At 40.8% G+C, this 72,089-nt stretch overlaps 1 protein-coding gene and 1 pseudogene across 1 annotated transcript; one reads left to right on the top strand and one right to left on the bottom strand.

Annotated features, from left to right (window-relative positions):
- Positions 1-11,900: 11,900 nt before the first annotated feature.
- Positions 11,901-14,507, bottom strand: LOC105815617 (zinc finger protein 670-like). The gene is made up of 4 exons (XM_012650815.1): positions 14,474-14,507; positions 13,780-13,840; positions 12,956-13,380; positions 11,901-12,457 (listed from the first exon to the last, which is right to left on the bottom strand). Exons 1-4 carry the CDS (start codon positions 14,505-14,507, stop codon positions 11,901-11,903), a joined length of 1,077 nt encoding a protein of 358 aa, XP_012506269.1.
- Positions 14,508-37,864: 23,357 nt separating this feature from the next.
- Positions 37,865-49,787, top strand: LOC105815616 (annotated as a pseudogene).
- Positions 49,788-72,089: the final 22,302 nt, after the last annotated feature.

The raw sequence follows: 72,089 nt of genomic DNA, 5'->3' as shown, positions 1-72,089 counted from the left end.
TCAGGCTGGTCTTGAACTCCTGAGCTCAAGCAATCCTCTCACCTCAGCCTCCCAGAGTGCTAGGATTACAGGCATGAGCCACTGCACCTGGCCTTTCATTGTAGTTTTGATTTGTGTTTCCCTGATAATTAGTTTGATGAGCACTTATTCATATATCTGATGGCCATTTGTATGTCTTCTTTGGAGAAATATCTATTTAAAACATTTGACCATTTTTAAAATGGTATATTAATTTTTTCTATTGATATGTGAGTTTTTATATTTTGCATATTAACCCTTCATCAAATATATGGTTCACGAGTATTTTCTTGTAATGTTAGCTGTCTTTTATTGTTTTGATTGTTTCCTTTGCTGTGCAGAAGATTTTTTAGTTTGATTTAGCCCCACTTGTTTATTTTTGCTTTTGTTGCCTGTACTTCTGGTTGTGACATAAAAAATTATTGCCAAAACCAATATCAAAGAGATTTCTTCTATGCTTTCTACTGGGAGTATTATGGTTTCGGGTCTTATGTTTAGGTCCTTAATCCATTTTAAGTTGATTTTTTTGTACTATATAAGATAAACGTCCAGTTTCATTCTTTTTCATGTGGATATCCAGTTCTCCTAATACCATTTATCGAAGAGTCTATCCTTTCCCCATTTTGTATTTCTGGTGGTCTTGTCAAGAATTAGTTGACTGGATACACGGGTTTATTTCTGGGCTCTCTCTTCTTTTCCATTGGTCTATGTGTCTGTTTTTATGCCAGTAAAATAGTTTTGTTTAGTATAGCTTTATAATATGGTTTGAAATTGTGACATGGGGTACCGCCAAATTTGCTTTTCTTTCTCAAGATTTTTATGGGCTATCAGGGTGTTTTTGTAGTTACATATAAATTTTAGAAGTGTTTTTCAATTTCTGTGAAAATTGCCATTGGGATTGCATTGAATTTGTAGATCACTTTTGATGGTATAGATATTTTAACAATACTAATTCCAATTCATGAACACAGGATATCTGTCTGCTTATTTGTGTCTTCTTCAAATACTTTCATTAGCACTGTATAGTTTTTAGCGTACAAATCTTTTACTTCCTTTGTTAAATTTATTCTGAAGTATTTTATTCACTTTTGATGCTATCACAAATGGGATTGTTTTCTTCATGTCTTTTTGGATATATCATCCAGACATATAGTTACCCCCCTTTTTTTTTTTTGAGACAGAGTCTCACTCTGTTGCCCAGGCTAGAGTGCCATGGTGTCATCCTCGCTCACAGCAACCTCAAACTCCTGGGCTCAAGCCATCCTCCTGCCTCAGCCTCCCGAGTAGCTGGGACTACAGGCATGCGCCACCATGCCCGGCTAATTTTTTCTATATATTTTTAGTTGTCCGATTAATTTCTTTCTATTTTTAGTAGAGACGGGGTCTCGCTCTTGTTCAGGCTGGTTTCGAACTCCTGAGCTCAAACAATCCGCCCGCCTCGGCCTCCCAGAGAGCTAGGATTACAGGCGTGAGCCACCGCGCCTGGCCTATAGTTACCCTTTGTATTGGTTTCTAGATTTATTCCACTGTGATCTGAGAAGATATTTGATTGGACTTTGATTTTTTATAATTTGTTAAGGCTTATTTTCTGGCCTAAAATGTGATCTACCCTGGAGAATGTTCCATGTGCTGATGAAAATGTATATTCTGTAGTTGTTGGGTGGAATGTTTTGTAAATGTCTGTTAAGTCTATTTAGTCCAAAGCCCAATTTAATTCCAATGTTTCCTTGTTGATTTTCTGTCTTGATGATTTGTCTAGTGCTGTGAGTGGGGCATTGAAGTCTCCCACTATTATTGTGCTGCTGTCTGGCTCTTTCTTTAGGTCTAGTAATATTTGTTTTGTAAATCTGGGTGCTTCAATGTTGGGTATATATTTATTTAGGATGGTTATATCTGCTGCTGAATTGATCTCTTTATCATTACATAATGATCTTTGTCATTTTTTTTTTTTTTTTTTTTTTTTTTTTTTTTTTTTTTTTTTTTTTTTTTTTTACTGTTTTTGATTTAAAGGCTGCTTTAAGTATAGCTACTCCTGCTCACTTTTGGTTTCTGTTTGGATGAAATATCTTTTTCCTTCCCTTTAATTTCAGTCTATATGTGTTTTTGTGATGGTGAATATTGGCCTTTTGTTTCTATGCTTAAGACTCTGCGGGGAACGTGGCCAGTGTTCCCTGCAAAAAACCGGGTCCCTTTGGTAGAATTGCAAGGGATAAGAAAATAATAGAGAGAAATGGAAAATGGAAGAAATAAAAGAATACACTGAGACAAAGATATAGCTTTATAAGTTTATAAAGATTATAGGCAAAGCGGGAGCTCAGGGGGCTCGGACCTCTCCGTTGGTCTCAAAAAGCCCCGAATGAGGTCTTACATGGTAACTTATAGGAAATAGTGAACAATTGTCAGGGGTAACAGATTTACATAACAACAGGTAGTATCTCTCAGGTTAACAGATTTTCAAAAGGCTTTTACAGAAGGGTTCTACAGATTCTTTAACTAATTCTATTTACGTGGGTAAACGGTTACAAAGTCTTTCAAAGGTTAATTTCTAAATTCTAAGGTAAGTTTATCATTTAAACAGAGGGGTTAAACAGAGATATGTAAGCTCCATGTTTATTAGGTTATTGTGAATGGAGACAGGTAGTCTAGAGTGGTTTAAACAAAAGCTTTGCTTTTGGCCATTTGGGAAGCTGTCGTTTCCGGGAAGCTGTTTGTTCCGGAGGGCACTCCATCGTCAGCTCTCAGCCTATAGTTTTTAACAGATTCGCTTGTGCTTTACAAAGCAAATCCAATTCTTTAGGTCTGAGAAACACGGCGCCTCGTGGGATACAGCCGCTACTGCCTTTCAGAGACGCCCTTCCAGTGTAACAGCATTCGAAATGCAAACCAGCACATTCACCTATGCCTTCAGGGCAAAGCTCTGTAAAACTCCTAAGACAGATCCTGTCCCAAAACACGTTTAATACTAATTCATGGAGCAACAAGACTCCTTTGGGTATTTCTTGTATGGCTGGTCTAGTGGCGACAAATTCTCTCAGCATTTGCTTGTCTGGGAAATAATTTATTTCTCCTTCATTTATAAAGCTTACTCTTGCAGGACATAGAATTTTTGGCTGGCAGTTGTTTTCTTTTGGTACTTCTTAAATGCTATCCCATTCTCTTCTGGTCTGAAAGCTTTCTGCTGAGAAGTCCATTGCTAGTGTGACGGGTTTCTGTTATAGGGGACTAGATGCTTTTCTCCTCTTAATTTTAAAATTCTCTCTTTCCCTTCTTCTTTAGTCATTATGATTATAAAATTCTATGGTGAAGTCCTTTTTGCAATGTATTTGCATGGGGATTGTTGGGCCTCCTGTACCTGAATGTCTAACTCTCTTGGTAGTCTTGGGAAGTTTTCATCAATTATTTCCTTAAATAGGTTTTCTAAACGTTTTGTCTCTCTTCCCCTTGGGCATACTGATAATTAATAAGTGTGGTTGTTTTATATAGTCCCAGATGTCTCAAAGGCTTTTCTCATTCTTTTTAATTTTTTAAATTATTTTTGTCTGAGTGGATCATTTCAAAATACCTATCTTCAAGTCCTGAGATTATTTCTTCTGCTTGATCTAGTCTATTTTTGAAGATTTCATTTTGTATTTCCTTCAGTGAGTTTTTTAGCTCCAGAATTTCTATTTTTATTATGGTATCTATCTCCTTGGTAAGTTTCTCATTCATATCCTGAATTAATTTTCTGACTTCTTTGTATTGATTTTCAGATTTCTCTTCCATCTCATTAAGCTGCTTTAGAGCCACTATTTTTAATACTTTATCTGGCATTATGAAGATCTGTTGCTGTACAATTGTGGTCCTTGGGTGGTGTCATATTTCCTTGCTTTTTAATGTTTCCTGTTGTCCTTCCTTTAATATTTCCACATCTGATATAGCAGTCCCTTGTTCCAATTTTTTGAAATTGCTTTCAAAGGGGAGAATTTTTTCCTGAAGGTGTATATGTTGTTGGTTGAGTAGTACATTTTGGATTTGACTTTGGGTGCCTTTACTAGTGTGATCTTTGTATGACTTCTTAGGCAGCACACAGGGTCAATGGTATGTGTGATTTCCTCAATGGCTTAGGGAACAGTTATTAGTTGAGGCTCTGGTGATGTTTTTCCAGGGACTTGGACACCAGCTGAGCCATCTTTGGGCCTTAGTAGTAGACACAGTGGGCTGACTATAACTTATTTTAGGACCCAGAAGAGCTTACACAGGTATCAGTGTTAGTGTGTCCTGGAGGAATAATTCTTGGGCCTTCAGGTGGCTTACTCAAAATCTAGTAGTTGGAGCAGAGGGCCTGTGTATGTGGGTGGGTTCTCAGGCCTCTGAGCAGCTGGTGTGATTTGAGAGATAGTAGTAGCAATAGTAAAGCCACCCACTAGGACTCAACTAGTCCATGTTGGTGTTACTAGTAGCTGTAATGGATTGGGTGGCTAGTCCGCAGTCCCACAGCTGCCTGTAACAGGGGGGTAGGTATTGTCCTAAGTGTGTTTAAGAGAGCTCGGACTCCCCTTTCCCTTCCTGGACAGGTGTCAGCTGCAATCATGTCACCTTGAACTCTTCCTGAGGGATGCGGATAGCCCAGTGTTAAACTCTCAAAATGGTGCTGGGCAGGGCCTTGCAATTGAGGGTGTTGGGCCCCTTTCAAGAAAGGGGTAAGGGTAAGAAACTGTGAGGCATGCTGTCACTCATGTCTCAGTCTCATAGGAGCCCATAGCAGGGTAGTGGGAATTATCCTAGGTGTATGTAGGAGAGCTTGCATTTCCCTGTTCCTCCTCAGCTGGATGGGGCTACAGCTGTATCAACCCCAACTCAGTCCAAGGGTGGGGTGCTGTCCAGATTTAAACTCCCACACTTGGCTCCTTGGACTCGTGACCAGGGAGGGTGGGGCCTCTTCCAGGCAAACAGTGTATGCAAGATGCTGGGAGGAGTATTGCTTGCTCACAACTCAGTCCCACAGCAGCCTGTAGCAGGGCAGTGAGAACTGTGTTAGGTGTGTGCATAGGAATGCTTGGCCTTTCCTTTTTCTCCTCACTGGATGGGACTGTGGCTGCTTCAGCCTAAATTCAGTCTGAGGGTGTGGCACTATTTGGCTTCAAATTCACAAAATCCTGCCCCTGGCCCATGATCAGAGAGATTTGGGCCCCTTTCAGGCAGGCTGCACTGGCAGGAAACTGGGGAGTGCAGTTCATTTAAGACTAGGTCCTGTAACAGCTGGCTGCAGGCACCTTTCCAGATGCATGCTGGAAAGCTTTGTTTCCCTGCCTCTCTCCTGCTAGGTGGGGGCTGCAGCCATGTTAAGCCCAAACTTAGCACAGACCAGTGTCATGCTCTCAAAATGGTGCCTTGGACCTACCACTGGAAAGGCTGGGGCCCCACCCAGGCAAGCAATGTGGGCAAAAAACTGTAGAAAAATGCTGCCTGCTCATGTCCCAGTCTCAACTGCAGCCCAGAGAAGGGTGGTGGAGACCTTCCCAGGGGTGCATGGGAATGCCTGGCCTCCTCTGTCCTTTAGTGCTACACAGTGGCTGCAGATGTGCTCATGGTTTCCCAGTAACTAGGCTTTCAGAATGGCAACCAGCTCAAGCTGCTCTAGGCTCCAATACCCATGGAATTTCATGTGAGTTCCTTTTCTGGAATAATTTCTTTGTGCAATCTCCAAGCAGCTCTTTATGTTAGGCCCAAGACCTATGTGGGTTTTGAGGTATGTGTAGGGCGTGGTTCTCTTGTAGCCATGTTCTTAGAAGCTTGTCTTGGTGAGTGTAACCGGAGGGCTTCCTTCTTACTGTTTCTCCATGTCCAGGAGTTTTGCCCAGCTTTTAGCCACACCCCAGCTGGGCAAGTTCTCCTGAACCCTCTCTTTACCCACTTTGGTACTTCTAATTGCTTTGCTGGTGAATCCTAGTGTTCTCTCTTAGATGCCTCTCCATGGAGGAGGCACATAATACCTGTGTCTAGTAGCCATCTTGATCCTATAAAGTCTGCTATAGCCTTTGCTTTTCATTCCTCTATTCCCTCTTCTTTTCTTCTTTTGAGTTATCTGAATGCTTCTTTTGGAATCCCATTTTATTTATATGTATTTATTTATTTAATTTCAGAGTATTACGAGGGTACAAATGCTTTGGGAATATAAACTGCCTTTGCACCACCTGAGTCAGAGCTACAAGTGTGCCCATCCTGCAGACAGTGTGCACCACATCCATTAGGTGTGAATTTACCCATCCCCTCTTCCATTGCACCTGTCTGACACCGGATGAATGTTCCTTCCCATATGTACACATTAATGTTGATCGATTAGTGCCAATTTAATGGTGAGTGCATATGGTGTTTGTTTTTCCATTGTTGTGATACTTCACTTAGAAGAATGGGCTCCAGCTCCATCCAGGATAATACAATAGGTTGTTCATCATTTCTTTTTTTTATGACTGAATAGTACTCCATGGTATACATATACCACATTTTAGTAATCCACTCACATAATGGGCACAATGTACATTATCTGGGCAATGGATACTCTAAGAGCCCTGACTACATCACTATGCAATCTACTCATGTAACAAAATCATACTTGTACCTTATAAATTTAAACAAATATAAAATAATAAAAAAATTTCCATGAGTATAGATTTTATAAGAGAAAACCAAACAAAAACAATAAAAACAAACAAAGAGGGCAAAAGGATAAACATATAGACATAGAGACACACGGACACAGCAGATCTTATAGACTAATAAGATTCTTCATTTGTCAGTTTTTAAATAGTTTTTCTCCCCTTCTTTAGACTATTAATCTCTTTACTACCTATTTTATTATATTGTACTAAACCACTGTTAGCTAGGCAACTCTAAATTTGTATTTCTAAATACACGACCGTTAGGTGAAACAAGGTAGAAAATTTACATATCCAAGGCAGAGAACTTAGGTGTAAACACTGTTATTTGAGACAAAGAACAACATAAGTAAAAGCTCAGCTAAGATAAGATTATCAGGAAAAGCATTTTAAACAAAGGTAAGGTTATGTAAAATTTAAGCCATTCTCTTTTCCAGGGTAAAAGTATTTAGGGGTTTTAGGTATAGAGAGGGAGATTCCTTTATGAATGGGTATGTTCTTTATAGATGTAAATTTTTTTTCCCAGAGTTTTAAAATAGCCAGCTAAATGTCAGAAAGCTGTATTTTGGAGACTGATTCAGTCTGATGGATAGTCTTTTTAACTTAGCTTATTTCTTAATTAGATTACCAGCTTTAGGGTTTGAGCCCTTTAATGAAAATGGAAAACAAACAAACAACACATATGCAGTTTTAAGGCCTTGATATTTAAGTATGTTAAAAAGCAGGCACAGCTGTAAGGCAGAACACACAGATCTCCCAAAATCAAGGATCCCATTTTTTACTCTGAATTCTGCGTCCCCCAAAAGAGGGAAATGCCACAGGATTGGACAGTATGATGTCTTCACAGGGCACCCTTACTGCAAGGATGTATTTTTGAGGCTGGTAAGCAAGCCAGTGGCAATCATACCACAATGTAATTAGCCGATCCCCTTATGGGAGTCTTATCCCTCAGTGGCAAGTGTTTCTGTAGCCTCTGTGTGACCAACGGATGCTTTTCTCAACCACGCGTGCAAAGAAACAAGCAGCCCCTGTAGTAACAACCATTCACTCTAAACGACTGTTGCCAGCCACTTCCAACACTATAGCTCTTGCCACGGACTCACCAACCATCACACACACCAAGGTCAAGTCCCCGTATCATACAAAGTAATCTCTGGTACCCCTTAAAAGCCAAAGAGATTAGGTAATGCAAAACAAAAGAGAACAAAGTTTTAGACCTGAGAGGAATCTGTCTGTTCACACCTCTTGGGGTTTTATGAGGAAAAACAGCGGTTCCTTCCCAAAAGAGGAGTCTTTGGTACTTTTATTTTTTTTCAAAGGATCACAGGCTGTTAGGATTTTTTTTTAGGTCCCCTCATGAGGCACCAGGGTGGCAAGAGAAAGGAGGGACAGACAGAAGTAAGCAGAGAAATAGAATTCAGTCAGCTGAGAAGTTTTTACAAAGAACGCAGGTCTTAAACAATACATATGTATACATATATAGCCTAAATATTAGTTTTAATTAAGTCAACTTTTGACTATAGAGCTCTTCCAAAAAAATATTTTCTCTAATTGTAATTCCTTCTCAAGCCATGTTACTTTTGCTTTTACTGCTCGCTGGGCTACTGTCTCCAGATGGTTAGCCCATAGAAGCAGCCATTCCCCCCAGCAGCTGTTTGCTGACCTTCCTTACGGCAGTGCGATAGACAGCTCTCAGTTAACAATTGCTCTAAACCCACTAGCACTTTTGAGGTATCCTCATGCTCACATGGTGGTCCACAAATGCCTAAAAGGTGAGCCACACCACTCCACACAGAAGTGGCTGGCCACCATGGGATGCTTCATTTCCTTTTCCCATTTCTTTTCTCTCAGCTCCTGGCTAGATTGTCAAATGTTCCACAGCGGGCCAGTATATATAAAGCTATGCTCAAAGGCTGAGGGAGCTGAGAGGCTGAAGAAAGACGCTGACAAATCCAGTTTCTCCGAAAGGAATATTTAACAGAGACTAATGAATAGAAGTCTCGGGCAGCCACAAGATGATGGTTCCCTGCACTCTTAACCCCCAAACCCTGGGCAAATATGCCATAGAGAAAGAATGCGTAGGGCCATCAAAGTCACTATGTAAATTTGCCTAAAGACAAGATTTATGTACATATTTACAATAATGTGAAGTTTGTTTTTGACCTAAGGGTTTAGGATTTAAGGTAATAGATAAAGTGAAAATCTTAGAGACAGTCCCAAAACTGGGGTTAATCAAAAGTTAACATGGCAGATTAGCATCCAAGATAGATATATTTTAGTCTTCACAAATGATATAGCCTAGGTATGCAGTAGGTAATACCACTTAGGTTTGTGTAAGTACACTTTGTGTTTCCACAATGACAAAATTGCCTAATGATATTTCTCAGAATATAATACTGATATTAACACATTGGTGTCAGGGTGTCTGGAGCCATGCTTGACCTGGGTACGGGAGATTTCATGTTATGTTAGAAAAACTGCTATAACTTTTTAACCAATTGATATTTTTCAAAGGTATTTTGAGGAAAGTGGTAAATTACTTTTTTCACATCATGATTTATACTTTTTTACATGTGATTATCAAATTTTTTAATATAACCACTGGTCTGAGTTGGGATCAAAGACTCTTCAGTAACAACAACAGGTAGCACACTTTATCGATCAACTCTGCATATCTTCTCACACTGGATCTTCACCTCTGGATTTCTGACTGTCTCCGACTTTCTCACCCTATTCTCTTTGGACACTGACTCTCAAACTCTGACTAACAACTAACTTGCACCAACCATACCTCTCCGTTTTTCAAAAGCCATGCTTTTTTGTCTATGCCTTCACATAGATACAGACACACCTCCGCTCAGGTCATCGCACGCAGGTCCTCACTTAGATATCGTCCTCTCCAACACTCAGGCACACATACACAATGCAGGCACTCTTACATTCAAACATGGAAACAAAAAATAAAGCACTTCTTAGTGAGAAACACATGCGACTGTTGCAGAGGCCAGGAAAATTCTGAAAGATCTTATTCTCGCCTTGCGGATGCAGGGTCATTTTATTACGTGTAACGGGATACCCCATTTTGTTATAAACAAAGTTATCTGCTGTCTTTGATTATACTGCAGAATAAAATCCAAGTGTCAAAGTTGTATCTTACTGCTTTAACGTATAGACAGTTCTGGTGTTGATACTTATGAAATAAAACAAAAAGTTGCAAACATATCTAATTGTTGTAATTTGTGCAACATCTGTTATGACATTTCTGAAGGGAAACTGAACCATTTATAGTATTTTGTACATTTTAAGACAGGTGTGTGAAAATTTCAATGACGCACATATGCATCATCTGGACTCAAGTAAAAAACCTGAATGACCCACACATGTGCATCATCTGATGCCAATATGTTAACATGGCATGACATTCTCTATCTTTTTCCATATGTATGTGTATATATAAATACGTAATTTACTTATTTATAGAGACCCACACATGTGCATACTACATACACCAGATAATGATGTACTGTGTACTATAACAGGGTATCACAAATCTCTTTGAATATAGATGTAAAAAGTCTATATAATACTAGGGAACTGGAGTCTACCCATATATGAAAAGACTTATACTTCATTACCAAGAGACATATAACTTAGAAAAGTAATGTTTTTTTTAATATCTGAAAGTCAATTAATATACCACATTGATAGAACAGATTTCAATAAACACAGTATCATCCCAATAGATCCAGAAAAAACATTTGAAAAAGTATAACACCTTTTGACAATAAAACACTCAATGAACAGAGAGGAACTTTCTGAACTTCTTTAAGGCATTTATAAAAAACTCACAGCTAACATTATACTTAATAGTTGAGACTGGATGCTTTCTCCCTCAGATTAGATACAACATACTGTCCTACCATAGTTCTCTCTCTTTAATTCAAAGAGAAATACCCAAATAACAGCCAGAAACAATGGCAAAGAGTAAAGGGCAACAAATGAAAATAATAATTAATGAGACTATACTCCATGATAAACTTTATATACTTACAAATAGACACTAACTTTTTATTAGCAAAGAAAATAAAATGAACTTTTTGACACCAAAAAAGCGAAGTTTCTCCCATAAGAATTAAAGGTGGAATATATAAAATGAGGGAATATATCCAGAACTTGCCACATAAGGTATGAAAAATCCCAATAATTAATAAAGATTCATTTTTCAATGGCTTATTAATAGAATGATTAAACAACTATATAAAAATTAAATCTACTTATATAGTAGAAAGACATTTCAATTCACCCATAGATTCAACACGCTTTAAAAATGGATAGAAAAAATTTTAACTTGCTTTAAAAAAAGCTACCTGTTAACTCATGTACTATTGCTTGAAAAGGACCTACAGAATTCTCACATCAATGTTTCCTTGCAAAAGCAGTGAAAATCCATAGTCCAGAGACCCTCTTTAATAACGAGCCACCGATAAACACAGTATATGTATAACCTGTATAGCACTTCATTTTTGTGAGTTTTCTCAAGCATTATACAATAATTAATTTGCATCAGAATTTCCATATTACTTACATTTATAGGGTTTCATTCCAGTAGGAGTTTTCACATAACTTTTGAAGTAATTGTTAAAAATGAGAACTTTACCATATTTTCCATACTATTAGGGATTCAATCAAGTGTGCATTCTTCTATTTTATGAGGTCCATCTCCAGTGTGCATTATCATGTGTCTTTGAATGGATATGAGACAAATAAAGGCATTCCTCCATTTCATATATTCATAGAGGTTTTCTCAAGAATGAGTTATTCTATGTCACCAAATGGAACTGGAACTAAGGACATTTCCACATTTCTTTTTTTTTTTTGACTAGTCAAGTGCAGTAGTGAGGAGGCGGGTTAAGTAGTAGAACAAGGAGTTCAATCTGTAACTGACTGTGAACAATCAAGTGAACAATCAAGATAACTCACTACCTTCGGACCAGCCAACATTTCCACATTTCTAATATTCATAAGGTTCAGTGAGTCCTTTCATGTTTTCAAACCATATTTCTTACTGTCGCAGGATTTTCTTCCAGTTGGATTCCTTCCAAATCTTTTAAATAAGCTGAGAAAATTAAATGCTTTCCCACATTCATTACATTCATGGGGTTTCTCTCCAGTATGAGTTATTTCATATATTTGAAATTCACTAGAACATCTGAAGTCTTTAACAAATATTTTACATTAACAGGATTTTTATCCAGTGTGAGTCATTTCATGATTTTGAAGAGAACTGGGACAACTGAAGCCTTGACCACATTTCTTACATTCATAGGGTTTCCCTTTAGCATGAGTTCTTTCATGGTAACGAAGGCAACTGGAATATCCAAAGGTTTTACCACACTTCTTACATTTATAGGGTTTTTCTCCAGTATGAGTTCTTTCATGTTTTCGAAGGGAACAGGAAAGAGTAAATGCTTTCCCACATTCCCTACATTCATAAGGCTTCTCTCCAGTATGAGTTCTTTCATGTTTTCGAAGGGAACAGGAAAGACGGAATGCTTTCCCACATTCTTTACATTCATAAGGTTTCTCTCCAGTATGAGTTCTTTCATGGTCATAAAGGTTACTGCAATGCCTAAAGGCTTTACCACATTCCTTACATTCATAGGGTTTCTCACCAGTATGTGTTCTTTTATGGCTATGAAGGGAACTGGAGCAATTGAAGGCTTTACCACATTTCTTACATTCATAGGGTTTTTCTCCAGAGTGAATCCTTTCATGTCTTTTAAAAGAACTGAGACAAGCGAACGCTTTTCCACATTCCTTACATTCATATGGTTTCTTTCCAGTATGAGTTCTTCCACTGTCATGAAGGTGACTGCAATGCCTGTAGGCTTTACTACATTCCTTACATTCATAGTGTTTTTCTACTGAGTGAAACCTTTCATGTCTTTTAAGAAAATTGGGACTACTGAATACTTTTCCACATTCCTTACATTCATAGGGTTTCCCTCTAGTATGACTTCTTTCATGGTTATAAAGATGACCACAGTGCCTAAAGGCTTTACCACATTCCTTGCATTCATAGGGTTTCCCTGCAATGTGAGTTTTTTCGTGGTTATGAAGGGAACTGGAATGACTGAAGGCTTTACCACATTTCGTACATTCATAGGGTTTCTCTCTAGAGTGAATACTTTTATGTCTTTTAAGAAAACTTGGACAACTGAATGCTTTCCCACATTCCTTACATTCATAGGGTTTTGCTCCAGTGTCAGATCTTTCATGTATTAGACAGGAAATGGAAAAACTGAAGGCTTTATAACGTTGTTTACATTTATAGGGTTTTTCTCCAGAGTGAGTTCTCTGATGTATTTGAAATGAACTGAGAAAATCAAAAGCTTTCCCACATACTGTACATTTATAAGGTCCATTTCCAGTGTGCACTACCATGCATTTTCCAACACTTGTGACAGAGATGAAAGCTTTCTGACATTGTTCACATTTACATGGTTTCTTGCCACATTCCTCACACTCACATGGTTTGTGTCCAGAGTGACATGTGATGTGCCTATGAAGGGATGAATGACACATGAAGGCTTTTCCACATACACTGCATTCACATCGTTTTACTCTGGTAGAAATGTTTGTGCTCAGATTAAAATTTGGAATCTGGCTGAAGATTTCTCCCCACTGACTACCTTCTTTACTTTCACACAGTTTCTCTATCGTATGACTTCTGCAAAAAGTGACAAGCACATTATTAATGGGTGGTTCATTAATGATTTTCTATTTATTAATAGGTCTTGAACTTACATTGCTACCAATATCAGGGAAAGTACAGGTTTTCTGCCATGACCGAATTGTTTGAAAGTAAATGGATCGATCACTCTGCAACAGGGCTCCTTCCCCCAAGCTATTATCAAAACAGTGATATTCATATATGCAGTTTCTAGACCTTTGTCCAAGTCAACTATTTTGCAAACAGTGAACATCTACGTTACACTGAAGTATATATTTTTGGTGAAAATTTTCTAAGGCTAAATAAATTTAAGTTGTGCTTATTTCTTTTGTTTCCTTATTTCTAAAATATCATGACATGCTAAGATTGCTTCTTCCTGTGAGTGCAAATTACCTTAGATTTCTCCCAGAATTTCTGTAGTGATTGTCAATGTTCTGGTCTTCCCATTTGTTTCCTAAAATGTAGACCCAGAAAAATATAAATTATTAGAAATTGCTGATTCTAGGTGTTATGGTTTGGATATAATTTGTACCCACAAAAATTCATGTTGAAATTTGATTCCCAATGTGGCAATGTTGGGAGGTGGGGCCTAGTGGAAGGTGATTGTGCCAAGGGAGTAGATCACTCATGGATGGAATAATGCCCTCTTGAAGGTGTGACTGTGTTCTTGCTTTTTCAAAACTGTATGTTACCAAAGAACAGGTTTTTATAAGACCAAGTTTAGCTCCTAGACTCACTATTCCTCTCTCACCATGTGATTTCTTTACACCTACTTCCCTTCCACTTTCTGCCGTAAGTTGCAGTAGCCTAAGGCCCCTCACTAGATGCAGCTACCCAATCTTGGACTTTTCAGCCACCAGAATTATGAACCAAAATAAATCGTTTTTCATTGTAAATTACCCAGTCTCAGACATTCTGTTATAGCAACACAAAATGGAATAAGACACTAGGTTCCATGTGTACTGTGGCAATACCTGATTCATTCACCAAATTATTCCCTTTACACATTCCAAATCATGGAACAGTATTGATGACCATAAAATATTTATTCTCTAATTAACTAAGTAAAAAATATTATCATTCTTACCTATAGAAGCCAAATTCCTGAAGGTTTCCTGCATCACATCTCTGTAGAGATTCTTCTGGGAAGAAGTCAACAAAGCCCACTCCTCCTGTGTAAAGTTCACAGCCACATCCTCAAAGGCCACTGAGTCCTAAAAACATCCCACATATTATTTGTAGAAGAGGATGGGTGAGAATGACAACACTGAAAACGTTTAGTCAATTTATAAGACCTTCACATGACTCTATGGTCTTCAAACATTCCATGACTGAGTCATTAGAACTCTTACTCTCCATCTGCACTTACGTTCTCCCACTTTCTCTTCCCTTTCTGATGCCAAAATTGAACTTTCAGAAAGGCAACAGAAGAGTAGAAACACCCCTCTCGTTGGTGGGTCCAGAGAGTAAGATGTGCTGCTAGGCCACACCTAATTTCACTTTGTAAAGTATAGCTCTAGTACCTTTCATAACAAAGTCCTACTATCAGCTGTGCATAAGAAAGTTATTATAAGCAGTCCTGAGAATACTTATCCTTAGAAATGCCTTCTCACAATGTTTGACATTTGCTAGCGTCAGGGAACTTAGACGATAGGAGGGAATCCCATCAACCTAAGTCATGAGAGTGGCTCATTGTGCCTAAATAGTTTATCCTAACAATATGGTATTTGATGACCTCTTGTTTTGCATCTGAAAGCATATTTTTCGTCCTATCCTTGCAGCAGTGCCTAAGGGATCAACCCCAAAATAACAAGGAGCACAGTATCTAAGGAGCTTCCCTGACACACAATATTACATGTATGCTGTCACACCTTGTTAATCGGAGAATTGGGCTATCCCATGTAACTACACCAAGAGAGAATATTTGGAAGCTTACAAATGGTTTACTGCAGACCAAATTTAATCAAGAAGTAAATAAAAAGCTTGGACTTGGGGGGTGGGGACAAGGGCAACATACGTAACTTAGACATCTGTACCCCCATAATATGCTGAAATAAAAAAAAAAAAGAAGTAAATAAAACTAATGAACAATATTTACTGACCGAACAGCACAAGGTTAAAATTTCTATTGGGCAATGTCAAAGCAGAATGGTATAAACTGAAGGACTGCATGTTCTTAGAAAGTTCCCAATGTCACTTGGATGTCACCTCTTACAAATGATATCCTTATAAAATTTCACAAATTCCCGAAGTTTTTTGTACCCAACAAAAAATACTTTTCCAAACCTATGAAAATAGCATGTCTAATGATTGTCAAAGTTTTTTGAACAACAGTGCTATGGCTTGTCTAACACATGTCAAGGATTTTCAAATATAACATATGGAACAGAATAGGATTAGCAGAGAGAAACACAAACAGGTCAAGGAAAAGGAAGAGAGTGTTTAATGAGCTGGCATTTATTTGGAAAGTTGATCAAAGATACAGCAGGCATTGTAGAATAGTGGAGGAAATGTCAAGCACGTTAAAACCTGGAGCAAAACTAATTGGTATTTAATTGAAAAAATTCATTGTATTCCCCTTTATTCCATGAACAATAATCAATTTATTTTAGATTCAAATGTGAAAGATAAAGGTAGTCTTTTGTCTTGGAGAAGTCACAGGCAAATATTTTTTGACAGAATTAGACACCAATTTTTTTTTTTAATGAAACAGAGTCTTGTCATGTTGCCCAGGCTGGAGTGCAGTGGCTATTCATAGGCATAATCATAGTGCATTGAGGCCTTGAACTCCTAGCCTGAAGTTATCTTCCTGCCTCAGCTTTCTGTGTAGCTAGAATTACAGGTGTCTGCCACAGTGCCTGGCTTTGGCAGAGTATTTTTATAAAAGAAAAAGAGTAATCAATATAGAAAGGGACTGACAAATTCAAATATATCAAAATTAGAAGAATTAAAAGATAAGAAACAATGTAATAAAAATCTGCAATAAATGCAAGATAAAAGATATTAACATGTGGAGTAAAAATGAACACATGATTACAAAGAGGGAAAGTACGTAAAACATATTTAACAGAAGATAAAAAGACCATATATGAAAAAAGATGAATCTCCTTGGTTATGAGGAAATACCCAAGTAAAATGTCACGTATATAACATTTGATATTAATAAGAACGACAAGAATTAGTCCATTAGGGAATCTTAATTGGTAATAATCATAGCAAACACAGTTATGCATGAATTAAGGAGAAGCCAATGGGCACACTCCATTGCAATTTTCTGTAAGTTGAATTTTACCACAACCTATAGCCCATTTTCCTCCAATGTAAAATTTTTTGTGCATTTGTACTTGGAAATTGACTTAAAATGATAAGAGCAGTATTTTCCCGTAAGAGCAAAAATCAAACTTGAAAAAACCCAAACACTATAACCACTGGAATGGATTAGTAAATTGGATGGCACAGAGCCTCAGACACTAGCATGCGTAAAACACACTGAGGCAAGGAAACCGTGGATAACCCTTTCATTTTATTCCATTAATACTCATTTCTTGAAAGTTCAAAGGAGGTAAAACTAACAAAAAAACCATGAAAATAACAAATGGCAAAAATATGAAAAATAGAGAATCAGAACAGTGGTCATCTAAGAGGCTAGACGAAGATGAGCGCTGGAGATGACCGCTAGGAAATTCTGATGACTGCCCACGGTCCAGGAATAAATCCTGACAATGATTCAAAAGATGTTTCTATTAATGAAAACTTATGACAAATGTTTATTCTTTCCTTTGTGACTATATTTCATAAAAATTTAAAGAATTAATTATGTCCGCAAAGGACACGATTTGCATATGTTTGTTCTGAAATGTGGCAGTCTATGAGTTTTAATTCACAGGTTTGGCATATAAAGAAACAGAGAAGCACAGCTTAAAGCACTATATCTACTCAGGAAGCAGCAGGTCAAACTCCATGCTGACCAACAGGCAGCAGAGCAGGTTAGCATGTCAGAGCAAGAGAAGATAAACCTACAGTGGGGGTGGGTAATGTCCGGACATCCTGCTAATGGTGGCAACTGTTATGGTCACCTGCAGAGATGTGGTTTGGAATGGGTAAGAAATTACTGTTCACATAATTTACCGTTGTGTAGAGAGTAAGGCAGGCCTCTCAGGTGGTCTTACATGACTTTAGTGAGCAAGAAAAGGAGTGGGTTTGGGGTTTTTTAAAATTGAGGTTAGGTGAGAAATTAGGGTGAGAATTCACTCCCATGGGCAGGGGTTTACATGGTTTCAATCTGCTGCCAGTGTTCAAAGAGGGAGCACCCAGGTTTCTTTTCACGTTGTCCTCATCTGAGGCCACAAGTGGAAGAAAAAGAGTTTAGAATTAAAAATTGTCAGCAGTCAATCAACAAAAAATGGAGACAGACAATTCTGATTTCCAGTCTCATAGGTAAGAACATGAAGAGAATCATAACTTACTTGATCAGAAAATCCAAAGAAAGCTCTGTGGAAAACAGTAAGGACACAAGAGGCAACATTCACATTCATATAAGCAAAAAACAAACTAAAATCAACAACTGTTTTTAGATCCATCAAAAACTTGAGGTCACAGGGCAAACAACCATCCTAAATAGAAGAGATGGAGAGGCGCATGCAGAGAATAATTTATTTAATCAGAAAATCAAAGAAATCCCTGTGGAAAGCAGTATAAGTATAGAAAAACCTAACGTAATTGGCGAGCTGCTGAACTTTGAGTTAAACTTTCCAGGGTACCAAGTCTGAACCCACAAATTCATGAGTTCGACCTCCAGAAATACTACCAGGCTTTCACAGTGAAGATCACAGAAAAATTACCTTCTGCTTCCAGAAGGAGAAAGAGGAAAGTAATCATTTTCAAATATGCACAGAGAATTCTGCTCTTTAAGAAATCCTGTCTTCAAAAGAAGCTATTTCTCAAAAGTCTAACCAACTGAGATTTTACCAAACTTCCTGGGGTAAAGGAATTACCCAAATCCATCCCCTGCTGACCTTTCTGCCTAAATTAAAGAGAATAAAAACTGAGAAATGCATATGAAACTCATAAGCCAGAGAGACAAAGTCTTCCTAAAAAGGAGGCCAAAATCATAGGTCAATAAAATGCTTTCGCTTACCCCACACATTCTCACTACGTCAACAGCAGAACACATACATAATGGCAGCAGAATACAACTAAAATAACCATATACCTAAGACTTTAAGAAGCCTCTAAAGGAAAACCAGCAAGCTGGGTAACAATAATGAGGTGGACAAATGTGTAGAAATACACAATGTACCAAGACTGAATCACCAAAAAAAATAAAATAAAAAATCTGAACAGACCTACAAGTTGTAGAAGATTGACACAGTAATAAAAATACCTCTCAACAAATAAAGACCCAGGACCAAACAGTTGTACTGCTGAAATCCATCAAACACTTATAGAAGAATTAATTCCAATTCTCTTCAAACTCTGGTGAAAACTGAATACATGAACACTTCTAAACCCATTCTATAAGGCAGGGATAATTACACTGACATCAAAAACGGACAAAGCCACTACAAAAAAGAAAACTGCAGACAAATGTTCTTTATAATGATTCAAAAATCCTCAAATAAATACAAATCATATTTGGCAGCATAACAAAAGGATTATACACCATGACTAATTTATACCTGCAATGTAAAGATGATTCAACATATAAAAATCAATCATTGTAATACACCACATTAGTAAAATGGCAAACACTAAAACTACCTCAACTGGTACAGAAAAAGGCATAACAAAATTCAAGACTCATTAGTAATAAAAACACACAAAAAAGCTAGGACTAGAAGGAAACTACCTCAATATAATAAAGGCCATATAAGAAAAGCCCACAGAAACATCAAAACCAATGGTGAATTTCAAAAAAGATTTTCCCCTAAGATCAGATATTAGACAGGATACTTGCTTTCACCACTTCCACTCAACACTCAACACATTATATGCAACCCTAGCCAGATTAATTAAGCAAAAGATAAATAAATAAAAAATAAAGGAAAAAATACATAGAAATTACTAAGAAAAGTGAAATTATTCCTATTCACAGTGATCCTGTAAGTATGCAATCCTACAGATTGCACACACAGAAAAAAATAACTCTGAACAGTTAGAACTAATAAACAAATTCAGAAAAGTTTCAGGATACAAAATCAACAAGCAAAACTCAGTTACTTTGATGTACATTAAAAATGACTACTCTGGGCTGGGTGCGGTGGCTCACGCCTGTAATCCTAGCTCTCTGAGGCTGAGGCGGGCGGATTGTTTGAGGTCAGGAGTTTGAAACCAGCCTGAGCAAGAGCGAGACCCCGTCTCTACTAAAAATAGAAAGAAATTAATTGGACCACTAAAATTATATAGAAAAAATTAGCCGGGCATGGTGGCGCATGCCTGTAGTCCCAGCTACTCGGGAGGCTGAGGCAGGAGGATGGCTTGAGCTCAGGAGTTTGAGGTTGCTGTGAGCTAGGATGACGCCACGGCACTCTAGCCCGGGCAACACAGTGAGACTCTGTCTCAAAAAAAAAAAAAAAAAAAAAAAAAAAAAAAAAAAAAAATGACTACTCTGAAAAAGAAATTAAGAAAACAATACCATGAACAAAAGCACTGAAAAGAATAAAATACTCAGGAATTAACCAAGAAGATAAGAGATTTGTAGACTAAAAGCTACAAAATATTGCTGAAAGAAATTTTAAGAATTTAAAGAATATTAAGGAATAAATGGAAAGACATCTCATGTTCATGGGTGGAAAGACTTAATACTGTTAAATGTCAGTACTACCGAAAATGATCTACAAATTCAGTGTAATCCCTATCAAAAGCTCAATAAATTTTTTTTTTACAAAAATAGAAAGCACTATCCTAAAATTTATGGGGAATCTCAAAGGAATAATAAATAGTCAAAACGATTGAAAAAGAAGAAAAAAGTTGGAAGTGTCTTCCTAAATTCAAAATCTAATCAGTTACAGTGATAAAAACAGTATGATACTGGCATAAAGACATTCATATACACCAATGAAACAGGATATAGAGCCCAGAAAGATAATCTACATATATAGCAAAGGGGGTACTGTATTTTCAACAAGATGCCAGGATCATTCAGCGGGAAAAGGAAGTTTTGGGGGAAAATATGATAGTGGAAAAACTGGATATTTACATATAGAAGCATGAAGTTGGACTCATACCTTACACCATATATGAAGATGAAATCAAAATGGATCAAAGACCTAAAAATAAGAGCTAAAACTAAACAACTATTAGAAGAGAATATAAAGCAAATGTTTTCTAACATTTGATTTGGAAATGATTCCTTGCATATGACACTACGAGCTCAGTCAGCAACAAAAAAAATAGACATTTGACTTCATCAAAGATTTTGTCCCTTTGAGGACACTATCAATAGAGTGAAAGGCATCCCACAGAATTATAGAACATACTTGCAAATATAACATATCTGGCAAGGTGTTAATATTGAAAATGTAGAAAGAAAAAGCATTTGACAAACTTCAATACCTCTTCACGATGAAAACATTCAATAAACTAGAAATATTAATAGAAGAGATCTTCCTCAAGAGACTATAGCGAATCTACAGAAACCCCTATAGCTAACATCATACTGGACGCTAAAAGGCTGAATGCTTTCTCCCTAAGATCAGCAACAAGAGAAGGATGTCTGATCTTGCCACTTCTATTCAACATGGTGAGAGGTACTACTAAGGATATTAGACAAGAAAATGAAATAGAAGTATTCCAGATTTTAAAACACACAAATACACTAGCACCCAGATAGAAATACAAAATCACACAGACTTTGTCACTGTACATACAAGTTTGGGTACACCCAGACATAGACACACAAGCTCACTAATGGTCAGAGATAGCCGCCCAAAGGCACCAAAAGATGCTCAAAGATGTACGCAGCCCAGGTATCTGCTCTCTTCACCAACTTCCCCTCCTCAGCAATAACTACCATCTGATAGATTGTGTATTTTACTTATATTTCTTCTTTCTTGTTTCCTAGAAAATCCACTTCAAGTGGAAAGGATTATTCTGTTTCATTCACTGCAGTACCTACTAGAAGGTTTGTTACATGAGGAGAGATTAATACTTGATAAATCACTGGGTTCAAACTCACGCATATACACTGCTTTTACACAAACCTCATCATAAGCCCATATCCACTTGATTTTCACAAAGTGAATCACTCAACCCCATCCCATGAGGCACAGAACTGTCTTCTGGAACTCAAACCAATTTCCAAAGGTTAGTTTACCCAAATGAGTTGAAAATGTAGCTCCACAGGAAAACATGCACAGGGATATTTATAGCTGCATTAATCATAATTTTTAACACTTGGTGGCAATCAAGTTGAAGATGTGTTCACCAAGGTCAGAAGTATAAAATCATTATTAAAAAAATCAATTCTACTTTATACACTTGCAATGTAATATCTCATAATGCACTTAAGACAAAAAAAATCATTTAAAATAGCACCCAAAGAATAAATACACAGAGATAAATTTAACAAAAGAAGAACAAAACTTGTACTCTGACAAATACAAACCTTGCTGAAAAAAACCTAAAGATCTACATAAATGGAAAACCATCTCATTTTCATGGATCAGAAGGCTTAATATTATTAAGATGGCAATAACTCTTCAAAACAATCTACGATTCAATACTACTCCTTTAAGAATCCCCAGGTGATCACCCTTGTAAAAAGTGAAATGTTGATGCAGAAATTCACATGAAAATATAGGAGACTAAGAATATGATATATAGTAATGTTTTGTGATCTTAAATGTCTCAAAATGACATTTAAGTAATTATGACATGTGACTCAGCCCACAATGAAATTGCGCAACCCCTCAAAATGTGATAAGCATATGGACTGAGGTGATAAGGTAACACTTGCTGTGGCCAGACACCCCTGAGACCTGACAAAAAAGTAAAGCTAAAAGGAGGCTGAGATAATGATCATGTGTACCCCTAAAATCAGCAAAGAAACTGACCATGTCCAAGATGCTTCCATTAGCTTTGCCTGTGAGTAATCTGAGCCCTCTTCTTGATGAGCAGTGGCCACTCTGCCAGAGAACAGCAGTAATCCCTGCCTCCCTAACCCCACTGGAATTTCAAGCGAAATCCAGACCTGCCTGATTTGTTAGTCAGCATGCTGGTCTCCCAAGCTACTCACCATGGTTCAGTCCCCACCTCTCCATTACTTCTTGTGTGTGTGTTGAATATAGTTGCAAGATTGTTGGTGTGTGAAAGCTTCACAATAAATCATGATTATGAAAGCATTTAATTGGTCACTGAGTCATTGTGAAACCTCCTGGCTACCTGGTTAAAATTAGTACATCTAGGCTGATTCAAACTTGACACTATAGAATACCACAACAATACTGAAAAAGGGGCAAAGTAGGAAGACTCACGCTTCACAATTTCGAAACTTACTTCAAAGGAAAAGGAATCTAGATAGCGTAGTAATGGCACAAGAAAAGTTATTTAGATCAATGAAACACAACAGAGAGCCCAGTGAGAGTGAGTTCAGCAAAACAGCAGAGTGAGCTGCTTTAAATACCCATCCCTCTAGAGAAACATGGAAAAACAAGCAGGAAGTCTAGAAACAGCTTTGTCAAATCTCTTGAAAACTCTCAAAGGTTTACTGCAATCATGTGAACACAGAAAAAAAAAAAAAAGTAAAACAAGGGAGGAAAGAGTTGTGGACTTTTTACTTGTCCTTTCCCCAACCCTTCTCTGACTTGGTGCCAGTATTGAAGACAGCAGCCTGAGTTCCCACTGTGGGACCCTGGTCACTAATTCCAGAGGGAACAGAGATTTTATCTGCAAATTATTGTGTTTTTAATATTACAATCTGTCTGGGGGCTACCCAAGGGTCTGAAGCAGGCTTTCCTTTAATTTGCCTAAATCAGTAGCCAACTAGTGTGAAAACTGACAAGAATTGCTTGAGAATGTTTTATGTAAACAAAAAGCCTGCCGCTGCCTGGAAGAATAAATTACAGTTGACATATACATTAGGCCACATAAAGCCCAGGAAGAAAAGCAGAAGTGAAAATTTCCTTCAGAAATTAGAGTACTCAGAAGCACTCAGGTATACTGGGGAATTTAGAACGCCCAATGCATGCCTGAGAGAAAAAAAAAACACATTGTCAGAAAAGGCCTGAGAAAACCCTAATTTTCAGCACTGGTTGATCTCTAGGCTCAATTCAGCAGGAAGTGAAGGCTGAAGCAGAGTTTTAAACAACCTGGCTATGTGTTAAAGGAATGTCCCACCACAAAGCCATCCACAGAAACTACTCGAGGTGAGGTTTTTCTTGTTTCTTTTTTTTGTTTTTCAGCTCCTGGAACTCAAAGAAATCTCTGTGAAAACCCTGGCTGACCACAAGCTATTATTATAAAAGAACGGGAACTTTAGTGACTATACACAACAAAATGACACAGCCTCTTCAAAAATATAATATTTTGGAAAAGTAACTAAACAAATAGACAACTACAGTCTTCCTTAAACAAGCATAGCAAACACTGAAAAAGGGGCAGAACTGATTTTCAGAGTTATTCCATTATAATTTTCAAATGTCCACTTTTCAACAACAAAAAAATACAAATATTAAAAACATGAAAAAATATGGCTCATCAATGGAAAAAATATGGTTAGTTGATCTAAGCCATCTCTGAGAACCCCAGCTATTAGAATTACTAGACAAAGAATTTAAGTCAAGGGTCTTAAATCTATACTATGTATGCACCTAAAACAGATGGTCAAAACACATAAGGAAAAACTTTTAAAAAAGCACACAGAAATAGAGAAATCCACAATTATAGTGGGAGACACAAACACATCTATCAGTAGTTGACAGATCAAGTAGGCAGAAAATCAGTAATGGTATAATTTAGCACAACGGCAACATAAATCAACTGGATTTGATATTTATAGAATACTTCAACCAATAACAGCAATGTATACATTCTCAAGATTATATGGAATATTCACCAAGATAGGCCACATTCAGAGCCATAAAAGGCACCTTAACAAATCTTAAAAAAAAAAAGCAGACTTACAAAGTATGTTCTAAGAACATATTAGAATTAAACTAGAAATCAATAACAAAAACATTGTTGGAAAAACGTCCAAATAGTAACAGACTAAACCACGAAGTTCTAAATAACACATGGGTCAAAGAAAGTCTCAAGAGAAATTTAAATATTTTAAAGGAAATGAAATAAAACTACATCTTATGACAACTTGTAGAATATAGCACAAGCAGTGCTTAAGGGAAATTTAAAGCATTGAATGCATATGCTAGAAAAGAAAGAGCTAAAATCAATAACCTAACCTTCCACTTTAGGAAACTAAAAAGAAGATTAAGGTAAACCTACTTTACTTTTTATTTCTTAATAACAATTTAAAAAGGCATCAATGAAACTGCAAACAAAAAAATCCATAGAGAAAATTAATAATACCAAAAGCTAGTTCTTCATAAACATCAATAAAATTGATAAATTTATACCCAGGCTAAGAAAAAAAGAGAGAAGACACAAAAATTACTGATCAGAAATGAAGGAGGGATCATCACTACTAATCTCATGGGTATTAAAAGGACCATATAAGAATTTTATGAACAATTCCATGATCTCAAATTTGATAACTTAGATGAAATGGTCCAATTTTTGAAAGAAACAATGTCCCAAAACCCACACAGGAGAGAAAAACAACATAAACAAACTTATATGTATTAAAGAAACTGAATCATTAACTAATAAATGTCTAAAAAGGAAGGACAAGATCTAGATGATCACACTGGTAAATTCTGCCAAACATTTAAGGAAGAGTTGACATCAGTTCTCTAGAAGGCCTTCCAGAAAATGGAAACAGACCCAAAATACAAAGATATATGACAAAAGGGGAAAACAAACACCAAGAATTCCCATGATCATAGATGCAAAAATCCTCAATCTAAAAAACGTGTAACAAAGAATTATATACCACAACCAAATGGAAATTGTTACAGATAGGCAAGGCTGATTCAAAATCCAAAAATCAAATAATGTAATCCAACACATCAACAAGCTAAACAATAAAAATCATATTATTATGTAAAGAGTTGCAGAACAATCATAAGGCAAGAAAAGGGAAGAAAAGGCAATAAGATTGAGAAAGAAGAAATAAAACTTTGTTCACAGGTGACATAATTGCCAAGTAGAAAATCCCAAAGAACGAATAAAAATCTCTTAAAACTAATAAGAGATTATAGCAAAGTTATAGAATATGAAGTAATATACAAAAAATTTATTTTTGTATATTATCTACACAGGAGAGAAAATATACAGGCTTTCCTGTATATTGGCAATAAACAATTGGATTTAAAATTAAAAACACACCACTTATATAGCACCAAGAAAAAAAGAGAAATATATATATGACAAACATGAATATATATATATATATGACAAAGATCTGTATGACAAACACTACCTATTTCTAATGAAAGAATCAAAGAAGATCTAAATAAATGGATATTTCATGTCCATGAATAGGAAGTCTCAATATTGTTAAGATGTCAATTCTCCTCAATCTGAATTATACATTCAACACGAACCCAACAAAAATCCTAACTTATGGTGTTGGTAACAGAAAATTGATTCTAAAGATTATATGGAAAGACAAAAGACCCAGAATAGTAAACACAATAAAGAGGAATTAATTCATAGGATTGACACTACCTGATGTTGAGAGTTACTATCAAGCTACAGTAATCAAGGCAGTGTAATACTTGGAAAAGAACAGACAAATACATTATGAGAACAAAACAGAAAACCCAGAAATAAATCCACACAGATCTTTGACTAAGGAACAAAGAAAATTCAATGGAGAATGTATAGTCTTTTAAACAAATGCTGAAATGCCTGAACATCCATATGTAAGAAATGAATTAGACGTAGACCTTGCAACTTTCACAAAATTAACTCAAAATGAATTATAATTCAAAATATAAAATGCAAAATTTAGAACTTCTGGAAGAAAACATAGGAAAAACTCTTTATGTCCTTGGGCTCAGCAATGAGGTTTCAGAAGCAACACCAAAAGCATGATCTGTGAATGAGAAAATTGATAAACTAGACTTTATTGAAATTATTTTTATTTTGTGAAAGCCATTGTTAAGAGAATAAAAAGATAAGGCACAGACTGGGACAAAATATTTGTAAAGTATATATCTAATGAAGAACTAGTATTCAAAACATACAAAGAACTCTCAAAATTCAGTAAGAAAGCAACCAATTAAAAATGAACAAAAGATATGGAAAGCATCTCACCCAAGATACACCAAAAATAAGCACATGACAAGCTGCTCAACATGATATGTGTTTAGGGAATAGCAAGTTAAAACAACAGTCAGGTACAACCATATATCTAGTAGAGTGGCTAAAATATTAAACTCTGACAACCACCAAATGCTGGTGAAAATGGGAAGCAACAGGAACTCTCATTTATCGTTGGTATGCATGGAAAATAAAACAGCCACTTTGGAAGACAGTCTGGCATGCTCTTACAAAGATAAACAAATTCTTACCATATGATTCAGCAATTGCACTCCTGGATATTTACCCAAATGAGCTGAAAACTAATGTCTTCACACAAACATTGATAGCAGCCTTATTTATAACTGCCAAAAAAAGAAGCAACCAAGATGCACCTTTCAAGAGGTGAATGGATAAACTGCGATATATCCATGCAATGGGATATTATCTAGAAAATGAGTTATTCAGCCAGAAGAAGACAGGGAGAGACCTTAAACATAATATTACTAAGTGAAAGAAGCCAGTCTGAAATGGCTACATTTAATATGATTCTCAGTAAATAACACTCCGGAAAAGGCAAAACTATGGAGACAGTAAAAAGATCAATGGTTGCTAGGGATATAGGAGGGAAAGAGGGAATAGAAGAAAGGGATGAGAGATGCACAGGTGGAGAACAGAGGATGTTGCAGTGAAACTCTTTGGTACGACACTGTGAGGGGGGACAAATGACACATGCATTTGTCAAGACCCGTAAAACTTCACAACACAAAAAGTGAACCCTAATGTAAAGTATGCACTTTAGTATATAATAACATATTGTTTCATAAATTCTCATCACCATCAAATGTAATATATTGGTTCTTCAATTGTAACAAATACAACATACAAATACAAGAAGATAAAAATAGAGGAAACTATGAGCGGGGGACGCATTATGGGAACTCTTTGTGATACCTATTCTATTTTTCTGTGAACCTAAAATAGCATTCAAAAAGTCTATTAAAAAAGCAAAAACAAAACAAACTCACCAGTATTCCATGGAAGATTCATAACTGTGCAAAAAAAAATGCTATTGTCCTTATATTTAAAATAACATTTTTATAAAACATGACAAAATACATATTAACATATAGATGCATATACAGGGTATAAAACTATGAAGAAAAGAGAGAAAATATCTTATAATTCACAATACTGGCTCCATCTGGAGAGAAAGGGGATGATTTAACTTTAAGGAATCACTTCAAGTGGGGTGTGTGGCATGAAGGCTTCTTCCAAGTCTTCATTTGGTTGTCACTACAGACATTTCCTTTCCAGTGCTTAAGTTGACTGTGTAATTGTTTTCTGTATTTTCTACATACAATATTTGTAGTAAGTTTCCAGAATGCAAACTCAGTACACAAATCTCAGAGTATTTCAAATTGCTGCCAACAAGCCATTCAAAGTAAATTTTTAGGCCCAACACAGTAGTTCACACCTGGAATCCTAGCATTCTGGGAGGCCAAGGAGGGAAGATTGCTTGACACCAGGAGTTTGAGACCAGCCTGGGCAAGAGGGAGATCCCATATCTACAAAAAACAGAAAAATTAGATGGGCATGGTGGCGGTGGCATTTTCCTGTAGTCCCAGCTACTTGGGAGGCTGAGGCAGGAGGATCGCTTGAGCCCAGGAGTTTGAGGTTGCAGTGAGCTATGATGACACCACTGCACTCTAGCCTGGGCAACAGACTGAGACCCTGTCTCAGACATAAATACATACATACATACATACATACATAAATAAATAAGTAAATAAAAGTAAATTTTTAGAAAGTAACATAGCCTATTAAAACTAATTTTCCTGAAGTTCTATAATATGTCTAATGAATGATATAAAATCATTGCAGTAGAAAAAGTATACACTGAAAGACATCGATGTATAATAAAATAAACAGAAAAATTATATATGTCCTTAGAAAAAAAATTAAATATTGCCATGTTGTAAACTATCCCATATAGATCTAGTGTTTTATTAAGTTTCATGAAATTCATAATCAGATTTTTGGTATCTAGCTAAATAAAAACTTTTTCTAAAAACTGAAAGCACATATAAATGTCTAAGACTAGCCAAAATGTTGTACAAAACACTGTTAGGGCATATGACAGACTGAATGTTTCTGTACCCCCCAAATTCATATACTGAAATCCTAACCTCAATGTGATGGTATTAGGAAGCAGCATCACTAGGAGGGAAAGTGAGGATTAGATGAGATCATGAGGAAGCTCTATGAATGGAATTAGCAAACTTCCTTATGAGAAGAGGCACATATCTATCCCTTTTATACAACAGAAATGCCATTTCATTATTATTTCATGATAATAATTTATAAACATATGATCATATTTGAATACTTTTAGATGTTGCTAAGATTGTCCCATAGGATTTAGCATTAATCTGCCAAGTACAGATAACAAGAAACAAAACAGACTTGGCCATTGTCACAAATTCTCCACCCTGACATTTTGGTAAATCTTTATAATTCACCAATTTATCACTTTTTTCTTTCTTTTAACAAAAAATGTATTTATTTCTGCAGCCATAATGGAAGAGAGGTTTTCCTTATTTTTTGTCCTGGTAGTAGCATGCTTGAGTAAAAGCCCTGGAATTCCACTTGAAATCATCCAAAAGAACAGAACAGACCTCAGAAACTTACTACATGCTCAGGGGAAGTTAAAAGGTAAATAAGAATTGTTAACTATATACTTATTTTTTGAAACCCCCTTCTTTCTTGCCTCTGGAAATATCTTATCTTTCAAGCTCTCCTGATAAAATACATTTCATATTTCATGAAAGACTGAGGCTCGAATAAGGTAACAAATCTTTTCAAGGTGACAAACAGGGTGGTGCTGACCAGAACACAGACATGTCTGCTTAAAGGGTCAAGTCAGGCCATTCTATCGCAAGGGACATTCCTCCTGCCCCCATCCTGCTATCTAAAGAGCTCAATGACCACCCTCCCAGGAGACAATGCACTGTGCACCTCCATGTGCCACAGTGCATTTTGCTTTGCAGGTTATTGCCTCTCTGGGGTGGGTTTGCCTTATCATTTGGTATAGTTTTTCTCCCTTTATAAGTCTGAGAGAATCCAGAGGGCAGGAATCATTTCTTTTTTTCCACCTCAATACCAGCATCTGACTGGCTGACCATAGATGTGTCTTCAAAGAATTGAAATTGGGGTTGGGGAAACAAAATCTTAATGTTTCAAGAGGTTAGCTTTGTAGATGAAGGGCACATTAGGAGACTCCTCTTAGCCCCAAGGCATCCAGCTGCATGGAGAAACTGGAGTTACATGGCAACAATATTCTACAAAGGAATCAAAAAGGAAGAAAAGCAAACATTTTAACTGACTCAGAGAAGGAGCCTGCATCAGGCACAGCTCACCGTGAAAACCACCACTCAGAAGGCTGAACATATTCCAAGCCTGGGAGCCAGACTGACTGCTGAAACGCAGCCCAAGAGACGATCAGACCCTGGTGATAAGACAGGGAAACCTCAGCATTTAACTCTGGGAGCTCAAAATGCCTTCCTGTCTTATAAGTTTTCTTGAAAAATAAGACTACATCAAACTGTAGAATGGAATGAAAAAATAAGACACAACCTGGGGGAAAATATTTACAGCCCCTACAACTGAAAATAAATTAGCATGCAGAGTATGTTAAATTTTAAAAAGGCACAAAAGTAATAAAGATATAAATGAATTAAAAGTGAGAAAATGACTAAAAACATTCATATGAGATGATCACATAATAAAAATGTTCAAAGCCAATGGTAATCAGTAAAAAGCAACACATAATCACAGCAATAAATAAAAACATTTATAAGGAATAAACTCACATGCACAAATGGTCAGTTAATCCGTACACTCCATTGACATTTCCCGGTAAAACTGAATTCATCCATAATCTACAACCCATCATTTTTTTTCCCAATGAGTAATAAATTTATGAAACATTAGAACTTGGGGACAAACAGGAATGACATTGTCAACAATGTCAAAAAATAAACTTGAAACAACTCAAGTGATATCAGTAGAGGAATGGACGAGGAAATTTGGTGACTCACAGCCTCAGACAGCAGCATGTGCGCAACAGACTGCAGCAAACAAACCACAAAAACCTTTTCAGCGTAATGTAAAAAGAATATCAATGGTAACATTAGGTTACTGAAAACTCAAAAGACGTAAAACGAAGCAAAACTCTGCTTCATGATAAACAGACAGTTAAGCCACAAAAAATCAGGAGTATGGTCACCTCTAGATGAGATCAGACAGACATACCAGAACTGCCAAGGCCTGTTTATTCACCTGGATGGTGAGTCCACAAGGGGTTATATTTCTACTATTAACACACAGTGTAAAACAATTTATTTCAAGAACATTCTTTGCTTCTTCAGACCATATCACTCAATTCACTCAGATTTTCAACCAAGAAAATAAATCTCTTACGCTCAAATCATGAATGATGAAATTGTTAATTAAACACTTGGGGAAACAGGAATTATATGGCAGCAAGTTTCATTAAAAAAAAAAAAGGAAGCAGCCTGTTTCATCCACAGTTCACAAGAAATCCCATACTCAAGAAGTTAAGCAGGCTTCTATGCTGGGGGACCACTCTCACTGTAGAGATGTAGCCTAGGGTGGCTCAATCTCAGGTAGTGAGTGTGGAAAAACCTGAGCAGCCAGGAAATTTAATTCTGGGAGCTCCATACACTCTACTGTCTCCTCCTCACAGGGCGGAAACACTTCCTCCTTCAGGGCCTCAATTCTCAACAACAACCCAACACTCACCAGAGGTCAGTGTAAGCTTCGGACCTGTGATGTCTTTTTTCTGACACCACTTCTGACTCCAAAAGTGCGGAGTTTAACATCAAGCAATTCTCCCAACATCAACTGGGTGTCCAACAACTCAATTCTGACATCACTCAGAGTTAGAACAGACCCCACAAGTTCAGGGCTCAGTCCCACATCACTGCCCCCGCCCCATAGATGCCAGTGGCAAGCCCCAGGGGCCCATCTGTACTTCTGAGCAACTGCCTATAAATCAGGCACTCCCATAACCCCCTCGTGTTTAATAATTTGATAGAACTACTCACAGAACTCAGCAAAACATTGTACTTATGTTTACCAGATTACAAAGGATACAACTCAGGAGCAGCCACGTGAAAGAAAAGGATAGGGCAAGGGAAATGGTGGGGGAAGACAGCATGCACACATAATCCTAGCCAATAGCTGTAAGGAAATCCCTCACCCTTTGTGTTCTGCAAGAACAGCTTACTGCACGGAAATGCCCTTCCCATTATGACTAAGCCAAAGACTCTGCAAATTCCCATTTTTTTTGCCTCATAAACAATTATCTGAACAGTTTTTTCTTCGGTGGTCAGAATACTTGTTAACCAAACTTTGCTTAAGTTTCTCTCCTTCCCCCATGTCCCTGAACTTTGACCTACCCTCAGCTTGACTCAACATAAAACCCCTCTCTATGCTCCTTCTTAGAACAGAGTGACTTTGGGGTGAAATATTTTCTGACCTAGGATCTGATTTTGCCACGCTCCACCCTGTCCTCCCCCTCCCACCTTCTTTCTGATCTTGTGCACTCTTCCCTATGAAAGAAAGCCCATTTCTGCCTAATTATTGAGATGTTTGCAGACGGTATAATTGGTGCTTCTCCAATTGCGGTATTTCTTTAGAATAAAGTCCCTTACATTATTTACTAAATGATTTATGAAATAATAAATCATTTAGTAAATAATGTAGAGAAACAGCCTCAGGACAACAATTACATCTCATAAAGGGCTTCAAATTGTCCTTCCATCCCAACCCCAATAACATTTGCCTAAGGAGCCCCTGCTTTCCAGGGCTCTGTAGGTTTTCTTAATATAAACTGCTCCTTCCATGGTTGGTGTGAGCAGGCTGGGTCACCTGCTGGGGAGGCTCCCCAAGAAAAACTAACTGGGCCTTGAGTGAGTCTTCTTTGCAGGCTCAAGATTGGCCTTAGCTTGGAGTCACCGAGCTCAGACTTCTGATTCCCAGTCAAGGTTAGTCACTTAGTTTTAAATAAGAAAATACCCAGTGTTTGAAGAACCCTGCATAATTACTCAAACTCAGTGTTTATGTTTATAGGAGGGATGGAAATTCTAAGGCACTTACATTTCATATTTCAACTGGAACAACATAAGTATCTATCCCTTTTAGACAACAAATGTCATTTAATTTTTATTTCCATGATAATAAATCATTTATTAAATAATCACATGTTAACACTTTCAGGAGTTGCCAATTCCTGTCCCATAAGATTTCACAATAAACTCCAATATCCAGGTGACAGGATACAGAAGAGAGTTATCTACTGTAATAAATTCTCCACCCTGCAAAAAAGAGGAACTGATATTTTGGAGAATCTTTGTTAAAAAAGGAAATGTATTCATTTCCACTAGAAAATGTGAAAGAGAGATTTTTTCCTATTTTTTCCCCTGGTAGCATTCCCAAAACTAAGCCCTGGAACTCCATTTGAAATCACCCCCTGCAACCCCCTTCCCTCACCCTCAAAAAAAAAAAAAAAAAAAAAAAAAAACAGACCTGAGAAACTTACTAAACTTACTCTAGGGAAGAAAAAAAGGTAAATAAGAATTTTTATCAAATGGACTATATGACTGGATATTTACCTTTTTTCTCATTTTTTTCTTTTACAAAAAAAAGTAAAAGTTTCATTAACTGAAATGAAAAACTGAAGCTGAAATAAGTGAATGAATCTTTTCAAGGCAACAAACGCATGGAGGGGTGGTGCTGACTGGAACATAGACATGTCTGATTTAAGTGCTGAGAGTCAGGCCGTTTAGCACTTGAGAGATCTTCCCACCCCCATCCTGTCCATTAAACAGGAGGCAATTAGACAAGTGGCTATAGTGCCCTGGGTTCCTACCTAAGAAAACCAAAATATAACCCATGCATTTCTTGTAAATTAATAACAAATGGAAACAACACTTAGCCTTAACTAAAGAACCACTAAACCACCAATTAACCTCTGATTACATAAGCAGAAAATAGCTACCTGGATAGTCCAAATAAAGTGACTACATAACTGTAACCGATCAATCATTTGATTTGTTTTGCTTCTTTATGCACCTTATAAAAGCCTTTCCTTGAAGCCCTTCCCATCGACCCTCAAGACACAAATAACGGCTGGGGGCTTCCTAATTCACGAAACGCTGCTTTTCTGAAATAAAGTAACGTTTTAGCGGTGTCTCAGTTTAATTTTCAACAACAAAAAGAAGGACTAGGGACCCCACGGACCACAGTTCCTCCCACGCACGAGTCAGGATTCTCCCCTGATGACCCTCCCATTGTCACCACACAATCTGGGCGAGATGCGGGGTTGCAGGTGCAGAGCTGCCCAGAGAGGGTCCCAGATTGGGGCCAAAGGGGCCGGGCAGGGACAAACCAGTATGTCCAGGGGCCTGGCCCGGCACCCACTGTGCGCCGGAGGGGACCGAGGTCTGAGCTGTGCCAGGGCGACTGGGCTCTGCAGACTCCAGGGCTCACTGGGGAGGCCCGGGTCACGCCACAGCCAGTTCGGCCAATTCCAACCAGCACTCCTCCCCCCTGTCGGGACACCTGGCTCCGCACACTCACCATTTCCCGCTTGCGACGTATCTGAGGGTCCTCCCGATGGGCCTTCCAGTGCCTTCGGGACAAAGGGCAACAGAGACTCGGCACAGCCACCTGGACCTCCCAGAAAGAAGGAGAAGGAGCAGTGGACATGGACTTGTACAGCCAACATCCGGAAATGAGAGACAAAGGCCCAACCAGACCACGAAGCCCCTCCTCTTTTCCGGCTGCGCGCCTGATTAGACAGTCCCCACCCCGGTGCTCCTGATTGGATACCGTTTCGGGGCCCGCCCCCTCACGCATTGAGTGACAGGAGATGCAATCCCACACGAGGCTGAGTAAGCCCAGAATGACAAGTTTTTGGTTATAGCTCTTGGACCGGGAGCCTCCTAGGGAACATTCTCATTTAACCTTGTATTTTAAGTTATATCCGTTTATGAATAATATATATAATATTTTAAATTGGGATAATACAGTGACAATTATTTTAAAATTTCAGATTTCATAACCTTCATAGTCTCTGGTCTTTGGAGGAGGAGGCTGCCCAGTCTGAGTTGTTTTTTTTTTTTGTTTTTTTTTTTTGAGACAGAGTCTCACTCTTTTGCCCGGGCTAGGGTGAGTGCTGTGGCGTCAGCCTAGCTCACAGCAACCTCAAACTCCTGGGCTCAAGCAATCCTTCTGCCTCAGCCTCCTGAGTAGCTGGGACTACAAGCATGCGCCACCACGCCCGGCTAATTTTTTCTATATATTTTTAGCTGTCTGATTAGTTTCTTTCTATTTTTAGTAGAGACGGGGTCTCGCTCTTGCTCAGGCTGGTTTCGAACTCCTGAGCTCAAACAATCCACCCGCCTCAGCTTCCCAGAGAGCTAGGATTACAGGCGTGAGCCACCGCGCCCGGCCTGCAGTCTGAGTTTTGAAAAGGGAGGCGATCCTCTAGGCAGCACTGTCCAGGAGAAATAAAATGTGAGCCACTGTCACTTTAAATTTTCTAGTAGCAAAGCAAAAAAAAAAGAAACGCGTAAAATTGATAGTAATAAGTTAACTCAATATGTCCAAAATATTACCGTTTAAATATGTGATCTATATAATATTATTAATGAATTTTGGGGGGGTTACTAAATCTTTGGAAGTCACTCTGTATTTTTAGCTTTCAGCACATCCCAATTGAGACAGCAGGTGTGCATGTACTTGTCTGGCTTTCCCACTTTTATTTATGTAAAGGTTGATCGATGGGTCCAGGAAATGTCCGCCTTTCCTTTCATATAATTGTTTGGCATTATTGATTAATATTTCCTGATTTCATTTATTTCACCGAGGGATGTAAAATAGCAGTTTTCTAATTATTAATATATCCTCTGCATGTATTAGCTCTCATTCTATTAAGAACTGTATTTCCTCGTGAGTTCTTCATTACATTGAAAACTAGCCTATATCATGTCTATGCCAAAATATTACTAAATTACCCACCATCTTTTTCATCACTATCTGTGACTTCAGGCTTTGGGGTGCGAGTCTTATATTTATATCACAGCATAATAAACTCGCTCAAAAGGTCCAAATCATTCTCCTGTTTTTTACCATGTTCAAAAGATGCTTTTTTAATTCTTGAAGAGGAAGATGATTCAACAGATGGTACTGGGCATTAAGTTCAAAGCGATCTTTATTTTCTTTCTTTTGGATTATTCTATTGACTAGTTCTTGGTCATTCTTTGGTTTTTCTTATTTTGTTGGTCTTTTAACAGAAAAAACACAGATCTGGTATTGCTTTTGCCAGAGATGGACGCTTTTATGGAAGTGATAAATGACCATTTGTAGATTTTTTGTTAATAAGTACAATAGGTGAGGAATAACTTTTATGTTCTAGCCATGCTGAAAACAGAAAATAAAAAATATCCAAATGAAAAAGATAAAAACAAAAGCTAGCCTATCAGAAAAGGAAGGATAAAAGCTTGGTTCTTCCTTTTATCAATTGTCATAATAATGATGGTGTGGCCCCAGCAAAGAAAATATATAAATGATATTTTTGTAACATTATTTTTGTGTGTATTTGATGGGACTCCATACACTGTAGCCTGTATCTATATTTAAGCTCAAATTGTCCTGTCTTAGGTCAGGGAGGGATCGTTCACATTGGTTCCTTTGTCCTTGTGCCATGATGAGTCTATATGTTTTGAGACTTTATTTTCTGGAACAAACAGACATGTGTGCTTCCCTTTGTCTGTTATGAAAGTTGCAAACCGATGTCCCCTTTAGCATTTTCCTCCTTACTTGAGTTATTGTGCTTCTTATCATGCACAATATTCTGGTTTTATATTGTGTGCTTTATCAATCTTTTATCAATATTTCTTTGTTTGAGTCATAGGCCAGATTTATTATCACAGCTTGTAGAAATATTTACCAATGTTTTCTTCTATTATTTGTATGTTTTCAATTTTTTACCATTTAAATTTCTTCTTTATTTATCCTTTATCTTACTCTAGCATGTGAAGAATGAATCAATTTTCATCTTTTTTATAGGAACATACAGTTACCAAACACAAAGTATTAATAAAGTCTCCTCATCAGGAGTTTTTATTCCACAACTTCTCTTATACATTTTGATATATTTTTGAATTTTCCATCCTGGTCTGTTAGCCTGTTTTTGCATCAACACCACACTGCTTTAATTATAGAATATTTTAATGTGTTTTAATTTCTTGCAGAACTAGAAGCCCTCATTATGTTTCTTTACCAGGAATGCTGACTATGCTTATATTTTTGTTCTTCCACATGAACTTTGAAAAATCATTGCCAGCTTTTTAAAAAAAACTGACACTCTATTATAAATAGAGATCAAATACGATGTTGAAGTTAGCTTAAGGATAAATAACCTCCTTATATTATTTTTTCTATCCAAGAACAGGATGTGACTTTCCATTCGTTTAAGTCTTCATTCATATATTTCAGGAATGCTTTATTAATTATTTTTGCTCATATAGAATTTGCACACTCAGCATCAAATTTATTCCTAGGTAATTTTGTTTTAATTTTTAAAATTTATTCATATTTACTTTTTCATTGCATCCGTCTCACACTGTTCCCATCAATGCTGTGTATTAGACACAGGCTACTGTCGGCTGGCTCTGCGCTCACACCCCCAGCCGGCGCGGGGCGAGCGGGGCGGCACAGGTCACCTCCGGAGCGGGAAACCCGGTGTCGGTGTAACCCGCACGGTGGGAGCGGCAGCTGCTAGAGCAGCAGCAGGAACAGCAAGGGCGGGCACCCTGTGCCCCGCATCCTCCAGGCAGCGGATTGCGCCACTCTAGCCCTCGGACGGCCGGGCGCCACTGGCCGGGATCTCCGCCGCTGTGACTACTCCGGACTCACGTGGGGAGACTGCCCGCCGGGAGGGCGGCTGAGCCGCGGAGTTCGCTGCTGCTCTTCTCCCCACCGTCTCGTGGGTGTCGTCCCTCGGGTCTTGAGAGAACTCTGTAGCAGGATGGAGCGCCCTTTGCGGAGGGGCAGACGAAGGGAAATCGTGAAGAAGACCGAGGAAGAGGGGCTCGGAGTAAGGGTCCAGAACCACCAAGCCGGCCGTGCGGGGCGAGTGCGTGCGAGGCAGGGAGCCCCGACGCGCCCCGGGCTCGAAGAGCAGCGGAGGCTGCGAACTGCCCTCCGCGGAGCAGCGGTAGGACCCGGAGCGTTTGTGCAACTGTGGAGAACACCGAGCGCTGGTAGCGCTGGGCCTGCCGAGCGCCCCGCCCTGCCCCCGCGCCGTCGCCCCTAGCTGCCCGGCCTGGAGCCTCCGCTGCGGCCTCGACCTCGCTCTCAGCCACGTCCCAGGAGCCCACAGCGTCAGGCAGAAGGCGCAGCGGGGTACGCGGGGGTCGCCCCGAAAGCGCCGGGTTTCTTTGTGTGCGGTTAGCTGAAGCCACCGCGCCACCTGCACTTCGTCCGCCGCCGCTTGGGAAAACCCGGAGCGGGAGAAGCGCAAAGAAAAACAGCCCGCCTGGATTTGGTCACCCAGGACCGACGCCGCGCACGCGGGTCGCGGAGGGGTGCGCCGGTGTCAGCGCACTGGGGTTGGAGGTAAGGCTCCGAGCGCAGTCCCCGGGCGGGCGTCTCCGCGCTGGTCCTTGCAGCAACTGGGCCCGGGGCCCCTGCGGTGTGGCCCTGAGGGCGGGAACCTGACAGAAGCGAGCGGGAGCAGGAGCAGCTGCGGGCGCCCCTCACCTTCCCCGTTTCTGTCTTGCTTCCCGACTTTATGTCCCTCGGCGGGATTAAAGTTGGAAATTGAGCGGAAAATCGAGTTGCTGGGCGAACGGAGTCGCGGCCACTTCCAGAGCGATGTGTCCCTCAGAACCGGCACCCAGTCCCCCCAGACTCTGCACCAGATTTTCAAGTTCGCCATTCCGCAGATTAAAGACGAGTTCCAGTTCCCGCAGGCGCAGTATTACAGCCCTAAAATGGACTGTGAGAAACTGGCAAGTGAAAAGACAGAAAGGCAGAAGCAAGGTGACGTATTATGAAATGTCATATGGAGTAAACACTGAAGTGCCTAAGTAGACCGCCTAGAGGTTGAATATAATTCGCGCACGTCATCCCATTTCTGTTTTAGGGGTTTCACTCTGTTGCTCCGGCTAGAGTGCAATGGCTTCACAATAGCTCTCTGCAACTTTGATGTCTTGGCCTCAAGAGATCCTTCCGCCTTGGCCTCCCGGAGCACTAGGATTAGGGGCTTGAGCCACCCCGCCGGGCACCACCGCGACCGCTTAATTTTTTTTTTTTCTTATTTTTTGTTGAGACGAGGGTTTCGAGGGTCTCGCTATTTTGCTCAAGCTGACCTCAAGCAATCCTCCCGCCTCAGGAACATCAACAACGGGTGGCCCAGGCTGTCCAGCGTGCCAAACAGGTGAGCATAGCAGGGTTGAATGCAATCAGCAGGCCCCAGTAGTTGTAAGCATAGCGTCTTTCTCATGGCAACGGCCCCCCAGTACTGCTAACTCTTTCACCCTTCAGGACTTCAGCCTCCTGCAATCCCTCCCCGCGGGGACAGCGCCGGCCTTCTTGCACAGGCTGGCGCTCTGAGTGGGCAGTCTCACCTGGCAAGGAGATGACAAGAAGCACTGCGATGGAGAGACGGAGCCCCGGGCACAAGCAATTCCTTCCCGGGATCAGACAGTCTAAAAGACACAGACAAATGCAGAAATGGGCCTGAATTTTCCAACGACATTAAGAAAAGGAAGGCGGATGATAAGGACTCCAGCCACTATGACAGTGTTGGTGACAAAAGCTATGACAATTTAGTTGCGGTTATATCTGATGAGGACCTTTCTTCTCCGTGAGCAATCACTGTCCATTTGCCTGGGGGAAAAGGGAATCGACAAACATCGCCTGCCAAAGAAAGAGGCTTCTAGCAGGCCAGCTTCCACGACTTCCTCGGGAGGTTCCCTTTCTTTGAACTCCACAGAAATGAGCTTGCCTGACAAAGCCAGCATGCCTGTTCTGAAATCCAGACGCCGCGCAGCGTCCCAGCGCTGACTCTGTCTGTGTGGCCTGGAATCGCCTCACCAGCCTCAGGTTGTGCGGATCCCACAGCGCGGAGTTGCTGCCGCTGCAGCAGGAGAAGCAGACCTTGGACTCAGCCCCTTCCATTCTTGTACAGTGTGTCGTGGGGTTTCTTATGGTCACCATGCACGCCACCTCACCATGGTTGAGGGGGTTCATCTGGTCAGCATGCTGCGATATTCCGGGTCCAATGAGGGCACCAGGGGAAAAGGAAAAGGCTGCATCTCACCCTGCGCAGTAACGCTGAAGGAGTATGCGAGTTTACCTCCAGGGATTCCTACCTACCGTCCAAACGGTAGGTACTCTCATGTGAGGGGGAGGATGGAACCCCACCATGGGGGAGCGCCCACAGGCCACCACTGCAGTAGCATTGCTCATCTGGGGAGAAATGTTGTGTGGGCTGGCATACCCTGAGCTGGGGCTGGTCAGGTCCCCGTTCAGACCGTGTTTAAAGAGGGGGTCCATTTTTGTCTATTCCTCTGTCCTGGGGCAAATGGACAATGATTGCTCACGGAGAAGAAGGGTCCTCATTAGACACACGCACAACTAAGCTGTCATCCCTAATGATTTCTAATGATGGCACCAAGCTCTGCAAGTGTGGTTTGGACAACATGGTCAAGTCCTGGGACCTGTGCAAGGGACAGCAGCTGCAGCAGGATGACTTCACCTCCCAGATGTTCCCCCTGAGACACTGCCCCACCAGGGAGTGGCTGGCTGCGGGCATGGAGAGAAGCAACGTAGAGATGATGCAGGTAAGTAAGCCCGACAAGTGCCAGATGCACCTCCATGAGAGCTGTGTGTTGTCCCTGAAGTGTGCTTACTGTCATAAGTAGTTTGTGAGTACTGAAAAAGACAACCTCCTCCAGGCTTGGCAGACTGCCTGTGAAGCTAGTATATTTCAGTTCAAAGAGTCCTGTTAGTGCTCAGCTGTGACATCTCTGTGGATGATAAGTACATAAACACACACACACACACACACACACACACACACACACACGCACACACACACACTTGTTTCTAAACCTTGACAAGAAACTACTTTGCATCTACAAAGGAGAGACAAGTCCATCAACAGAAGGTCACCTCTCTGCCTAGACCAACTGGAACCCTGAAGTCAAGTGGACAGAGGGGCCTAGGATTGTAGGACTGAGGAAAGAAATCTGCTGACCTGTGTTAGAACCTCTTCTTTTCTTTCTGAATGATCTGTGCATTCCTCCTTGCCAGAGTGAGAGATTACCTTTCTGTTCCTTGTACTTCACTTCACAATCTGTCTTTTGGAGATCAACAGTGTCTCCAATGAACTTGCTTCCTAGTTTTGTATCTTGAGAAATGTTTTTTGAATTTTTGTTGAAGGTTAAACATTTGTATAAATTGTGAATATATTTGGTTTATTACAGTAAATAAAGGCTTTAGTACCATTTAAAAAAAGGCTACTACTGGTAGGTTTTTTGCATCAATGTTATATTGTACTAGTTTACTGAACTTATTTTTGTATTAGGTTTTTTTCTGCCAACTCCTTTGTGTTTCCAAATATACGGTCATATCATCTGCAAATTGAGTCTTACCTATTTGCTTTCATTTTTTCAATTGCCTTGGATAAGGGTCATTGTAAATTTCATGAATACTATTAATATTGTTTTGCAAAATTGTAGGAATCTCCCTGATGTTTTCCATGAGTATGAAAAAGACTGTTTTGTTTATGTTATGGCAAATGTTATAGTGACCGGTCCCAGGGGAATAACCGAGCGGCACGCAGAGAGTTGGAGAGTTAATGTTTAACTTTTTAATGTCAGCGGGCCCAGAGGAGACAAGTCTCCAAATTCTGAGTACCTCTTCTTGGTTTTTGTCAGGTTTTATATTTTTTGCGGGGGTTAATCTTATCCAATAACATACACAAGCATAAAAGTTAACCAATTAGTAAAAGGATTAAAAGTTAGCCAATTGATAGCAGTTTTTACATGCAGTACAGTTATGATAGGCTTATAACAAACAGTATAGTTATGATAGGTTTACAATAAGCAGTACAGTCATGACAGGCTTATAACTCTGCTTAACTGTTTTGTGGTTTCAGGTAGCTGGTGCATATTCTACCTACTTGCTCTACTTAGCTGCTTTGAGGTTTTAAGCAGAACTGTCATGGAAATTCCCCAACATCTAGTTTGAAAAGATCTATCAATTCATAATTTTGATGCTTTTAAATTAACAGTAATGCATGCTAAATTCTCCTAAATAAACATTTTTGCATCTCTAAACATGATCATATGACTGTTATATTTATCTCTATGAAAATGGTGAACCTTATCAGTGGATTTTCTAATATGGAATTACTCTAGAATTCCAAGTGTAAAATGTATTTTGTCACTATATATTGTTTTATTAATCAGTTAGGATTTCTTTGCTAGTATTTTATCTTGCATGTTTCTATGTGTAGGCAGAGATGAAATTTTTCTGTAATATTCTATTTTGTACAATTTTTAGAAGTTTTTGTTATTAGTGTTCCATTTGATTTCCATATACTTCCACTGTAATGTTCTTGAATTGTGAAAAGCTCTGATTTATGTGATATCTAAAATGACTATGGAATTTCTCTGTTAAACCACTTGATCCTGGATCTTTATTTGTGAGAGCCTCTTTTATAGACTTTTCTGCTTCTATGGACATTATTATGTTTAGACTTTGAATCAAAATAGGGGTCCATATTGGTAAAGAATATTTTCCTAGAAAATTTCCATATCATCTTGTTTTCCAAATGAATGTACATTGAGTTTTGCTAATTGTTCTTTAATGATTTTAGTATAAATTTATGATACCATGTTCAATTTTCTACATCTAACCCATTGATGCAACTTTGTTAGTTTCATCGTGTCACCTCCTTTTTCTTCCCATAACTTAAATAAAGGGGCATCACAGGAGAGCAAGAATTCACAAAGTATTAGATTTTGGGTAAAAGACCTTCTCAGGGAAGCACATCGTCCAGTGCACAACACATGCTTCACTGCCAGTCCCTCGTGTCAGACCTTAGCATCTCCTACTGTCTTCCACATGACATCCTGTCTCCTCCAATGACCATGGAAAAGGAAGCACCTCTCCCAAACACTCTCATGGTATCCGTGCAGATGCTGATTGGAGGAACTTGCAATTATTCAGGGTATTCATGACAAAGATGGAATTTTTCAGATATAGTCTCAACTCCACTAGTGTGTGTGGGGAGTTAGCTACGCTCCCGGCAAAAAATTGGGTCCCTTGGGTAGAGGTCGTCGCAAAGGATAAGAAAATAATAGAAAAAGGAAAATAATGGAAATAAAAGAATACACAGAGACGAAGGTAAAGTTTTATAGATTTATAAAGATAATAGACAAAAGCGGGATACTCAGGGGTCCTTGGATCTCTCCGTCAATCACAAGCCCATGAGTGAAGTTTCACATGGGTATTTATAGGTACAGTGATCAGTGCCAGGGGTAACAGATTTACATAACAACATGTAGTTCGTCTTAGGTTAAAAGTTTTTCAAAAGGCTTCTTTAGATCCCTTAACTAGCTCTATCTACGTGAACAAATGGTTACAAAATCTTTCAAAGACTAACTTCTAAATTCTAAGGTAAATTTATCACTTAACAGAAGGATTAAACAGAGATATAGTGGCTCCATATTTTCTTTATCAAGTTATCGTGGATGGAGACAGGTAGTCAGGAGTTTAAGCAGGAACTGTCGCTTGGGCTAATTGCTTTTAGCCACAGGTGTCTGTCTGTCGGGCGGGCATTCTTTGATCAGCTCTCATCCTGTGGCTCCTAGCAGACCTGCTTTGCCTTTCAAAGCAAGTCAGAACTACAGGTCTGAGAATCTCGCAGCGCCATCCTGGAAAGCAGCTGCCACTGATCTTTGAGATGCCCTCCTGAGGTGAAACAGCTTTCGATAATGCAAACTAAGACGTTCACATATTCCTTCAGGGCAAAGCCCTGTAAAACTCCTGGCACCATTTCTGTCTCTAATATAGTTACATTAATTTCTGGAGCGACAAGTGTGCACTGTCATTGCCACCACAGATGAAACCATAATTGCAGTTCTGTGGGGAAGTGAGGTCACAGAATTGCAAGAATTTATTTCAGGGTTTTCCTGCCTTCCCTTCCACATATACACTGACTGCCCAAACCGTCATACCGAGCCCAGAAGGAGTAAGGGGAGTATTTTAGATTTCAGTAGGAGAGGCAGAGTCTGTAAGGGAGACTCTTATCAGGAGTCTGTGTAAGTGCTCATGTCTGGAAAAGGCATTATTCTGAATTTAAAACTGGTCCAGTGCCAAATATACTCAGGATGGAAAAGTAATTCCTGAGGCAACAGATGACCTCTTGGAAATAGACTGGTGATCCTAGACACTGATCCCTGTCATCTCCTAATATAATTGAATCCATAGGGATGGCAGTTAATGTTTATTTTAGTAAATTTAAGCTGATACTTAAATTTTCTATGATTACCATTCTGAAATTAATCTCCACTTAAATCATGGACACAATTTTCAGGAAAATAAAAATGTTGGTATAAAATCTTCATAATAATTAAATGGAACTATAATACAATGATCAACTGCTGTATAGAAACCATGTATCTGAGTGGCAGTGACTAGAATGCTAGTATCTTTTCTCTAATGCTGGGTGTATTATGTGCTTTCCTGTTTTGACAGAAAACCTCTGTTGTCTATTGATTATGCTGAGATTATTTTCTCTGTTGAAGTAATGGAAGACACCTTTAAGAAAAAGGTTACATTGTTATCTTGGGTTTCAGATAGCAGAAAAAAACTCAAGGCCTTCAACAATTTCTGCTTTAAAAATTGTTGCAATGTCACCTCTAGTCTCATTATGAATCTCTCCAGTAATTATTCAATGCACTTATTTCCATACATTTTGGATGGACTGTTACGTATTTGTCTTATACTGGAGTATAATTTAATAATGATTGCATTGTCATTAACTATTATCATTTCATTTATTATTAAATGAATCACAATATGATCATAATCAGCAAGTACCCTGCAGTGTTTTATGTCTCATTCATGTGTCTGAACCCATAGCATAGCTCACAGCGATACTCTACAATGATATTGATGGTTGGCTCTATTGTAATCTCATTTCTAGATCAAGGAAACATACAAACCTTGTGAGTGTAGTATTTGGAGTAAGAATTATTTCTTGACAGACAAACAACCTGGGTTTAAATTCTGATTCAGGCAACTTACTGGGATGGAAGTCAAATGAGTATTTTACTCTGTCTTTGCCTAAGTTTCCTCATTGGCTAGAGCTTGCAAATGCTTTAAAATATATATTTTGTATATATTATTCTGGAAAATGGAGAAGTACAGTCACCACAAAGCAAAAGGATCTGGATATTGTTCTTGTGTACTTCATAACAAAGTCATGAAGTAACTTGTCTGTAATTGAAGTAACTTGTATGAGGAGTTATGAAGTGACTCCTCATGACTGGTAAGTTTTTTAGCCTTTCCTAGTATTTTTGGGTTTGGACTTAGGATCTGGACCAGTGGCCCTGTGGTTTTCATCCTGTACAGACACAAGCAGTGGGTCCAACACATTTATAGGACAGACTTCTTTCTCAGATGCTCTCCTGAAGCCAGGGCCACCCAAAGAATCCTTATTCGGTTGGGTTCCTTTGTAACTTTTTTCACCCTCTGCTCCTTACAGTTCACGCGGTACTTTGTTATGATCCCAGATGGTGGCTGGTGAACATCACTGTGCTAATTAATTAGTTTCCCAACTGTCAGCCACTTTGTTCCCATGGACCAAGACAACCGTACATCCTGACACTGCTCTGCCTGCTGCAAACTAAAGGCCCAATGCCCTAATTTGGTAATAGAGCAGAAAAAGTTATTTTTGTTTTCACAATGTGCAGTTACTTTTTACTTACTTTTTTCTAGCAGCTTTTTGAGATATATTAAAAATTCACATATAATAGAACTTTACCTTTTGAAGTATGCCATTCATTTGTTTTTTAGTGTATTTACAGAGCTGTGAAAACATTTTTACCATCTAGTTTTAGAACCTTTTTTCACCCACAAAAGGAACTTCACACCCAGTGGCAGTCACTCCACACCTGCCCTCGTCTCCAGTCTTAGGCAGCCACAAGTCTGCTTTCTGTCTCTATAGAGTTGCCTATTCAGGATATTCCATGTCAGTAGAATCACACAGTATGTGCTCTTGTGTGACTGGCTTTTTTCACTTAACATAACTTTTCAAGGTGCATCTGTGTTTTAGCATGTATCCATACTTCATTCTTTTTCCATGTGGAATCATATACCATTGCTTGGATATACATTTTAAAAGTCTGTTTATGAACTTTGGGTTGTTTCTTCTTTTTGTCTATTGGGAATAATGTTTTTGTGAACTTTCATGTACAAATTTTTTTGCACATATGTTTTAATGCTCATCTGAGCTGTGTTAAACCAAACATCCACAGTACCCTGGGGATGGAGATTTTCTGGGTAGCTATTAGTGTGGACAAAATATTGACTGTCCTTTAGTGATATTATGTTTGTTGGTCCAATAGCTTTATTGAGATATCATTGACATACAAAAGCTGTATGTATTTAAGGCATACTTGATGTTCTGATATACTTACACACTGTGAAATGATGACCACTGTTCAGCTAATTAACGTATATAACACCTCTACATAGTTACCATTTGTATGCGTGTTAAAATTTAAGATCGACCCTCAGCAAATTTCCAGTCACAATACAGTATTTACTATCATCCCCAAGTTGCACATTAGATCACAGAATTTATTCATTTTGCATAACTGAAACTTTGTATTCTTTAATCAATATCACCCCATTTGCCCCTCCTCTCAATTCCTGGAAAACACCATCCTTTTTCTGCTTTTATCAGTTTGACTATTTTAGATTCCATGTATAAATGATTTTACACAATAATTCTCTTTCTGTGCCTTGCTTATTTCTCTCAGCGTAATGTCTTTCAACTCCATCCATGTTATCATAAATGGCAAGACTTTCCTCTATTTTATGGCTAAATAACATTCCACTGTGTATATATGCCACTTTTTTTTTTTTTTTTTTTACCTGTTCATCTGCCAAAGGACATTTTGTTTGTTTCCTATCTTGGCTGCTATGAGGAGTGCTGCAGGGAACATGAGGGTAAAGACAGATGGGGGTTTTTAAAGGAGCTGCAAAAGAGGTCCATGCTCTCCACTGATCTAGAGCGGGAGGGTTGATGGAATCACCACCATGTTAAAATGCCACAAATATTGCTATCTTAACAAAGTTCTGTAGTTTCTCTTGGATAGATAATTTTGATGTTTTTCCTGTGGGTTTGGCAATTTTCAGATTTGTGAAATGGTTGATTATAGTTGTTTTACTAATATTTTCATCATTTTGCAGCAGAGAATAGGATTATTATGGTTTGCATTCAACAATTCCAGAAGTTGATTTCTCTATTCAATTTTTCAGAGTTTTAAGCATTATACTGAGCAATGAAAAAAACAAAATGCTGAGCAGCAGACTGAGCCTCTGTCTTCATGGGGCTTATAATGTAGTCAAATGGCAATCACCAATTGAATTATTAGTCAACAAGCCTGTGTTCTTTTTATTAATTGTTTACTGGAGAAGTTCAGAGGCCAGGGACTTATAACATGTGTGGCTTATAAGAATCTGGAAGTACTGGAAAGCTTCTCTGAGCAATCTGATCAGTGAAACTTTCTGTGGAGTTAGCTTGGCAAGAATGAGATTTTAATAAAAAGGAAAAGCCTGTGCCTGGGGCAGAGCTGGAGTAGAAATAAGGTGTCAGACATTGTACGTGGCCTGGTGATGGGTTTTCAATGCACACATCAAAGGAAAAACTATATATAGTAGTTGTTGGGGAATATTAGCATATATAAATCCACTTTCCGGTGAAAATCGACAGAATAAGCTTGATACAGACACATGGAAATATGTTAGGGAGTTGTTAAGGAATTTGAGAGGGAGCTGGGAAATATAACAAAGTGAAAAGGCAACTTACAGAATGGAAGGAAGTATTTTTAAAGCACATATTTGATAAAGAATAATATCCACAATATATAAGAAACTCACACAACTCAAAGGCAAATATAATAATAAAAACCCTATTTTAAAAATGTGCAAAGGAGCTGAATAGACATTTTTGCAATGAAGGCATAAAAATGACCAAAAGATATATGAAAATGTGCTCAACATTGTTCATCAGGGAAATGCAAGTCAAAATTACAATGAGATATCACCTTTCATCCTTTAGGAGGCCCATTATTAAAAGCCAAAAGATAACAAGTGTTGGCAAGGATGTGGAGGAAAGGGAATACTTACATACTGTTGGTAGGAATGTAAATTTGTACAGCTATTATGGAAAACAGTATAGAGTTCCTTAAAAATTATAATTTAATTTTCCCTCAAAATATTATAAAATAAAAGTTTTAAAATTTTAAAAATTAAAACTACCATATGATACAGTAAGCCCATTTCTAGGTAGATATCAAAAGGAAATAAACTCATTATATTAAAAAGATATCTCCATTCTCATGTGTACTGCAGCATTAGTCACAATAGCCAAGGTATGGAAACAACGTAAGTGTCCTTCAATGAATGAATAAATAAAGAATGTGATACAGAATGTAATATTATTCAGTCATAAAAGGGAGGAAATCCTGGTATTTCTGACAACATGGATGGCCCTGGAGGACATTATGTTAACTGAAATAAGCCAGGAACAAAAAGACAAATACCACATGATCTCACTCACATGTAGAATCTAAAAAAGTCGAACTTTTAGAAGCAGGGTGGAATGTTAGTTACCCGGGTATCACAGAGACGGGTTGAGAAGATATTGGTCAAATGCTACAAAATTTCAGTTTGAGAGGAGGAATATCTTCAAGAGATCTAGGGTACAACATGGGAACTATAGTTAATAACAATCTATTGCATTCTTTAAAATCGCTGAGAGTAGATTTTAAGTGATTTTACCACAAAAAACTGAAAAACATAGGAGGTAATGAATTTGCTATTTAGCTAAAATCAGCTATTTTATAGTACGCATATTTTAAATCATGTTATATGACATAAATATATTGAATTTTTATTTTTCAACTATATACACACATTAAATATGATAACATCTACAAAAATCCTAAAACTAATTATCTTTCTAATCACTAACCATAAATAATAAAAATTAATTTTTAAAAAATCTCAATTACAGTAGTATTAAAAACATGAAATACTTAAAAGACTTGGGGATATATCTGGCAGAAGATCTCCACTGAGATGTAGGAGAAAGAGTATCCAATACCCTTAACCTAAGTTCACATTCCACCTAGTGTCTAAGCCTATGGGATAGAGAAGGACAGAGACATCAGAAGTCAGGAGGAGGTAAGAGGAGTAGATCAGGCAGGATTCCCAGGCTGATGGTCACCCTGCATAGCCGGGTCACACCCCAACCTCTCTTCCTGCCCAGGAATCAGACTCACAATGCTCCTAGTGCGTCTATGAAACACAAGTAGCCTCTCCCACATCTTTCAGTAAAGGAAGACGCAGACGGCTCTGTAGAGCGGCCGCGTCCAGAGACGCCGCCCGACCTGGTGTCCACCAAGGGCCGACACTGCGTGCAGCAGCGCGGCCGTGGAGCAGGAGCAGAGACATGCAGCAACCAAGGAGAAGCAGCCGCTGCCGCCTGCTCACTGTGGCAGGCGACAACCTCTCCACCCGGGCCTGAGCCTCGGAGCTGGGTGCGGAAGGGGCGAGCGAAGGCCACTGCCAGAGAGCAGGACTGGACAGCAGGCCAAAGACACTCCGTGCTGTACGGCCTGGCCACCCGGGGCCCATGAGAGCAAGTTTAAGGAGCAGCCGGCCCTGACTGCAGGCAGAATTGCTTCTGAGTTAAATAAGCTCTTTAAAACTTTTACCGTGCCTCAGTTTATTATTTAATAGGATAAAATAAAACTAACTACATAAGAATGAATCTAATAAAATGTGTATAGCATATGAGAAAAACCATAGAAAGTTAAAATATATGAATGTAGACATAAACAAATGGAAAATAACATCATGTTCTTAGGTAGAAAAATTCAATATTACCAATATCAATTGTTCTTAGGTGATTTATAACTTTAATTTGTTCCAATACAGATGCCATTAAGTATTGCAGGTAGGCATGTTACTGTAAAAAATCTTATAGATGAAGACACAAATAAGAATAGCCAAGAAAACTCTGAAAAAGAAAAAAAAAATAGTTTGCCAGCCCTGTGAGACATCTTAATTCATGAAAAGACCCATAGATCAGTGGACCTAAAAATTCAGAAATAGACCAATGTGCACAAGAAAGTGTCTTAGTCCCTTCAGCATGCTATGGGGGAAAAAAACACACCTTAGACTAAGTACTGTATAAACAACAGAAATTTGTTGCTCATAGTTCAGGAGTCTGGAAAGTCCAAGATCAAGGCACCAGCAAATTTGGTGTCTGGTGAGGGCCCTGTTGGCTTCTTGCTGTATCCTCACATGGCAGAAGGGACAAGGGTGCTCCCTTCAACCTCCTTCACAAGGGCACTAATTACACGAGGACCCTGACTTAATCACTTACCCAGAAGCCCCACATCTAATACTGTCACACTGGGGATTAAGTTTCCCCATATGAATTTGGGGTAACACAAATATTCAGCCCATAGCAGAAAGTTAATAAGTAATTAAAAGCTATGGTGGGGATGACATCATTAACACTTAGGGTTTGGAAGTTTGATGTTTCTATCACAAAGGTAAAAATAATTGATTAATTCTTCAAAACCTATAACAAAATAAAGGCCCCATGAAAGATGAATCTGTATGGAAAAAAAAAATCAAGTTTTGATAAGGTTAATTCTAACAGGCTGTACCAGGATTTTTTTTTAGGTTTCTGGGGATGAACAGGGCCCCAGAGTTCCCTCCTATGACATTTTCACTTAAGTTGCTTACTCTAATACTCAGTGTGAAAGTGCATAAAAATGTTTTCTTTTATTGTTTGAGAAATTCCAAAAAGAAGGCCTATTTATGCATGGTCCTCAAAAAATTTCAGTGGTGCTCTGCTGAGGAAGGGCACAGAATCTCACATCTGCAGAAGCATCATGTTCCGTCAGATGATTGGCCCTGAGCCAGACCTTCATCTTTCACTCCTCATCAGAGGCTTCACAGGCACGCACTGTCTGTGGCCCTACCGCACAGGCTTCACCCTGAGAATCTGACTCAGAAGATGACTGATGACGTTATGAACACGTGTCATAGCATTCCGATCTACCAGATCATGCCCTCTCTTAATAATCCCTTCCAGGGCTTTAGGATCTTTCCTGGATCCATCTGCCACACACAGATAAACTGAAAAATGTGGCTAGAAGCTTGGATCCTCACTGGGACCCCAGCCTGTCCCACCAGCTTCTGTAGAAGTACAATGTTGAAGTCTCTCCTGAAAGGCTCCATTCACAGGGTATTCTGTGTCAACATAATTAATTTAGTAAAGTGGGAAAAGAAAAAGGCAAGGATCAGGCTGTGCTGGGGGCTAATCTAGGCTCTTACATGATTTGTGTGTCTGATTTACCTGAATACTGACAAATATAGATTCATCTCTAGGTTGTAGAAAAAACTGAAGGATGAGCCCAGCTCACAGAGGAAGGAGAAAGTGGAATCAGTGCTCCATAGAGTCCAGCTTAAGTGCAGCTATGGGGTACTAAGTCTCTTCAGGAAAAAAACTATACTTCTCCATCACATAAAGCAACTGTGGCCTCAGACAACTGGACACTGAGAGTGCACGCTCCTCTCTAGAATTCCACACCTACATCAAAGAGAGATGGAACAGTCCCAGTGGATTCTTAAGGGTGGAGAGGGAGACCAAAAGTAGAAGATGAACACACAGCCCCTGCCACACCATCTGGTCTAACTAATACTATCCCTGTCCTGGCCCAGTGTGATTCCTGGACTCTTCTCTGGGCCTCACTAGGGAAGACTCAGAAAGACAAAAGGTTATTAATGCCCCTCCATTCCCCATAGCTCCTGGCCTCTAAGTTGTTTACTCCTCAGGGTTCAGCTTGTCCTTCCTCTACATCCACAGAATTGGTTTGGCCCCTCCCAATACCTATAATTTCACCTTTATTCTGGTCACTCTCTACTTTCTCCTAGACATTTTATCTAGAAGAATCAGGTAAAATAGGAACAGGAATGTTTATATAAAACTTAACCAGAACTAAGTTGAGTCCCATAACCCACATTGGGCTGGGCTGCCACTCAGAGGGTGCACAAACCAGGCTGGCCTGGGGCTACAGTTAGGGGAAAGAAAGACACATCTTGTCAGAGGATTGTCAATGTGGAATCTCAACCCGGGGAAATAGATCCCTATAGCTCCCAACAATCTTATCCTTACCTCGGAGGCAGTCAAGAAGTCCCCTTTTAGGGGACAGCCACATTCAATCAACAAATTACCTAATTAACATGTGTGGACCCCAGATGAGGTAAAGGAGGTAAAATCAAATAGGTGTCTCTGTTTCTGTGGGTGAGCTGGGTGTCCACTGGGGCACCTTTGTTCTCCTCCCTATAGTAGCTCCTCCTTGTAGTAGCTCATCCTCCAGCAGGCTAACATGGCTATTTTCATGGAGATGATAGGGTTCTGAAAGAAAAAGCAGAAACACTGAAGACCTTCGAACCCAGGCCCCAAACTGGCACAAAGTCATATTCACAGCTTTCTATTGGCCAGAGCTACTAAGGCCAATCAGATCCAAGGTTTGAAAAACAGATTTCACCTCTTGATGGGAAGAGTTGTAAAAGCACATTGCAAAGGTCATGGATAGAGGGAGGGATGAAGAATTGCTAACACTTTTGCCATCAGTATTATTATGCCTTGTCTTGCAGACAAGGTTTATATAACTGTTTCAAATCAAGGAACTTTTCCAAAGCCCTGCAGCTACTGAGCAGCTGGGCTAGGACTCAGAATCAACTCTGCCTCATTCCAAAGCCCATGTACCTCCATAGACCACACTGCTCATGCAGCTCCCCTAGTTCTCCGAGGTTCTGGAGAGTGACTCTTCTGCAATAGAAGCAGGACTCCTTTGAGATTCTCATCCATCTAGTACTCTTACCATTGGGAATAATCCCTCCAGAGAATGCTTTTGAAGCACCTTGGAAGGACTTGGAATAATTTGGGGAAATGGCTGAAAGCTGCGTTGAGGAAATCAAGGCCCAACATCATAATTTATTTCTCATTGTAGGAGAAATTCAAAAGCATGTATAGTGCGCTCCACATGTGTGCAAATTCTTTTCATCCCTTTTTGGTCTTTGTAGGCTACTTATGATTTTTGACACAGACTAAATTGAGCTACTGTGGCTGAAACAACCTCTTACTCTGAAAGCAAGGGACACAAAGATAGATCTGCTGAGAAGACATTTCCTCCTACTGCGATTGAGCCAAACAGTTGAATATGTCTTGAAGCTGTCCTTTGATTTCTAACAAGGCAAAGCTGTTTTCCAAGACCCCGAACAGATCCTACAAGTGCAAAGGCTACTATGTTGCCTCGGAAGGTCAGTGAGATTGATTGAAGGTTGGGGGGTGGAGTGGTGAGAGGGCTGCGTGTAGGCAGCACAGGTCCATAAGGGAGATTCATTTCACACTTGGGGTATTTTGGGGTTCTGAGGTTTCTGGCAAAAGTAACATATATATCACTAAAAGCAAATTATAGAACATTATGAACAATAAATCTATATATAAACTAAGCCTGTCAATAATTACTATTATTATTTATCATTGTTGTAAGTATTATCATTTTTACTACAGTTATGTTGTTGTTGCTGCTACTGCTGTTGTTTTAGGAATAGCGTTAAAACCACTGAGTAAATCTCTGCCGCCTCCTCCTCCTGCTGCTCCTGCTGCTGGTTTGGTGCAGACTCCAGACCTCTTTTGGGAAGTTGCAGCTGAAGAGACTTCAGGTTCCACTGTGGCCAATGAAGAGCCTGAGTCAACACTGACGGCAGTGGAATGAGGGAAGGTTTGCAAGGAGACGTCCAAGGGAGAAATAGAGCCAGGCAGCTTCCCTTTAAACCCAGGTCAAAGCAGGAGGAGCCCTCATCTGGCAGCCGGCCTGGGTGAGGGGCCGTCAGCCGGAGCACCCAATGGCGCCCAGATTCAACCAGGGAGAACGCAGGGGCGAGGCCGCCATTCGACCCCTAGGTAAAAGCGGCAGAGGGTGGTGGCCTGGAAAGCCCCAGGACGTTTGGAAGGCAAAAGGGGGAAGGAGGAAGATGGTGGGAAGTGGGTAAGGGCAACGCAGTGGGGACAGGGCACAGCGGGGGGGAAGAGGCGACAGAGGGAAGGGCGGCTCTGCTGGCGCGGGGTGCGCCACAGCGGGTCTGTGAGCCTTAAAGACTTAAACTTTTGAAAAGTGCAGCCGGAGGCCAGCCCAGACCCTTCGGCCCCTCTGTCCAGCGCGGGATCCCAGCGGTTCCTGCCGCACGCCCTCGTCCCGCACCAAGCCAGTCAAAGGAGGCTCCAAGTGCATCAAATCCTTGCTGTTCGTGTTTGACTGCATCTTCCCGGTGAGCGGGCAAGACTGCGGCTCACTCGCCCGTTCCCCGGCGGCCACTGGGCGAGCAGAGAAAGGGCGCCGCGGTTGCAGCGGGCGGCTCGCGGTCCGGAGCCGGCGGAACGGGCCGCTCGGGGGCGGCTCCTCCAGGCCACAGCCGCGGCGGCAGCGGGGCGAGTGAGCTGGGCGGCAGACCTCGTCGGCCTCTCCTTCCCGGAGGGTTTGAGGCAGGCTTTGCATCTGCTCCACCGCAAGGCCCTCCGAGCGGCAGGCGGCGGGAAGAGCGGAGCACCCTCTTCCGGGAGCAAGGCCCTGGCCAGGAGGGCTGTGACAGGGCTGTGATGGGCAGTGCAGTGCGCGACTCCGGTGGGGTCTCCCAAGTGGCAGGGGCGCGAGGAGGGAGGACGGGGTGGCTCAGACAGAGCTCAGCCAGGAGCTGTCCGCATTTTACACTGGGGGGAAAGGGGCGCATGGGCGAGGGGCGGGCGCTCCCTGGGACCCCTGCACCCATGAGGAGGGACCTCGCAGGCCGCTATAGCTTCGGATTTGATTCTGAGCCGCTGTGAGAAAGTCTGAACTCTCTGGAAGCTACCTGAAGGACTAGCTTGTCTTAATATTTTGCAAAGGTGATAAGTATCTTAACCGGAGAGAACTCTGGGAGAGCTGGGGAGGGGAGGAGCACATGCCTATGGGCGTCTCTAGCAGGATGACACCTGTGTTTGTGTGTTTCCATTTCCAGGAGATCAGGTGCCCACCGGCTGCCTGCCTAGGAGGGCCTCCCGCCTTGCCCCCTCCCTGCCAGCCCGCCCAACCACAAGGCAGGCTCAGAGAGTGCACGCTCTCATGGACAAGTCAGCAGGGCCTGGAGCTCTGGGGACACCCGCTGCTGGCCACACTCAGCCTCTCTGCAAATGGGAAAGCCAAGAGAGGAAACAGAAGAGTGTCCACTCCACACCTTCCCTTGAGGGACCACCCACTGACAGAAGCAAGCTATAGGGGACCTTTCTGTCCTAGTTATTTATTTTTTTTCTTTGAGACAGAGTCTCACTCTGTCACTTGAGCTAGAATGTAGTGGCATCAGCCTAACTCACAACAACTTCAAACTCCTGGGCTCAAGCGATGCTCCTGCCTCAGCCTCCTGAGTAGCTGGGACTGCAAGCCCCAGCCACCACGCCGGGCTAATTTTTCTACTTTTAATAGAGACGGGGGTCTCGCTCTTGCTCAGGCTGGTGTCGAACTCCTAATCTCAAGCGATCCTCCTGCCTCGGCCTCCCAGAGTACTAGGATTACAGGCGTGAGCCACCGTGCCCGGCCCTTTGTGTCCTAGTTCTGAGAGCCACATCCCCTGCACACAGATGACAATATTTGTCCCTCTGCAGGCAAGAAAGTGTTTGAAAAGGCAGCCCCTGTGTTACTTTCAAGAGAGATGGCTGTAGAAACAGAGGTGAGCCACCAGAGGCTTGTAAGCAAAAATGCACTTATTCCCCTGGAGCTGGTCACTGAGGTCCCTAAAACCTCGGGGCAAGTCTTCTAAGATGTACGTCTCTCCCCAGAGCCAAAGGGGTGGTAGAACAGTTCTTCCAGCCTGCAGAGACTGACCTGCCCTTGCATGAGAAACCATATCCAGCACACACCCTAGTGAGGATGGCACATATTATGCCCCTGTCCAACACCTGACCTGCTTTAGGGAGACCCTGCCTGCAGTGGGCACCCCTTCCTCCTGGTATTGCCACCAGCCCCAGCAACCAGCTGGCTGTCAGGCTGAGCTTCCTCCTCTCACCACCCCCTGGCACCAGAAAAGCATGTCGGAAGGCAGCTGGCCCCTCCCCACCTCACCCTTGTCCTTTGGGGAGTTTTTCTATCCCATCCCTAGCACAATTTCTCCCCTGCTAGTCTGTGGGTAGTCCTTAGCTGTCTGCCTTGGATGCCTCAAGGTTTAGGGGTGGAGGGAACCACAGACTGCCAGTGTGCCCCATGCCCCCATCTGCCCTGTGGCATATGCTGGAGGCTGATGGAAGGCTCCCAGAGCTGCTCGGTGTCTACTCAGTCTCTTGCCTGCTGGCTGCAACCTGTCCACACTGTCTCCAGCCTGCCACCCGCTCGTATTCAGAGTTCCTCTGCCTGGGCTAGGTGCTGCTGGGTAGCTCTGTAGCCTAAAATGGAGATCACTCGCTCTGGAAATGTTTGGGTTTAGAGGTGGGAATGACTTTAGAGATGACAATCCAACCCTCTTATTCATAGGCAGCAGAGAACTGAAGAGGGGAGCGATTTGCCCAGGATCACAGAGACCAAGCCAGAACTACAGCCTCTGGGGCCCTGTCTTTCATTCTCTCCTCTCCTGTCTCCATCATGGGCAGGGAGGTGGGCAGTAGCTATGTTTCCCTGAATTATTGCTCATCTGGCTTGTATTGAGGTCCCTACAGAGATAAAGCTCTCATTCCCTAGGAGATGATGTAATAAAGGAATTAAAAAAAAAAAGCAATGATCCCATGAATTTGAAGGTGGTCGGTAGGACAGTTCTGGAGTGTAGTGGAAGGGGAAGAGGTACACACCCCTTAGTGAGTGAGGGGAAGCTTATGGTTTGTCCACAGGGCAGATGAGATTCCAATTTGACAAGCAGCCAATCAATGAAACAGACTTACCAAGACAGCTGGAAATGGAGGACAAAGACACGACTGATGTGTTCCAGCAGCAGACAGGAATGTCCACCAAGAAGGAACCTGCTGCTTTGCCCAGGAACTCTGTTCCTGCAGACCAAGCAGACATTCTAACGTAGAAAAGCCCAGGATGCTTCCACGGCACCCGGACTGGTACGGCATCCTCTTCTCTGTTCTTTCTCTTTCCCCTTCCCCGTTCCTTTGTTGTACTCAGAGTATCTGGTGTAGGTGCACATGTGTATTGCTGTTTTAGTTACTTAGTTTCTACCAAATGACGATGGTCTGTATTGATGAACATCCAGTGGAGATGGGGGGAAAATACTGTTTCTGTGAAGAGACTCCCTTTCTCCACCAGAGGTTGCTCACTCGGCTTTGATCTCTAAATTCCAAGACTTAATTTTGCTTTTCCTGCTTTAACAACAATAAAAACATAATAATCTTCCCATACATTGGAGAATTTTAATGCTTTTTTGTATATTATTGTAAAACCAAGGACAATTCTATAACTTTTCTGTGTAGCTGTTACACACAGGGCAAACAGGTCCTTCCATAGGGCTAAATGACTCTTAAAAGAAAAAAAAACAAAAAAACCCAGATACTTCCCAGATACTCCAAATCCAGCATATGCTTGTCTAAAATGAAACAAATTAAAAAAAATAAAAAAAAAATAAAACGGGGCTTGCACTTACCCTTGCTGGATGGAAAACCAGGAAGGGTGTCTGTCTGCAGAAAGTATTAAATCCTACTGAGAAAGCCCCCGCACCCTTTCTCACCCCCTCCCCAGCGGGGTGCCTCAGATGAGATTTCCAGTCCTGGCCCAAGAGGCAAGTGGGGGCCTGCACCCCTGCAGATGTTCCTGGTCCAGGACCCTCCAGAAGAATATTTCCAGGGTCTCTTTGGCTGCTAGAGCTGGGCCTTTCTGGCCTAAGCAGGCAGGGCAGCTCCAAGAAGGAAGCCCCCCGGGGTGCACCAGGTGCCCTCCCCCTGCCCTGGGGTAGGGAAGCCTGACCTGAGGTGAAGTGGGACTTTCAGAAAGTGCTGTATACACGTGAGTTTAGATACTTCACTACATGCATACAGCATGGCCATACTCACTCACTGACATATCACTGTTCCCCAAGGGGGGCGTAGCAGCCCTTAGAATCTTCTGTATGCATGTGCATTTACACACTTCATTACCTGAATTACAGCACAGACTCCACATCCAGCCACTAAAGTATCACTGTCCTCCACGTGGCCAGCAATTTGGTTCCACCACGTGCTATTACAGTGTCTTTTTCTCTATTCTTTCACTTTCCCCTTCTCTATTCTTTTATTGCACATAAAGCATGTGTTGTCCCTATGCACAAACATATTGGTGCATTTTTTTTTTTTTTTAACTAAAGGGCCAGTGGTCTGCTTCAGAAGACACCTGATGGAGATGTAATGGGAAAATACCGTGAAGAGATTCCTTTTCGCCACCAGTGGCTGCTCCCTCAGCTCTTATCTCTATATTCCAGTTTTTACTTTGCTCTCACTACTTCAGCAAACACAAACACAAGCCCCCAAAGAACAAAATAAAAAAACCCAACAATGTAAAAGGTTTTGCATACATTTTTAGACTGCCCAGAGAATTTTAGTGTTCTTTACTTATTACTGTGACACCAAGGAAATTTTATAACTTCTTTGTATGTATAATAACTGTTGCACATAGCGAAACCCATCGTTAAGTAGGGATCAAGGACTCTAAAAAATAAAAATAAAAATGAATCCTGGATATTTCCGCCTTCAAGTTCAGCATCTGGTTATTTAAATAAACCTCTTGTTTAAAATGAAAAACATAAAAAAATAAAACGCAAGTTGAAGTTTCTCTAGCCACCAAGTGTCCATTTGAAAATGAGAGAAGAGGATTTCCTTCCTGGGAAAGTTCTGAAATCCCCCAGGAGAAATGCAAATGAAAACCACAATGAGATATCACTTAATTCCAGTGAGAATGGCCTTTATCAAAAAGTCCCAAAACAATAAATGTTGGCATGGATGCGGAGAGATAGGAACACTCCTACACTGCTGGTGGGACTGCAAACTAGTGCAACCTCTGTGGAAAGCAATATGGCGATATCTTAAAGAGATACAAGTAGATCTACCATTTGATCCAGCAATCCCATTACTGGGCATCTACCCCAAAGAACAAAAGACATTCTGTAAAAAATACATCAGCAGGCGAATGTTTATAGCAGCACAATTCACAATTGCAAAGATGTGGAAACAACCCAAGTGTCCATCAATACATGAATGGATTAATAAAATGTGGTATATGTATGCCATGGAGTACTATTCGGCTATAAGAAACAATGGTGATCTAGCACCTCTTGTATACTTCTGGTTAGAGCTGGAATGTATTCTACTAAGTGAAGTATCCCAAGAATGGAAAAATAAGCACCACATGTACTCACCAGCAAACTGGTTTCACTGACCAACACCTAAGTGCACCTATAGGAGTAACATTTATCAGGCATTGGGCACATGGGAGGGGGGAGGGGGGATGGGTATATACATACATAATGAGTGTGTTGCGCACCATCTGGGGGATGGACACGCTTGAAGCTCTGACTGGGGGGGTGGGGAGGGCAATGGCAATGTACGTAACCTAAACATTTGTACCCCCATAATATGCTGAAATAAAAAAAATAAAAAATAAAATAAAATCCCCCAGGAGCCTCCCCAGGCCCCAGCAGGAGCCTGGGGGACACATTTCCTAGTCCTGGTGGGTGGTGCCATGGAGGGGTTTTGTGTGTGTGTGTGTGTGTGTGTGTGTGTGTGTGTGTATGTCCGTCTGTCTGTCCCATACCCCTGCAGACATTCCCGGTCTGGGTCCTCAGGAAGAACATTTCCAGGATCCTCTGGACCATCAGGGTCATGCTGTCATGACCACAGGGAGCTCCCAGGCAGAACTCCCCTAGGCGCCCTCAGCCTGGCCAGGGCTGGGCTGAGAAGTGTGACCTGAGGGATACAGGACAAGGCCACTTTTGTGTCCTCCGCCTAGGTGTGCCCTGGGCGGACCGGCCCCCCTGTGGTGCTGTGAAAGTGGGGAGCAGGTGGCAGGGCTGGGCGAGGGGCTGGAGGGGGCACAACCTGCAGCTGGAAAGAGAGGACTGAGGCGGATGGTGCCCGGTGGGGGCGGGGCATTGGGGGTTGGTTGTTGGGTGTGGGAAGGAATCCTGAGGTTTTTACTAGTGCTAGTAGTAATAATTATTAGAAATATAAAAATAATTATTACGATTTTAGTATAAGTATTTATAAATGTAAATATTGTAATTATAAACATATTCATATGGAAACACAGATAATTATGTAAGTAGCAGCAGCTGTTGTTGGTGGTGTTGTAGTTGCAAAGACACCGAATAAAGTTTCTCTATTTACAAAAGGTGTTGATTTGACCGATGATGACTAAGGAGAGCTTCCGGGCCATGGGATTTTCTGAAACTGCCCCGAGCCTGGTGAGGCCCTGACCCAGCACCTTTGCAGCAACCAGCCCGGAGAGCCTGGGCCCCCACACCTCTGTAGCCATCGGCCCCAAAGGCTGCACTGACCGCTTCCCTCATTTTTGACACTGTTTCCAATGTAGGATATATGGGAGCAGCTAGGGCCAAACACGCCCCCTCACCGTCACTTAGGATGCCCCTCTCAAGGCAGCTGCCTCCAGCTTCCACAAGCAGACAAGCGCCTCCCGTCAGGACCTCCCTTCCCTTCCTCCCCACACGGCCCCGCCCTCTCCAAGGTCCGCCTGTTCTGCCAGAGGCAAGCGGACGCTGGCGGTGCGGACTGGCTTGCAATATATAGGAAGTTCTCCAGAAACACTGCGTGTTCTAATCTGGGTGATCTTCATTTGTCTCCACGGAGGGAATAGCTCCGGAAGCAAACGAAGCACTCAGAATAATACCTGTGACTTCACATGAACATGCTCTCTTTCTATGTCTTTCTCTCCTTCCCCCACTTCGACATATGATTCACGTACCATAAAAATTCATCCTTTTAAGGATGCACAACTCTGATTTTTTTTAGTCTGTTCACGGAGTCCTGCAACCGTCACTACTATCTAACGCAGAACATTTCCATCACCTGGGAAAGAGACCCTCTACCTGTACCTATTAAATGGTCACTTCACATTTGGCCCGCCCTCATCGCTTGGCAACCACCAATCAGCTTTCTTTCTCTAGGATCTGCTCATCTGGATATTTTACAGAAAGAAAATCATACAGTAGGTGTCCTTTTATATGCGGCGTCTTTCACGCAGTGGAATGTTTTCCAGGCTCACTCACGTTTTTGCATGTATCTATGCTCCATTTCGTTTTCTGGTTTCAAAAGTTTCCCCTGTAAGCTCTTAAAATGAAAGGACTGATCAACTGGCTTTCTCATGCTACCATTTTTTTAAAAAATTTGAAATTGTGGTAAAATATAACCCTTAAAGAGGAAGGACATTCTAACGCATGCTACAACATGGATGAACCTTGAGGACACGATGCTGAACCAAATAAGCCACTCACAGAAGGATAAATACTGTGTGATTCTAATCCTGTGAGGCATCTAGAGTCCTCAAGTCCAGTTAGAAATGGAAAGTAGAATGGCGGCTGCCAGAGGCTGAAGGAGGGGGAAATAGAGAATTGTTAGCTCATTAAGACTACAGTTTCAGTTTTGCAAAACAAAAGAGTTCTGGAGATTGATGGCACCGTAATGTGAATTGACTCCACACAGCTGAACTGCATACACTAAAGATGGTTAAGATGTGACAAAGCTTCTTTGCTTGACCAAACTTGACTCAGGCTCCTGAACCTTCTACTAGGCCCATCTGTGATTTTCCTTGTAAAATCCAGATTTAGCAAAGAACCCCACTCAGGCTAGCAACCCCTCCCTGGTCAGTATCTGGTCACCTCCCAGGTCTCTGGGAAAAGAGCAGAGAAGAGGTGGCTGCTGCTTCTGAGTCACAAAGGTCTGAGCCTGGAGCAGAGCAGCATCACGTTCAGTTCTGACTCCTCTGATGCTTCATACAATCTGACAGCAGGGAGTCGTCCTGGATCCCGGTGGCTGGATTAGGGGGTGGTGAGGGGGATGGCATCCAACCTCTAATCACAGCACAAGGCTCACTTCCCAGTTAATAGAAGGAGCTCAGTGGAAGCTTTTGAAAGGCTTGGCAGGGGCTGGGACCTGGAGCCCAGGTTATGTGGTCTTCAGGGCACCAATGCCTCCACCTGCACTGGGAATGACCAGAGGGGAAGGGCCTCTGAGCAGAGGTGACAACACTCAAGTCCCCACAGATGTGCCTGTGCCCATACCTGTCTCTATCCTATAGGTGAATTACTAATTCCAGTGGGTCCTAGCCATCCGCTTCCCTGTGATTTGACAAAGTCAAGACAGATGGGCCTGATCTTCACCAATGTTTATTTTAGATCAGGTTCTAGGGTGCCCTCTAGGGACCAGGAAACCAATTCAGTTCTCACAAAGCTCAGATTCTCCATGGGAAAGCTGTATTTGTCAGAGCTCTGCAATCCTAATTATTTTGATTTATTAGTAACTGTCAAGTTATTCACAAATATGGTCATGCATGTGTGTAATAACAGAGTTCTTCAAGAGAAAGACTAGAGTAAGTTGGGATCTACAAAGAAGAGAAATAAATTCATATTGATAAACTTCTCCCAGGAAATGTAGAGAAACAGATCTAAGTGACAAAAAGACCATGCCATATACACATACACAAAATATTCTCCCCAAACCGGCCACCGAAGAAAGTAACCAGCTCATATTTAGTAGGAGGAATGAGGAAATATTAAAGGATGATGGTCCCCAAGCTAGAAAATGCTGAAGGCAGAATTCAAAGCCTATAATCTGAATCTGAAAATGCCCCATGATGATCCATGAGCCTTGGAAAACTAAGAATGAATGAGAAAGTAAAGAGAGAAGGAGGGCAGAACTCCAGTCACCCAGGAAGCTGAGCTTCACACAGCCCCTTGGTCTCTCTCTCTCTTTTTCTATTTCTCTTTCTATATAATTCTGGCTCCCACCCAAGCTGCTGCATTGATACATGCAGGAAGAAAGAGAAGAGAGTCATCTTATTCAAGCTCACATTTTATCTTTATGACATTGGGTTTGGGGAAGGGAAGGAGTCATAAATATATGAAATGTGATATACCATGTCTCTCAAGTGCGATATGGATCAAAGTTCAAATTGTCCTTAAGTTCAGGGCCTGGTTCAGAGTCAACAGAGGTCAACCACTGCTGCAGGGAAGTGTGGGTATGTTAGGAGAAAGACAAGAGACACATGTGAAGATGACCAGGGAGGACCCAAGATTTCCGGAACCCATCCCAGGATTTGGGAATCTTCAATAAATTCCACTTGTGGGGGATCCTGGAGCAGACCCTCATAGCCAGGTGACGAGCCAAGATGAGCCTGGAGTGGGAGGTTGCTGGGTGCATGGGGAAGATCTGACAAGGACAGGTGCTGTCAGGGCTGTTCACTGTCCACCCAGACCCTCTCCCTGGACCTCTGTCTCTCAACTTGCCCTCCTCAGGGGCCATGCCCATTCTGGACAAGGCCAGTGGCAGATCAGGTTCAAGGGTACCCTCAGCACCACTGCTGTGCACATGAGTTGCTGAGGAGCAAATAGGAGAGAGAGAGGCAGGGACACAGTCAGAGTGTGAACTCATTTTCACTCTCAGGAAGAAGGAACTATGGGCACAGGCCTGTCCCCAAATCTTCTACCCTGCTCAGCACAGTGTGGTGGGCTGGGCTAGCTGATGTAGTTACTTAAGGACCACGCAGGGGAATAAGCAACATATCTGAGGAGACAAAGGTCAGAGTTCCAGCTGTAGGTCACAGTCTTCCATTTAAATACGCTCCAGTGTTTTTCATTTCAGTGTGTTAAAGAAAGTGTTTTACAAGAAGTTCTTTTCTTTGATGGACCAATTCAGGGAGTTAGCTACGCTCCCAGCAAAAAAAATCAGGTCCCTTAGGTAGGGGTCGTCGCAAAGGATAAGAAAATAATAGAAAGTGGAAAATAATGGAAATAAAAGAATACACTGTGAACTAAAATAAAATTTTAAGACTCACCCCCACCGGCTGACTAAATGGACCCCCTCATGGCCAAAGGAATATCCTAAAACTAAATTGCCTGCCAGAAGGAAGGAGGTCAGATGTGCCTCATCATGCCCCCCTCCCTTCTTGGTGACATCCCTTGTAACCCATTAACAGGCCTAAGGCTATGCAAGACAAACCTGCAGGTCCTCAATTTACACAACAAATCCTTGTCCAGTGGCTTGTCTCTGATAAAGAGCTCCTTACGTTGAAACATTCCAAGCCTTTAGGCAAAGCTTCATGTCTTTAACCGATTATAAGCCAAAGAATCTTTAAACCCACCTATAACCTGTAAGCCCCCGCTTTGAGATGGCCCACCTTTTGTATGCCTCCCACGTACTGATTTATAACTTTACCTGTAACCCCTGCCTCCCTGAAATATATAAAACCAAACTGTAACCCAACCTCTGCGAGTCCACTGCTAAAGACCTCTTGGGTGTGGCTCCGGGTCATGGTCCTCAAATTTGGCTCAGAGTAAATCTCTTTAAATTATTTTACAGAATTTGGTCTTTTTTTCCGTTGACAACACAGAGACGAAGGTATAACTTTATAGATTTATAAAGATAAAAGGCAAAAAGCAGGGGTACTCAAGGCTCCCTACGATATCCCCATTAATCATGAGGCCCAGAATAAAGTTTCACATGGGCATTTATAGGTACAGAGATCGGTTGCCAGGGGTAACTGATTTACATAATAACAGGTAGTTCGTTTTGGGTTAAAAGTCTTTCAAAAGGCTACTATAGATCTTTTAACTAACTCTGGTTACAAAATCTTTCAAGGACAAACTTCTGAGTTCTAAGATAAAGCTATTACTTAACAGAAGGGTTAAACAGAGATACAGTGGCTCCGTACTTTTTATCTAGTTATTGCAGTTAGAGACAGGTCATCAGAAGTCAAGCAGGAACTGTCCCTTGGGCTAATTGTTTTTAGCCACAGGTATCTGTCTCTGGGCAGACACTCTTTGATCAGCTCTCATCCTGTGATTCCATGTAGACCTTGCTTTGTCCTTCAAAGCAGGTGAGAACCGTGGGGTTGAGACCACAGCATCACCTTGGAAAGCAGCTGCTACTGACCTTTGAGATGCCCTCCTGAGGTGGAGCAGCTTTTGATACGCAAACTAACATGTTCACATATTCTTTCAGGGCAGAGCCCTGCAAAACTTCTAAGACTATTTCTGTCTCTAATATAGTAATATTAGTTTATGGAGCGACAGACAAGATGTTCCTTCACACCTTTTAGAATCCCAGTTAAATGATAATCCCATCAAATAATTGGAAATACCTTAAAAAATGGACAGAGGAATATTTTATTCATATATACACAGCATGCCCCATGGGAAAAAAGTATTATGTTAAAAAAACTCTGAGTTTTCTTAAATTTCACCAATGGTAAAAGTTATTTTGTTCTGCTTATGTTCTCTTTGGTTCACTGAATCAAACACTCCCTTTAATGAGCATTTCTAGCATTGAGAAATAACAACAACAAAGGTTTTAAATTCATATTTTTTTCTAGGTCAAAGAGTAAGAGCAGAGGTCCTCGGGAAGTCAACTGTAATCTACCTGTGGATGGGGCAGCCTTAACTGTTGATGTTCAAGCCAGAATCTGTCAGCAGAACCACATGTCTTCAATCATGGCTGAATGTCTACTAGAAATCACAAAGACTTGGGTTATTAAAAAAAATTCTTTTTTAAGAATCAAAGCTTTATACTCCTATTTTGAGTTTATTACTCTGAATTTTTGGTGTGCATGCACGTGTGTGTGTGTGTTTAACGGATCATGTCCAATTCTATGATCTTTATTAGATGCAGCCAATAGCTGAAGAGAAATAGATACAGCAACAATATCTTATCTTCTCTAAAGCCCAACTGAAAATCCCTGGAGTCAGAACTTTTAAAAACAGGAAAAAGTCATACTTCTTCTTAACACAGACAGTAGAAGTAATTCACATACTTAAATTTAAATTGGTATGGAAATACTGACTTGTTAGAAACTAACGGAGTGAGCATAGATAGATGACCTTGGAGTCCAAAGAGAAGTGCCTTTATCCAGTGATAAAATTAATTTCCCTATAAGGCAAATAACAATTCCCATAAGTCAATGTTATAAACATGACATATTCTCTGACTAAATGCAAGGCAAATTGACCAGGTAGATAAAAATATAGTAAATTATGCACAAGAATCCTACTGCAGCACTATTTATAATAGTGAAACTAGAAATACTCTAAATTTCTATCAAAAAGGAACAGTTAAATAAATCATGGTTCACCCATTCTTTGGAATACTTTTAAGGTATTAAAAATATAAGGTAGAATTTTGTACACTGATACGGAAAGATGTCAATGATATATAGCTTGGAAAACAGCAAATTAAAAAACAATGTAATACTACGTAATTGATGTTTAAAAAATTTGTTTACATATACATTCATAAAAATACTCAGAAGAATAAATACCAACTCATTAACAGTTCTTCTACGAAGGGGGCAAATTTGGAGGAAAGGGAAGACTTTCACTTTATAAAGATCTGTATGATTTACCTTTTTTTTTTTTTAATTCAAAGCATGTAGCATGTATTTCTTTATAATTAAAGAAGAAAAAATGTGTTGTTACCATTGTAGGAGGAGATGACCTTGGACTAATCTTTTCTGCCAAAGGAATATTCTAATATCCAGCTTTACGTAATTATTAGCACATAGCACAAACTATACAATAACAATAACCATTGTTTAATCTCCTTTATTGCAGTACCAAAAAATCCACATTTACTAACTTTAACTTCCTTGTTCTCCCTTTTACCCCAGCAACACGCCTTAGCCAATCGCGTAAGGGCATGATTGTGAGGTCAAAGTCCCTACCAATGGGATGAGACCCAGCCCTAGTCTGCGTTAGGGATAAAAAGGTGAAGAACTTCCCTGCAGCACGCGCTGGCTGGCTGCTTTCGCTGCTGCTATGAGCCCTTCCGATCAGAAGTAAAGATTTTTGCCTTGCAGAGACCATTTGCAGTCTCTGACTGTTTTCTGAAAGGCACCGCGGGTTACTTCTAACACCATTTGGGAGGAAGGCAACAGTTTTATTTTCATCAATATTTGTATCATATATTAGGGTACAGCACGAACCTGTGAAAGAAAGCCCACAGGACAAATTAAGACCAAAAAAATCACACCTGGAAAAGTGAGTGGATTATCTCTACATGATAACAAACCTGGCAGGTAAGGACACATCAGGGTCCACCACTGCTCCAGTTCACTCAGTGAACCTAATACCTGCCCAGGATAAGCCAGAGGGCAGGGAAGGCCAAGCTCCAGCTAGTTCCCTCCCTCCTCAAAGGTCTATTTGTGTAAATTTCCTCTAATCAAGTAGAGAATGGACTCAGAATAGAACATGTATTCTTGAGGACCCTGGAAGAGAGGCACGAAGGACAATATGAGGAAAGTGTACAAACACTGGAGGCGGAACTCCAGAATGCAATTCAGAATGCACCAGGATTAAGTCAATACACTTTGATTAAAGAGAACAAAACAAAATGCATCAAGAATTTCTGTGAAATTATTATAATAAAGCTATTCAATCTCTCCGTCAGTTTCCTCACCTGTACGATCAGGATCGCATGCCTATTTCATCAAGTTGCTGTGAGGGTTAAATTGTCTAAGGTATTTTAAAGCGCCTCCTAGGGCAAGTGTCCACATTGTTAACAAAGTAGAATCAGACTTCAAAATACACAAAAGGAATGATATCATGAGACCAAAGACAACATGCCCAGTTTCCTAAGCGCCCCAGCAGCACCAGACTGAGATGTGCAAATAACTAGAATTCTTCAGTTTCCACTGGAGAGGACGAACACAGGGAAGATCAGCATGTGGCCAGCACACAGCCACTTAGGTAGGAAGCGTGGAATCCCTAAAGACCCGCTGAAATACAGTTACATAATGGGCTCCCAGGAAACAGCCAGAACAAACCAGACAACCCAGCAGATACTACCCAGCATGAGGTGAGCAGAGGAGGGTCAGAGCCACAAAATCTAAGCAGAAGACATCAAACCACAGGAGCACTCCGCTCTGTGAACAGCAGCTGTAGTTGCATCAGGACTGACCTTCCGAGACAGCTGCTGTGGGTACCGCTGAGAGCACAGTGCCTTTGCAGCCACACACCCAACAGCAGTTTAGGAAAGCAGGAGCTTCTATGGGCTGGAGGAAGCGAATGCTCTGGAAAGACCCCGAGGTGCGAGTGGGAGAGGAAACCCAGCTGCGCAGCGGGAGGCGGAACGAGAAGATACACCCGATTAAGACAAATGAGAGTTGTACTTCGCAGCCTCACACACGTCTCACTGTCCTGCCTGGACCTACTCGCATCTCCCTCTGGACTCACTTCCCTAGCGAGAGCGTGGCAGATGGCCAGCAGCCCCCTCCTCTAGAGCTGCGTGCCGCTCTGGAGTTCTGCATATCCTGGAATTGTAGTCCCGCAGCCCCGCGAACAACACGAAGGTGGTGGTACAGAAACTACATCTCCCAGCATGCTCGGCGAGGCGCGCACCGCCCCAGAACACAGTGCATGCTGGGAGTGTAGTCTTGCAGCCCTGCAATCAAGGGGCTGGGAGTGATTAAGAGACTACAACTCCCAGCATGCCTTGCCTGCCCTTGCGTGCATGCCCAGAACAGTTTCCGCAGGCTGACCCGAGATTGGCTGTTCTGAATCCTCTGCTGCCTCTGAACCTGTTTAGGGGGTCTCCTCTCACCGTATAATTGTGACGCCGTGTCTCCAGGAGATGCTGGCTTCCCACTTGTCTTGCTTGAAGTTTGATTCTTCACAAACCAGCAAGAGGCTCTGGGCCTCTCACAGTTTGCTCAGGGTTGCCAAGGTTATACTTGCCATCCCTTCCCCTTCCCCTCCCTCTCCAAAAGGTGGTCAAGGAAGTGGTGGATGTGGCCCTCAAAGTGGCGGGAGTTGGAGGGGCGGAGCGAGGAGAGCAGTCCCTTGTCTGTGTGGCTGAGTTTCCTGACTGTATGAAGCGGAAGGGTCAGGCCTTTTCCCCGTGATATTTTCTCTCCTTTGTAACAGAGCCAGGAGCGTCTCCCTGAGAGGCCTGACCCAGGTGTGGGCCATGCAGCCATCCCAGGGGTCCAAAGGGTGTTGCTGGGATGCTGAGGTAGTTAGTTGTACTGTAAATTTTTCTCTTTTTGTTTAATAGTTTATTTCCCTCTGTTAAATAAGTTATTAGTAAGGCTACCTTTTATAAGGATAACTGATTTTTCATTATTTTAAATAGTAAAAATTAGAAATCATAGCAAGGCAATTGAAAATCCTGCCCTTCCAGCTTTCTAAATCACAGTGTGGCCTTGGTATGGTTTTATTTGTATTTTTTGAGGGTCTCTTGACCTTTCAGATATAAAAAATTAGGTTTCTAACAAATTTTTGGAAGTGTTCAGCAATTAGTCAATTTACTTTTGAACCCCATTTAATCTTTCTGTCTCTCCCCTCTCATTTTCAGACTCATTCATTCCAAGGTCCCTAAGGTTCTGTTCATTTTGTTCAACTTTTTTCGTTCTTTTCTTCAGATTGGATAATTTTGATTGCTTTGTATTCTGTTCCTAATATGTGGATAAGTTCAAAAGTAATTTTATCTTTCATTTCTTTATCTCTTTGGTTTTCTTGTATAATCTGTCTATACTGAGTTTCCATATCTGTTTGCTCATTATGAGAATATTTTCTCTTACTTCCATGAACATGTTTATAACAGTTGCTTTAAATACAGTTCTGCTGAGTACAACATCTTGGACATCTTAGGGATGACTTCTACTGCCTACTTTTTATCTTGTGTATGGATTATATTTTCATGTTTCTTCATGTTTCATGTCTCATGAATTTTAATATTGTGTACTAGAAACTGTAAATTATAGTTACAGAGACTCTGGGTTCTATTGTATTCCTTTCGAGAGTATTGTTATTTTTCAAAAGGGAATTAATTTGGCTGGGTTCAAATTCTAACACCTATCTCCCCTACAGTGATCATAGCTGAAATCCTCATTAAGTTCTTATATATACATATATCATATATGTATTATATATAGGTGTATGTTTCTATATAATGGTATATATCAAGATTTTATCATTGTTGTCTGGTAGAGTGGTAGTTCAACAAGCCACTCCACCATTACTGAAAGACAGAACCTCAGTTGAGTTTGTTTTCTGTATTTTATGTAAACGAAATTCTATAGTATGTATACTTTTACATCTACTTTATTTTACAAAACATTATATATGTGATATTCATGCATGCCATTGCAGATAGCAATAGTGCAGATATCATATCAAAAAGTATTTTTTCCATTGTGGTAAAATATACATAAAATTAACCATTTTTAAGTGTATAGGTCAGAGGAATTAAGTACATCACATTGTTTTGCAATCATCATCCCCATACATAGGGAACTTTTTTCAGCTGGCAAAACTGAAACTCTGTACCCATTAAACCACAGCTCCTTGTTTCCCTCCCTCTAGTCCCTCTGTAAACCCTGCTTCTACTTTGTGTTTCCACGAATTTAGCCATAAATAACTCATATGAGTGGAATCATACAGTATAGTGAAGAAATCATGAAGAAGAATGATACACAATGAACAACATATGTGTATTAAATTGAATAAAAATGGTAACAGTAGCGATTATAGATAAAAGATAACAAGAGATTGGAAGGACACATTAAAATTTTGGCAATTTTTCCTCAAATACCTGAGCAGTGAGGCCCCTCACCCCAGTCGCAGGACTGGTCAGCAGTGGAGCTGGGAGCCCAGGGCAGCTGTCTTCACTCCCAGAGTCCACACTTGTCCCAACTTCTCTGAGCCCTGACATACTCTACCTCTGCCACGCAGGCATTGAATCACACCTGAGGTTTATCATGGCCTGTTTTCCTGGGTCTTGGAGGTGTTGCTGGCCTAATGAAATAGGGGCTCCTGCTTGCAAGACAGGTGGTAGCTGCAGGACAGAGAGGTAGCTGTGAGGCTGCCAGGAGCCACATCTCAGGTCCCCCTCTCAGTACTTGCCCAGCAGCTGGGGTCTTGGTGCTCTAGTGGTTGCCATGGAACAGGGCCTGATGCTGACCTGGGAGCCATGGCCACAGGCTCCCTGTAGCTGGCTACAAGAGAGAGTCTTCTCCTTCCTCTGCCAATCTGATAGGCCTTCATCTTTCATGCTTTCTGAGCCACTGCATGGACTGGAACCAGAGCCTAAATTCTTCCTCAGGCTGAAGATGATAATTGTGTGCAGCCAGCTGGAGCAGCTGCATCTTCTCAAGGACTTTAATCTGGAGCCAGAGGGAAGGACAGGATGCTGACAGGGCCTGAGTGGAAGAAGATGAAAGGGACTTGTGGGGGAGGGAAGGAGCAGGGGTTGATCTCTGGGACTTTTCTCTTAAGGGGCCCTCTCCTCTCCTCCAATCCTGTGCAGGCCAAATCTGTTTGCAGAGTGGATATAAACACGTCTTCCTCCAGCAATTGGTCACTGGTTCCAGTACCTATCTGCATCCTCCATTGGGATGAGTTTCCTCCTTCTCGGTGTGTCAAACCCCCCCAAGAAATCTAAGATGCAGAGGATGGAGCCAGGGCATGTCCTGCCCACGGAGGTCTCTGACTTCTACATCCTAATACTCCTGCAAAGTGAGGGCCCCAACTATGGACCCTTTTCTCTTTATGTGGAGGCTTCCAGCTGGGAGGGAAGACCCTGTCCTGACTCCCTGGAGCCCCTCCCTGCCACAGGTACACTCACCTGCTTCTGTCTCTGCTGCCTCATCTGGGCTCTCTGGGGTTTCCTCTCCAGGGTGGCCACCTTGGAGGTCCCCAGCTGC

This window comes from Propithecus coquereli, unplaced genomic scaffold, assembly GCF_000956105.1.
Source record: "Propithecus coquereli isolate 6110/MARCELLA unplaced genomic scaffold, Pcoq_1.0 Scaffold340, whole genome shotgun sequence".
In the NCBI taxonomy this organism is placed as follows: Eukaryota; Metazoa; Chordata; class Mammalia; order Primates; family Indriidae; genus Propithecus; species Propithecus coquereli.
Note: the sequence above shows the minus strand (reverse complement) of the source record. Positions and strands in the feature narration are given on the sequence as shown.

Excerpts from the sequence above, each read along its gene's own strand:
- LOC105815617 (XM_012650815.1), bottom strand. The coding sequence starts at position 14,507 with ATGCAGGAAACCTTCAGGAATTTGGCTTCTATAG. Across the intron at positions 13,841-14,473 it reads CAGGAATTTGGCTTCTATAG|GAAACAAATGGGAAGACCAG; the intron begins GTAAGAATGATA and ends TCTACATTTTAG. Across the intron at positions 13,381-13,779 it reads AATTCTGGGAGAAATCTAAG|TCATACGATAGAGAAACTGT; the intron begins GTAATTTGCACT and ends TTTTTGCAGAAG.